The sequence below is a fragment of the Panicum virgatum genome, chromosome 4N (genome assembly GCF_016808335.1).
Source record: "Panicum virgatum strain AP13 chromosome 4N, P.virgatum_v5, whole genome shotgun sequence".
Taxonomy (NCBI): domain Eukaryota; kingdom Viridiplantae; phylum Streptophyta; class Magnoliopsida; order Poales; family Poaceae; genus Panicum; species Panicum virgatum.
In genome coordinates this window covers 38,200,751-38,272,594 of record NC_053148.1, presented here as the reverse complement: position 1 = coordinate 38,272,594, position 71,844 = coordinate 38,200,751, and the positions used below count along the sequence as shown (strand labels likewise).

Below are 71,844 nucleotides of genomic sequence, written 5' to 3'. Positions count from 1 at the left end.
GCAAGCTAGAAGAATGTTGGGTTAGATGTGTGCAAAGTCGCAAAGATGTTTATTGGCTTTTCTTTTGTTCCTGGCTGGAAAGAGTGTAGTAGTCAAATTTTGTTCATATGTGTGTACGAAGATATCTAGAAATAACTATTTCTTTATTGTATAAATATTACTTGTTTGTATATTTGAAATTAATTCTAGAAAATTACTCCAGTAGGAAATAAAAAAGAATTAGTATTCCTGGATTGGCATATAAAATTACTCCTTCATTTACAAACTATACTTCTTATTCCTGTAACTAATTACTCATATTCCACAATCATATAGTTCATTCACTTTACAAAATAAAATTGAGTCTGATTAATTGCTCGATGTATAACTACTTCTCTTTTCGATAAATAATTACTCCAGGCAACTTTTACTAATTACTCCTTTGTTCCCTATGACTAACTTTTGCTAATATCTTATTGTATCACTCCGTAATTAATTATCCCAAGAGGTTGTTTAGGTATGCCATCTTGGTGGTAAAATTAAACAATTTTACTGTTGCGGATACTAATTCATCATACTTTTACTATTGAATGGATTTGAATGTTGCATGCATGCAGGGCTACATGTCCCAGAATCTCGTCCACCTACCCAGGCGCAAGCAAACCTTAATTTGCTTCTGGAATCCCTCTGTTGCTTCAAATTTCTCATTAATAGCAATGAACCTCCATGGAGGCCCCACAAACTGCATGCAAAAGAAAGAAAATCATGTATGCATAATAACAGTTTAATTAGCCATCAATCCTTGGACAAATAGTACTAAAATGAGGAGGCGGTGATCCTGCCTGTCCACTTCAGATCGATGGGGAGGTGACAAAGTCATTGATGGCAATGACAACCTGGCACTAAAATGAGCATTATTACACCAAAATCGTATCTAGGATGCTACGTGTTATTACTACCCGCGATAAAAATGGAGTAAAAAGTTCTCTAGAGGGCTCATCCGAGCTCTGGACAAAAGCTGCAACACATGTTGAATATTACTCGTCCATATGATTTTTACGGTTGTGGGATGGATTTGCTGATGAATTACGGTGACGGGAGGTCATCGGTTCTCCAGGAGCCATCTTTTTACAGCCGTCACAAAATAGGAGTCTTTTACGGTCGCAGAGTACGGATACACATTAGCTGTTCGTGATAGACTGGTAGTAAAACTTTTACTTTTCAACCAATCAATCAATATTGCCTTTCCACACACTTTTTACTTCCACACACTTTAATTTATACTTCAGCAGTACGCGGGGCAAGGCAGCCCGTAAGACACACACGACTGGAACAACATCCTCTTTTGATGCAATGATCTACGTAACTGTAACCTAGCTTTTTACTTTCGCAAATTTTAGTTTATACTCCATCTACACATTTACATCAAATTCGGAAAGAAATGACATGCTCATGGCGCCCTATTCACTGGTCAACCAATGCCAAAAACATGCAAGTCACTAAAGCTATATTAAATACTCCAGGCCGTCAAACCAGGAGAATTTGACCACACCCACCGCAAACTACTCACAGCATGTATGGCACGGATCATCGACATGTCAAAAAGGATATATACAGGAAAGACCTAAAACATGATTTTTACTGTTACCAAGAATTCTTTACGGTCGTACCACATAACAAGCATATTTTTACGGTCTAAATGGCTCTCCGACCTCTGGGGAAGCCCCGTCGGAGTGCTAAAAATTACCACTACATACTATGGTGAAGGAACAGATCCAATAGTAATCAAAATTACTTCTCCAAACATTTAAAAATGCTAGCAACAACAGATACGTACTTTTAAAATTACTTCTCCAAACAATAAAACCACCAATTTCAAATTACTTATCTAATAGAGCTGAGTTGTCACTGTTTTACGTACACAACGCTATTACCGATGAACCACTGATTTTTAGCTTCCACTCTCTACTTTATACTCCATCCGGATATGGAGCCCATTTGCTTTCCAATCAATGTTTATTTTCTCTCGTCAATCTAGCCATTTAATGGCACGTGCATTAAATACTGACCACGCCTATGACAAACCATTCAATCTCTAGTTAAATCTATATTAAAGCACCATCACACTCGCTTTTTACTACCCGCACGGTGTGGCACCGTAAATTCACCTCGCCAGAGGATCTCGCCGTAATATTATTTAACACCTGGGATACTAAATAGGCCGGTCCTATATATATATATATATATATATATATATATATATATATATATATATATATATATATATATATATATATATATATATATATATATATTAGCATGGCTACTGAACAAAAAGAACGGGTGTGATGACTCACCTAGACTGTGACCCCCCCAAGCTTCGATGAAGCTCAGTCCTCATTGGAGTCCTGCTCTCCCTCGTCGGGGTCCTCCTCATCATCATCCTTGTCCTCCTCCTTGTTGTCATTGTTCTCCTGCTCGGGCTGCTGATACGGCTGGTATGGCTGGGACAGCTGATAGTCTAGCCCAAGGTGAATGAAGACGTTCGAGACATCATACTGCAAGGCGGAAGTCAGTCCCCAACTCTCCTGAGTGAGCTGAGTTGGTATAACACTCTATCACTAGTGAATTTCTTTTGCTACTAATGATCCTTGCTAGTGGTTATGAAGCTTTTAGGTGCTTAATGACAAAGGGGGAGAAATGTACCCTAAAAGCAAGCAAGTGATGCCATTAGCAAGGGGGAGGAATGGAATATGCAATGCAAAAGGATGCATGGTGATAGGGGGAGGTACTTAGTCAATGTGGGGGAGAAGTGCAATTTGATGATCCCATGGACTAAGGTACAAATTTTTCATTGCTCATATGGTTCAAACCACACACAAGCCTTTGTTCTACAATTCTTTCTACAATTGGTATCAAGGGCTTTTTAAAATGAGCATTGAAATGTCATCCAAGCAAGCTAAGTAGTTTCTAACTTTTCAAATTTGTATCAATTTCATATTCTTGCAATTTATCTTGCTTGCTTTGGTTGTGTTGTCATCAATCACCAAAAAGGGGGAGATTGTAGCGAAAATGGCCTCTCATGCCATATTTCAATATAATGTTTTGGCGATTGATGACACACGCAACACTTGAACTAATGTGTTTGCTTAGATGATATACTCAGGATTTTAGGTTCAAGTGATGACAAAGAGAAGAGAGGCGAAGCTAGGCCCGAAGGGCCGCCCCTACGGGGGTTCCGCTGGGAGTTTTAGTATCACCGGTTAAACCGACGTAAGGCAAAATGTACTCATCGGTGCAATGACAGAGATGGCCTGCGGGCTAGGGTTTGGCACCGGATGAACCGATGATGCACCGGTTAATGGCGTCGGTGCAGTTGTCCAGAGAGTTTGTTTTTCAAGGATTAGAGGACAGTTGCACTCACCGGTTAAACCGACGCTAATATTACATACACCGGTCGATTGCATCGGTTGATTGCCCGTACACGTAACGGCTAGTTTTCAGTGGGCAGTTTAATATCACCGGTTAAACCGACGATGGCAATTTGGGGAGCATCGGATTAACCGGTGTTAAGCACATTTCTGGCAGCTTTTCTCCAACGGCTATATTTGCTTATGCTGCCTATATATACCCCCAAGGCCGCACCATTTGAGTGTGCTGGAGTTCAAGGAAGTATACAAGAGCTAAAGATCATCTCCAACCACCATAGAGCTTCATTGTACATCATATAGGCTTAAGCACACTTGTGAGAGTGCTTAGTGCTTGTTTAGGCTTAGTTCTTGAGAGAACTAGCTTGAGAGAAAGTCTTGCTGCGGCAAGCAACTTGTGTACTCGTCGTGTGACCCTCCGACTTGGTGTGGAGTGGCAACGACACTTTGTGCGGGGAAGGAGGCCCCTACTTGGTGTTAAAGCTCCAAGATAGTGAAGACGGTGCCGTGGTGACGCTTCGAGATAGACGGTGGCGGTGACCTCGTCTTTGTGACTTGGCGTCACTTAGCCTTTGCTTGTCGGGAGCCTTGGAGGCGTGGCAAGACGGTGATCAAGCGAAGAGACTCGGCATCCCACTTGCTCTTTGTGAGCAAGTGGCCGTGGACGTAGGGAGGGACTTTGGTGTCCTAACCGAACCACGTTAAATCGTGTGTCTTGGTGTCTTCACGGGAGTTTGCATATCCTCTCCCTTACCGCTTTACTTACCGCATTACGTTTCCGCATTTACTCTTTCTTGCTTACCTTTACTTTCCTAGTTAGTTTGATTAGGATTGGCTATAGGTTGCAAGTCTTTTGGGGTAAGTAGAGGGTAGCATAGATAAACCTTAGTCATAACTAGCATGTGTAGGACATGTTAGGTTTATCTTATGCAATTAGATTGAGCCCTAGGATAGAAAAGCGATTAGCGACCCTATTCACCCCCTCCCCCTCTAGGGTCGGACACCCCGGTGATCCTTACAACATCCTAACTGTATAATTAGTTTTATTATTTAATTATATTTAGTGCTTCATATATGTGTTCAAAGGGAAGGTGAAATTTTTTGGGTGAAAATTTTTGGGAAGCCCCTTATTACCGCCCAAGCTTCTAGGTCCTGGCAATGGCAACACAGCCTTGGGTGTTGCGCCGGCCCCCTCACTCGTGGGCATCTGTGTCGGTAAATTTCTCAGACGGCACATCATGGCGCTCCTCATGGAGCCGCCCCTCGCGGGTCTCAGGGCAGCGCCCTGAAACCTAAAAGAAATCAAGTCACCGGTTGAACCGACGCCAAGCAAATTACACACGTCGGTGCATTGACTTGAGCACGTCTGGGAGTTTTAGTATCACCGGTTAAACCGACGTAAGGCAAAATGTACTCATCGGTGCAATGACAGAGATGGCCTGCGGGCTAGGGTTTGGCACCGGATGAACCGACGATAGGAAGTTTGAATACGTCGGTGCAATGGCAGAAGCAGACCAAGAAAAATGCATACATCGGATGAACCGATGATGCACCGGTTAATGGCGTCGGTGCAGTTGTCCAGAGAGTTTGTTTTTCAAGGATCAGAGGACAGTTGCACTCACCGGTTAAACCGACGCTAATATTACATACACCGGTCGATTGCGTCGGTTGATTGCCCGTACACGTAACGGCTAGTTTTCAGTGGGCAGTTTAGTATCACCGGTTAAACCGACGATGACAATTTGGGGAGCATCGGATTAACCGGTGTTAAGCACATTTCTGGCAGCTTTTCTCCAACGGCTATATTTGCTTGTGCTGCCTATATATACCCCCAAGGCCGCATCATTTGAGTGTGCTGGAGTTCAAAGAAGTATACTAGAGCTAAAGATCATCTCCAACCACCATAGAGCTTCATTGTACATCATATAGGCTTAAGCACACTTGTTAGAGTGCTTAGTGCTTGATTAGGGATTAGTTCTTGCGAGAGCTCCCTTGAGAGAAGTCTTGCTGCGGCAAGCAAACACTTGTACTCGTCGTGTGACCCTCCGACTTGGTGTGGAGTGGCAACGACACTTTGTGCGGGGAAGGAGGCCACTACTTGGTGTTAAAGCTCCAAGATAGTGAAGACGGTGCCGTGGTGACGCTTCGAGATAGACGGTGGCGGTGACCTCGTCTTTGTGACTTGGTGTCACTTAGCCTTTGCTTGTCGGGAGCCTTGGAGGCGTGGCAAGACGGTGATCAAGCGAAGAGACTCGGTATCACACTTGTTCTTTGTGAGCAAGTGGCCGTGGACGTAGGGAGGGACTTTGGTGTCCTAACCGAACCACGTTAAATCGTGTGTCTTGGTGTCTTCACGGGAGTTTGCATATCCTCTCCCTTACCGCTTTACTTACCGCATTACGTTTCCGCATTTACTCTTTCTTGCTTATCTTTACTTTCCTAGTTAGTTTGATTAGGATTGACTATAGGTTGCAAGTCTTTTGGGGTAAGTAGAGGGTAGCCTAGATAAACCTTAGTAATAACTAGCATGTGTAGGACGTGTTAGGTTTATCTTATGCAATTAGATTGAGCCCTAGGATAGAAAAGCGATTAGCGACCCTATTCACCCCCTCCCCCTCTAGGGTCGGACACCCCGGTGATCCTTACAGCAGTGCAATAATCACGAGTAGGTCGATGCAGTGACAGTACGACGAGTTTAAAGTGGGCGATGCGATGTGTAGGTCGATGCAATAATCCGTGTTTAAAGTTGTAGCAGTTAACGCTGTGGAGCGTGCGAATACAGTTGGTACGAGCAGTGAGAGGTCCTGTTGTTGTTTTTAGTGGAATGAGTGCGCACTGTGGAGCGTGCGAGTGCAAAACCGTGGACGACTATGGAGCAGTGAGAGGTAATATCTGTGTTCAAAGTGATTGGACATGCAAGCAGCCCTGCGTCTATAAAAGAGCACCTTGTGGTTCCTGAGAGCACAGACTTGCAATTCAATTTCCACTTTTTTTAATTAGCCCAACCAAACAGCTATGAGCTCCTCATTCTCCCGGGCAGCTTTCCGTCGGGAAATGGAGGCTAATTTAGGACCTTCTCCTAATGATCCCAATAGATGTATTACAGATTGCAAGGTATGGCCGAAAGGTGTAGAGCCACCAGATTGCTATTGACAAATGCGTTGTGTTCCGAACATATCTCGTGATTACGAGACTTTTGGCCAGAGATACTGGTGTTGCAAGAATATCGAGGAAGTCCAAAAAAGAGGTGCAACATCACAGGTATAGATTAATTTGTAAATATTCTTTTATTATTTTTATTAATTTTGAATCGTTTCTTGTTTGCAAAAGTACGCTGGTGATGACACGCATACTCATTGGTGTCATTTCCATGAGTGGATTGACACATGGATCACCCATCGTGATCAGCAATATATGGAGTGGTTAAAGAAGGTGAATGAAGATTCACGCAAAGGCGAGCGTGCAAAACCAGACATCGCGGGACGTGATAAGGATACTGCCCGTGAATGATTGATGTTGTACTGCTCTGTCTGAATAAATAATGTAACGTTTGTTCGAATTACCTAAGGCATGTTAGGTTTAGTATTGGACCTCGTTACCGTAGTTTGCAACAGGTCTTGACATGCCATGTCATGTGTTCTGTGCGTTGAATTGTGTGGACCGCTATTTAATTTGTGTTCAATGTTTGAACGGTTATTGTTTTCATTGTTTTTATTGTGTGTACTGGCCGATATATGCCAATGGAGTTGTCATCGTGTCGGTCTGAAAAGTTTATTTGTAGGGCAATGCTTCTGAATAATTTTGTTGTAGCTAGTACAAATTACACAATGTCGATAAATTTGACATTGAAATTACAATAACAATTGCACTGGCATGTACATGGAACACGCTAACGTCGTGTTCCATCTAGACCTAACATGACTTAGGGAATATGAAATTCGAATATTACATGATATTCATCTACTGAGTGCACCGAGGATACTTCCCCTTCCTAATAGCCTCGGGTCCCGCCTCCTTCGCACGGCGGGCCCTCTCTCGCTTCCTCTCCCTATCAGCTTCACGCTCCTCCGCCTGCCGACGTTCCACTTCTGCGAACCTCTTCTCGATCTCTTCTTTATCTTTCTTGCGCTTCTCCTCCATTTTTTCCTCTTGCAGCATTCGCTGCCACCTTCCCGCAGCCCACCTTACTTGGCGCTCAACGTGTTCCTTAGCTTCGGTCGATTGCTCCGTGTCCAGCCACTGTATGAAATCACAAAGAGGTGGTGGACTCTATTTCCAAGCCGAGTTAGAATTAACATACTGAACTCCGAAGGTGCAAACTAGATAGTGCGAGGTGATACCTTCGCTTTGTCCTTGCCGTAGCGCTTTGGCGGATCGAACTCGTAGTTCTCACACATGAAGAACCTCCTGCCGAAGTCATCGCCCAAAACTTTGGACTCCATCAGTTTGCACAACGAACCGCAGAAGCACATTGGAACCTGCACTTCTTGAGGCACAGGTTCTCTAATTTTGTTCCACGGAATGTAGGTAGAACCAGAGGAAGACATGGTGGCCGTGCGTGGATGGCTAAAGACTCCGTATGAGATGGCTACTGACTTCATATGAGATGGGACGATGTTTTATTTATAGATGTAGCTATTTGGTCTATAGGCATGGTTCACGCATGTCTATCGCCGTTTGAAACGGCGGTAAGTACTCCCATATTTTTAATTATACTGGGGGTGCAGAAGAATCTGATGCAAGGTGACAAGACATCGAAATGGTAATTGAAACTCATGAATATCTCATGAAAATATATTTTCACAGACTATTAGAGTTAAATCTAATTTGTATAAATTTTTAAAAAATATTTCCCTAACCTCCGCTATCTCTATTATTTTCTGAAATATCTCTAAATGTAAAGATAATAATTACAGTTCAGATAGTCTTTAAAATAATTATACAATTATTTTTAGCAGTGAAAGCTTATAAAACAATTAAAAATAAAAAATTATAGAAGTGAAAGCTTATAAAACAATTAAAAGTAAAAAAAATTATGGGAACACCTACCGCCGTTTAAAACGGCGGTAGGGCGCTGCCAGCTACAGCCGGCTGTAGCAGCCGGCTATAGCCGGGCTACAGCGCGGCGGTAGCACTTACCGCCGGATCGCTTGGCGGTAAGAAGCTACCGCCGTTTGATCCGGCGGTATCTTCCATGGGCCGTGGGCCAAGGACCTTACCGCCGGATGAACCGGCGGTAACTCCTTACCGCCAAACCAACCGGCGGCAGGGTGACATTTTTGAAAAAAAAATATAGCCACACATATTTTTGATAAATCGACGAAAAAAATATAAAAATAAAAAAAATTCGCAAGCACGGCCAGGGTTTTCGGCCTGCTACAGGCGCAGCCACCTTCGGCCTGCAGGGCGCACGGCCCAACTTCGGTCCGTGGCGTGTACATGTACTCAAATTCTGCAAAAATTCTGCGGTAGGCTGGAATCGATCCACAAGACCGCGAGCTTCGAAGGAGACCGGGTCATCCAATCCGGCAACTTCGTTCCTCTGATAAGTGTTGCTTTACATTCCCTCATATATACATAGTAATGTGACCGCACAATTTTGCTTCTTCAGCAACGCACAAAATCAGCTTTTACTACCGCGTTTTGCCCCTTCGGATTCACATTTACATATATTGTATACATCGGTTGGTTATTGTAATTGATAGCACCGCTTTGGAGTAACTTTTACCCTTCGCTCAAGGCTTGCCGAAGAACTTTTATCTCTTCGTAAAATAAAATATTATTATCTTTTTCCAAAATATGGTATTTCAGTTTGCCTTCGGTCAGTACTATGGGGCCTCTTTGGGCTTCTGTTCCTATATTCGCTAAAGAGATTCAACAGCCAAGAAATAAAATAAATGAGCTTCGGCAAGTAGGCTTTGTTTTCAATTCTAGACTTTGCCACAATATCATTATTAAAGAAAAAGGGGCTTCGACATTTTTAATGATTACTCCCTCCGTCCAAAAAAAACTAGTCATCCTGTCATTCAAATTTTGTCCCAAAAAACATGTCATCCCACTTTTTGGACAATCCTATGGACTCACAATGGATAGGAAATCCATCCACACAGCCCGTAATTTCCTTAATTGGTTAATTAAGGTGCCAAAAAATTGCTGATGGCGGCAGCTAACCTCCTGCATGTAGCCATGCAGATTTCCTTAATTGAATGATTACGCATGCAGCCATGCAGATTTCCTTAATTGAATGATTATGGCGCAAGATCTCCTCCAACCGGTAGGGGCTGCATGGTCATTCTACTCTCTCACTAATATGTCTGAAATTTTCCAGGGTGACTAGTTTTTTGGGACGGATGGAGTAGGCTTCAGCAGCCACAAAGAGGCCTTTGGTCTTTAATGTTACACAACAATTTTGAGCACGACTATTATTGTAAATGCATTAATATGTTGCTTGAACATTTATCGAAGAGTTAGTTTTTCATATATGTATAGATTTATCTAACTCTTTTTGTGCGAAGAGACTGTATTGCTATCTTTCGGTTCTCAATGTTAAAGCGACCTACCCAACCAATTCGAAAGGGGTGTTGTCAGCGGAGGGGCTGAAATGCCCATAATAAGCGGACACAGTCCGTCCTCACTTTTGTGGCAATGACATCCAATGTCCTGCTTAATATCTTACGATTTACCCTTCGTAACATCTTACTTAATTATATGCTTGTGCTAACCCCTTGCTTAATTACATGCTTATGCTGACCCCTTTCATTTGAAAGGGTACTATCTATCTGTTGTGCAGGATTCTCGCCAAGGTAAGAAACTCTATTTTGCCCTTGTGCTTGCTTACTTCGTTCGTGTTCTACACACTGTCTACTTCACTTAAATTATCATGCACTTCGGGGTATGGGATATCACCCCGAAGCCAGAAACATTCTTATATGGAGATTCAGTCATATAAGCCTTGTGAAACATTCTCCTTCGGGCTATTGATATTCACCCCGAAGCGAATACCACTCTGTATGGGGTCTCCAGTTGTCTAAGTCTTATTCAAGATTCACCTTCGGGCCATTGGTTTTCACCCCAAAAATAATTATATATGGGGCTTTGGTTATCCGAGTTTGATGCAAGATCCCCCTTCGGGTTATTAGCTTTCACCCCGAAGCGACATTCTATATGGGATTCGGCAATCTATGTTAAGGACCTATTCAAATGATGTTTACCCTTCGGTCCCAGGAATTTTTGGACTTCCATCTCTTGGATACTATTTATCTGTTGAGCAGAATTTCTGCCAAGGATCCTACCTTTGGGGTATAAGATTTCACCCCGGAACGAATAACAATCTATATGGGGCTTCGGCAATCTATGTTTCATGCAAGATCCTCCTTCGGGTTATTGGTCTTCACCCCGAAGCAAAGCACGGTTATATATGGAAATGACTGTCTTGGTCTTACGGAATTTTATTTGGCCTTCGGTACTATTTGGCCTTCGGTTATTTGTGTGCTTGACAAAGGTGCACCGAAGCGTCTATCCGGGAGTCATCGGCGCATTGCAAGTGAATGCCACTTGGAGAAATGAGCCCAGGGCTCGCGAAGCTGAACGGCCCATAGCACCCTTGGGTCTCAGTTCTTAATTTTTCCCAGTCGAAAAGACCTTCCGCGCAGAGCGCCGAAGGCATTCAGAGTCCTATCGCGCGGAATGCCGAAGGCATGGAAAGTCCTTCGTGCGAAAGCCAAAGGCTAGGGCCTACCTATGTGAGCTAAAGAGCCGAAGGTCCCCTAAGAGAAGTCCTTTCGTGCGAAAAGCCGAAGGCATGGAAAGTCCTTCGGCAATTTTGCCGAAGGCATCCTAATATATTTGAAAAATATTATTCTCTCAAGCAAAAATGATGCAGGCTTGCAGGTGTATAAATTGGCATCTTCGAAATGCCAAAATTCTCTCTTGGGTCTTCAAGTTATTGTTGAAAAAATTAGTTATCAACACCAACGACCTTCATCGCAAGTCGACTTTGGAGGGGTCTTCGGCACGCATCAGCCTGCCCCTCTGACTACGGCCTTCCCCCTCGCCGACAGAACTCGGCTCGAGGGGCTCGCCTTCGACTTCCGCGACGACTACTACGGCCTTCACCCTCGCCGACACAGCTCGGCTCGAGGGGCTCGCCCTCCACTTCGGCGACGACTCCTACGGCCTTCGCCCTCGCCGACACAGCTCGGCTCGAGGGGCTCGCCCTCCACTTCGGTGGCGACTACTACGGCCTTCGCCCTCGCCGACACAACTCGGCTCGAGGGGCTTGCCTTCGACTTCGGCGATGACTACTACGGCCTTTCACCCTCGCCGACACAGCTCGGCTCGAGGGGCTCGACCTCCACTTCGGCGACGACTCCTACGGCCTTCGCCCTCGCCGACACAGCTCGGCTCGAGGGGCTCGCCCTCCACTTCGGTGGCGACTACTACGGCCTTCGCCCTCGCCAAGACAACTCGGTTCGAGGGGCTCGCCTTCGACTTCGGCGGCGACTACTACAGCCTTCACCCTCGCCGACACAGCTCGGCTCGAGGGGCTCGCCCTCCACCTCGGCGGCGACTCCTACGGCTTTCGCCCTAACCGACACACCTCAGCTCGAGGTGCTCGCCCTCCACTTCGGCGGCGATTACTACAGCCTTCGCCCTCGCCGACACAACTCGGCTCGAGGGGCTCGCCCTCCACCTCGGCGACGACTGCTACGGCCTTTGCCCTCGCCGACACAACTCGGCTCGAGGGGCTCGCCTTCGACTTCGGCGACGACTACTACAGCCTTCTCCCTCGCCGACACAGCTCGGCTCGAGGGGCTCGCCCTCCACTTCGGCGATGACTGCTACGGCCTTCACTCTCACCGACACAGCTTGGCTCGAGGGGCTCGCCCTCCACTTCGGCGGCGACTTCTACAGCTTTCGCCCTCGTCAACACACCTCGGCTCGAGGGGCTCGCTATTAGTATTTCTTAACTCTCACAGAGCAATCTGCAAGCGCACGGAAATACCGTTGTAGCACTTCACCCGGGAGTATTCATGGTATCATATTTTCCACGAGGAACGGGTGTGTAACTATCTTCTAACTAGATTACCCCGAAGAAGGTAAGAGATAAAGAGACCTTAGGATAGTGTGATTCTGATCTATGGATAGGTTCAAGCAAAGATACACTAATGTTTCCACTCGCTCGCTTCAGGCACCGGTTTGACCCTGGTCTACCAAGGAATATCCGGTATCGCTCTATGTCGTATCCAAGCAGGGGGGGAGTGCACTAACCACGCAGACTGTCTCTGTAGCGGACGGACAGGGCTGTCACCACCTGCCGTCTACCCCTCAATACCAGCTGAATATGAGACAAACAAAGGTAATCTAAGGCCCAGACACCACGCCTATACCTTCGACTACTACTTTAGAGTCGCGCAGGGTTATCCCGTTTTTATCAGGGGCCTTCTTCTAGAGTATCCGCTACGAGAACGGACGATGAACCAGTGAACGAATGAGAACAAAAGAATATCCCTACTAGAACTCACCGAATAGAAGAACCCGGATATGTACTCCAAATGTACCATATCCGTAGAGGTACAAAGCCAAAGAGACGCCGACAAGTCCGGCTCTTCTCCGAACTCCTTCCTCACACACTCCCTAGGCTAATGATACAAGAGGTGGAGCCTCTCTACTCTTCTCCTTCACATATGAAATGGTGTGTGTTGGATGGTGGAATGAATGGTGAATGAATGAGAGGGGGAGAGGGGCCCCCTTATATAGTGGTGGAGGTGGAGTAGGGGCTACTCTACGTGGTTCTTTACATGGAAACCATATCTCCACGGGATGAGGTTGCTTAGGGGCTACTCCACGTCGAGCTGCACCTGGACATACGCTTGTCCAGGTTCGGCCGAACCTGGGGGTCGGCCGACCCCCAGGTGTAGGTTCTTCAGTTATGCTTCCTCTAGTAGGCTGACATGTGGGCCCTGAGTCTTATCCTCAGGTGCATCTTGCGTGGCGCGCCCGTTTTCTCTAATTTGTGGGCCCTCCTTGTAAGTGTCATTTATGGGTAGCAGTATTTTGTGCATTTTATCGTGTGTTCTCCTGTGTTTTCCCCGCTTTGCAGATGTGGGTGCCTGCAGATGACAATTCACCAAAACTCGTGGAATTGATTAGTTACAAGCCCTATATCTAAGTTTGGTGATTAAATATCCTGAAAAGCTGCAAGAATTGACGGTTACTTTTAGCACTTAAGGACCATCAACAACACCCCCACACTTAGCCCTTTGCTCGTCCTCGAGTAAAGTTTGAAGGACTAAGGCGGATGCCACTCCTTGAACATAACCTGCATACAAGTTATTCCAAGCTTCTTCCCATCCTTGTGGAACTTTTATGTGGCTACCATGCTTTCTTGGGTAATTGAAGAACAGAATGAAGCAAACTTCAGGTTCCTAGCTCTTCCTGCTCGGAAACTTGGGTTTTATTTTTTTAAAACAAAAGCATAGTCTTGCTCCTCAAATTATTCTCTCAAATCTCTCTTTTTGTTTCAGAACCTCACCAAGGCAAAGTTGTTGCCTTCTTTTCTCCTACCGTCTAATCAGACTTATGTGGAGCTCAGGGTAGGGGTAAAGAGGCACGTTTGCTTTGCTTATGTTGTTAAGTAAAAAACAAGATCCAAGCAGAAACGAGTCATACAACCTGATCAAGAGGTGCAAGTGTGTGAAATATTTTTGTTGGATAGTGGATGAACTCCATTGGATGGTCTATCTCTCTCTTTGTATTTTTTTCTTGGACATAGGCTGTGTGTCTATATATATATATATATATATATATATATATATATATATATATATATATATATATTCTTCTCTTTTATTTTTTTCGACATGGCTTATGGACATGTCGCATACCTTCTTTGGGTATGCGTCTTTTCTCTTTTTTTCCATCATGCTTTTTGGGCATGTGGCATACCTTCTTTGGGTATGCATCTTTTATTTCTTTTTTGTATAGCCCATATCCTTGATGGTAACCTTGGAGAGAGAGAGATATGATAGAACTTGGAGTTTTATTTTGTGAGTGGATATAAATGATTGCTATCTTCCAATGGTAGAAGTATAGCATGTGAGTGGACGTGTACGTGATCTTGATCATGAGAGTATGACAAGTCTCTAACAAGGGTCAAAGAATTTGACAAAACTCAAAGCAAAGTCAAACTGCATATGAGGGTTTGATCATGAAAATCTAACTTTGGCCTTGGCAGGAATTTGTAATTTGAGGAGACAAGCCATGGTATTTTTTTTAAAAGAAATCCCAAGTACTTTGCAAGGAAAAGCATGGTTCCATTCATCCAATCATATCGCACTCGTCAATTACTTAGATAGCATGGGTTCCCTATGAAGATAATTGTTCACTAGAACTAGAGAGAATGTAAGGAATAAAGAGTATGCATGTTTATTCATGAAAGCGCATGGAGTGCAAGGCCCTTCTTTGCATTGTGATTTGGAGTTGAAAATTTCATATCATAATTTATTTGAACAGGGAGGTGTGAGTTTAGGATGCAAACCAGCGTGATGGATGATGCAGGGCTGTATGGGCTTCAATGGTTCGGTAGACCCTAGGGTCAATCGGCTGTCCTCATTGTGGCCCATCAAGTCCTGTCTTAGGTGTGTTGTATGATGCTGGTCCGTTGATGTTGTGCGTCATGTTGGGGGACAGATCTCAAGTGAGTTTGCTCTTTGTGCTTTTGAGAGATCTCCCCCACACTTATTTTTGTATCTGCTTTTATTCAACAAAACAAAGGTGGAAACAAGCAAGGACTCTGCCGATTGTAAACACCGGGGAGTCTAAACTTTTATTGAACGAGTATGTGAAAAGCCTAATTTTCTTTATTTTATTGTTACTTTTTATTTTATTTTATTGTTTTATGTTTTTTTATGGCAAACTAGGCATGATGGGTAACTTAGCAGGGTGAAAGCATGGCATGAGGATGCACGAGTTGTGAGATTACTTACCTGATAGAACTTACCAAGCATGAATGATAATGCAATAGCTAAGCTTTTGTGAAGCAAAGTTTTGCATTTGTTCTGCTTAGTTCCTCGTGCATCTGTCCTCCATGTAACCAAGGAGCGTTGCATGAGTGTTGAGTTGTTGCATGTTGCTCGAAGGTTGTTTTCTTTTTATTTCCTGCAAAAGGTTAGTAGACAACAAATACTCGAGGCATGTTTAGAGAAGAATTTTGAAGGGATTCCACTATTGCCTTGAGATTAGTTGTTCACATCCATGCTTTTAAGGAAAAACAAATTTGAAGGTTCAAAAGCCATTGATCCCAAAGTGTTTGCCATTATTTTATTTCATCATTTTTTTTCAAGAGAGAGATAGATACTTTTTTCAAAGGGTATTTATTGTTGTTCACCAATTTTTTATGTTTTCTTTAATAAAACTCAAACAAGGCTGGGATAAAACTGCATGAACATAAAGGGGCATTTTGACAAAATACTCACAGTGCACCTCAAAAGGTGATTTGTGCCTCCATTGTTCGTTGTTCATTTTTTTCTTTTGATGTACATCTCGAGCCTTGATTTACCTCCAGTATGAATTTAGCTTCAGGACTTCCCTATCTATTTGAAGTCTTCCCTGTAGGGGTTAGTCCGCAAAATATATACATCCAATGCCTATGAAAGTATGTACTCTGATGGATCATTAATCAAATTTGACATGAAGCCTCATTTGATTAAAGATCCCAAGCACTAGGCTAAAACCAAAGCATACCAAAAAACAGGCAAAGGTTGCATGCATTTGTAAAATAAAGCTATGTTCAAAAGGAGATAAATATGAGTGAAGGATTGGTGAACATTGACTTACCTTGGCACATACCTGAGTGTACTTACCAGCAGCATATATGGATGGATGTCTTGGAGTTGCTGCAGTGGTGGCATGGTCGCATATGGTTGTTGACGATTCCTCCTTTTGATGCGGGTTTGAAATGGAGGAGAGTACTCAGTCCATCCCAACTCAGGTGAATAACAAGGCTCGGTTGTACACACATCTAGTGTGTAGAAAACCATAGACCTTGGTGGCACGATCCGTTGGCACAATACTTTGGGATTGGAGGTGCAAGGTATGTCTCCTTTCTTTACATAAGAGCATGTGCCAAATGGGGTGGAGTAGCAAAGCCCCGGATCATAAGAGGAGCATTCCTCTTCTGTTGCGTGCGTTGGGGCTGCTAGCGACGCTATGCAAAGTTGGCAGCAGATGAGAGTTATGGCAAGGCTTTGCAAGCGCGAGAGCAAGGTTGGGTGGAGCCAGGTGACGAAATGTTTTTCTACTGAAGTGTAATGCCACAGCTTGAAGACGTGCACGCAAGACAGCCTTTGATGTGTGTAGAGCTAGCTGGCTCACTCTCATTCCCTTCCTTTCTCACTCCCCTTTTTTATATATACCCTTTTTTCTCTCTTTCTTTTCTCCTTTTTTTCACTCACTCTTTTTTTCTTCTTTTTCTACATCTCTCTTTTTTTCTTTTTCTTTCGAAGAGTAGGCTAGTACCAACCTTGGTACGGATGGATCTTATCGCGGGGTGATTACCAATCTCCCCCACACTTGGAATGTGTCATATGACACTGAATCAAGTGCGCGGTGTTGGTGCCTTCTTCAAAATGTCCTCCATCGCAGGTGTACCAAAGTGTTGATGTAGTCCCCATGTTTTCGGCTATCGTATGTCCCCTGTCTTTCTTAATCTTAACCTGCAATGGTTAGGGCCAAGAATACCCGAAGGTGTATACTATACTGAAAACATATTCATGCTTATTATAAATAAGGAATATTTTTATATATATTCTCCTTTTTTTATGACCCGGGCTGTCTCCCGGCAGCGCTTCGTTTAAGGTCATGAGCTTGACCATGGGGGCTTCTTCCTGCAGCTATCAATTGGTGATGTAGCCCCACCTGCACCACCATCCATCGATTGTGCTTGAGCTGCAGGGTTAGTGCGATAGTGCAACCACGAAATTTACAATGCTTACGATAAACAAAGGCGTCTACAACCATCTTTCTAAATGTTTTGCTAGAGAGAGTTTTAAGGAGGTTGCAGCTTGCGAAAGCATTCGTGGTGCAATAGGCGGCTGGCTCTGGAGGGGTGCTAAAAGAGCATGGTGGAGGTGATTCCAGGATGAAGATGTCATGCTCGTCTATAGAATCTTTTTCTTCGCACTCTAGAGGCAGCGCCTCATTGAATTCCCTAGCCCAAGAGTTCTTTGCCTCAAGAGGTTCATCGTGGACGATCATGGTTGTATCTTGTTCATGATCGAGAACAAGACAATGTGGGCTAGTGGGACGAGGCTCAAACTCGATCGTGGATGATGAGGTTTGAACTATCATCTCGAGCAGGTTTTGCTTGGGAAAAAGCTTCGCTGAAGGATTTTCTAAGCAATGTGTGGCAGAAATCATTTTCCTAAGTTTCTCGAATAGGCTCCCTAGAGGTGTATGATGAAGGTTGTCTGGAGGGTAGCCTATGAGAAGATCAAAATCGAGGACATCAAAGATGTGAAAGTCAAGGTTGACCTCGATTTTGTCTATAGTAATTGGCACAACACTTGCGACCCCTCGGCACTCAAGAATGTGTCCAAAGGGACAACTTTCTAAGAGTTTGCCGGATGGATTTAGCGAAACATTACCTAAGAAAGAGTGTGCCAAGTGCCATGGCATGATATTACCCTCCATGTTGGGGATAAGCTGGGCTTCTACGGTGATTCCCCGTATGGAACATGGAATGATTGTGGAGGGTGACTCAATCCAAACTGCTTCAGAAAAGTCTATTAGTCTATCTAACCATTCCTCCCTGGTGTTTTCCTCGAGAAGTGCTTCATTGAGAGGATCAGGAGGAGAAGCAATGTTTGGATAGGTCAATGGTGACGCAAGCATCATCTTTTCTAATGGGTTGTGATCATCATGATGCTCCACCATTGGATTTTCCGGGCAGGAGATAGGAGTGGTGACAGCAGTTTCGCCGGAAGCATGACTGAGGCTCCCTTGCGATGATTTTTCTTGGAGAATGTTTTCTAAAGGGGAGCCTATAAGAAGATCAAAATCGATGATTGGGTAGACATGGAAGTCTAAGAGAACCTCGATTTTGTCTATCTTGGCCGGCACTGCTCGTGCAATCCCTCGACATTCAAAGAATATTCCTAAAGGACTTCGAAAGAGTCTGTCGGTCGGGTCTAAAGGCATGCTTCCTACGAAGGTTTCTGTGAGAAATTCGGACATGATGCAAGCCTCGGTAGTGGGGTCATGAAGGGCTTCTACGGCAGTTCCTTTTTTTTTAACAAGAAATGGTCGTGGAGGGTGAGCTAATTTGAAATGCTTCAGAAGGGGGTTTCATTCCCTCCAACCATTCCTCGTTCATGGATTTTTCTAGGAGAAGAAAGGGATGCCGTAGGTCTCCTATCACAAAGGTAACTCGAGGTGTGTGTAAGCATTTCATAAAGATAATCCTCGAGTTGGGAAGAGAACTTCAAAGATTGAATTTCTTCTTCCTTCGATGTTTGTGGTTCAGGAGAGGGCTCAATAGACGAATCTAGGGATGTGGAAGGTGAAGGGTTGGATTCGGCTGATGAGGGGCTCTCATGGTGTGATCGGGACTCGTGTTAGGGCTCACGAGGATAGGAAGGAAGAGAAGACTTTCTTAAGATGCGATCTAGGATTTCTCTTCCTTCTGTTGGAGATCGGTGTGCAAACGAACCTCCAGCGGCGACATCGAGATCGTCGGCTGAGTCCATGTCTAAACCTGTGTAAAAGATGTGCAAGGATACATCTTCGGGTATAGACCAGTCTGGGCATGTAGCTAATAGGTGTGAGAATCTTGCCCATGCCGCACCTAGGGACTCCTTCTCCATTTGTTCAAATGCAAGGATTTCACTTCGAAGAGAGGCTGTATGGGATGCAGAAGAGAACGAGAGACAAAAGTCATCTCGGAGCTCTTCCCAATCATGGATCGTATGCCTCACGTTGTGAGTGTACCATTGTTCCGCCTTCCCCACAAGAGAGAAAGGGAACAACTTCCACCTCAAGGTTTCTTGTGATATGCCTGGTATTACCAAGCATGAACACAGTTCCTCGAACACTTGCAAATGAAGGTCGGGATCTTCGGTTTCTAAACCAGAGAAGGTTTGTGCCCGAACCATAGCAATGATGCGAGGATGGAGTTCATAGCCAGAAGTCGTGAAATGCCTCGGAGAGGTTGATGGCTTTGAGAACTCATCCTCGGAGGTAGAGAGTTGGTGGATAGAAGAATATGACATGGTATAAGGATAAAAGAAAAGAAAAGATAAAAGAAAAGAAAAGGTAAAAGAAAAGACACACGGATAAACTAGGTTCGAAGATAACTACAGCAACCATTCCCCGGCAACGGCGCCAGAAATGCTTGTTGGTATTTCTTAACTCTCACAGAGGAATCCGCAAGCGCACAGAAATACCGTTGTAGCACTTCACCCGGGAGTATTCAGAGTATCATATTTTCCACGAGGAATGGGTGTGTAACTATCTTCTAACTAGATTACCCCGAAGAAGATAAGAGATAAAGAGACCTTAGGATAGTGTGATTCTGATCTATGGATAGGTTCAAGCGAAGATACACTAATATTTCCACTCGCTCGCTTCAGGCACTGGTTTGACCCTGGTCTGCCAAGGAATGTCCGGTATCGCTCTATGTCGTATCCAGGCGGGGGGGGGGGGGGGGGAGTGCACTAACCACGCAGACTGTCTCCGTAGCGGACGGACAGGGCTGTCACCACCTGCCGTCTACCCCTCAATACCAGCTGAATACGAGACAAACAAAGGTAATCTAAGGCCCAGACACCACGCCTATGCCTTCGACTACTACTCTAGAGTCACGCAGGGTTATCCCGTCTTTATCAGGGGCCCTCTTCTAGAGTATCTGCTACAAGAACAGACGATGAACCCGCGAATGAATGAGAATAGAAGAATAACTCTACTAGAACTCACCGAATAGAAGAACCCGGATATGTACTCCAAATGTACCGTATCCGTAGAGGTACAAAGCCGAAGAGACGCCGACAAGTCCGGCTCTTCTCCGAACTCCTTCCTCACACACTCCCTAGGCTAATGATATAAGAGGTGGAGCCTCTCTACTCTTCTCCTTCACATATGAAATGGTGTGTGTTGGATGGTGGAATGAATGGGAATGAATGGTGAATGAATGAGAGGGGGAGAGGGGGCCCCCTTATATAGTGGTGGAGGTGGAGTAGGGGCTACTCTACATGGTTCTTTACATGGAAACCATATCTCCCCGGGATGAGGTTGCTTAGGGGCTACTCCACGTCGAGCTGCACCTGGACATATGCTTGTCCAGGTTCGGCTGAACCTGGGGGTCTGGAATGAATGGTGAATGAATGAGAGGGGGAGAGGGGGCCCCCTTACGTAGTGGTGGAGGTGGAGTAGGGGCTACTCTACGTGGTTCTTTACATGGAAACCATATCTCCCCGGGATGAGGTTGCTTAGGGGCTACTCCACGTCGAGCTGCACTTGGACATACGCTTGTCCAGGTTCGGCCGAACCTGGGGGTCGGCCGACCCCCAGGTGCAGGTTCTTCGGTTCTGCTTCCTCTGGTAGGCTGACACGTGGGCCCTGAGCCTTATCCTCAGGTGCATCTTGTAGCAGCACCGCCCAAATTAAATCGGCTTAAGTGCGCCAACCATCATCTTAATACTTAATCAAGTTACTGTGCACTTAAAACGGTGTAATCTGACAGCCTGTTGGGTAAATCCCGATTAAACTACTGTACTCCAGGATCACAATTGCACTAGTAGACCCGTACGAAGACGAGCACAGATGATACCAGCATACAGAAATCTTCAAATTAATTTACAACACATGTTTTACATAAAAGGTTCGAATACAAACGACAGAGTTCAAAAACACAGCGGAAGGTTAAAAACTGAGTTCGAAATACAATACGATAACCACGACGATGATATAAGGTGAGCTCCACATTCTGCCCACTGATGTGATGCCAAACTGCCCAATCTTCACGGGGAAGATGGGGCCCACTCGACAGTCCACCCAGGAGGAAGCGGTTGTCCAATCCAGGACGCACATACCTCCTCGAAGTCAGCGGGGACACAACCTACTAAAAAGGGTTACAACAACAACCCTGAGTATACTAATACTCAGCAAGGCTTACCCGACTTTGGGTATACTTAGCCCATTACCTAGACATGCAAAGCTTTTTGGCTCTGGAGTTCTTTTGCTGAAAGGCTACTAGAAGTGAATCCTTACTTTCAATATTTTAGCTCCATTTAGTACAATGAGTATTAGCTAAATTTGCCTAAACATCTAGAGCACACATGGTGGATCAAATTATTCTTCAGTAACTCACAAACCACCCTTTTCCATTCCGTTCTCATTCCATTTTCTTACTACGATGTGACAAAGTGACCAAGGCCCTCATATCCGTGAGTCACGGCGAATCGATCCGATTTAACCTTGCAAGGTGGACCTAACTCACACGACACGTGAAAACCCCATCAGGCCACACACGTCAACTGTTCCCATCATCACCCCCGACGTCTGAATCACGCCTGCCAAAACCCGGGTGAAGGGTCCCTCACGGCGAACTCCCAGAGAACCCGAAGGCGACATACTATCCAACACCCGCCATCATTCCACTCCCAGAGTAGCAGGTCGCGATTCAAAGTATCGTTGCAAATCAGGTAATTAGCTTACCGGTTTCGACTACCTCCTACTTCCGGCATGTGGTTAATACTGTTCAATCCTCGATCAACACTGCCAACAACGGTACTGGGCGCAAGGAACCGGGGCGGGGCGGCGAGGGTTGGCCGGCGCGGCGTCGACGGCGAGCTCTGCTCGTGTTGGCTACGCGCAAGCGCGAGGAATGGAGAAGGGGAAGGACGGGACAGGAAGGTTCGAGGGCGTCCGCGTGGCTAAGAGCAGCGCTCAGACGCCGAGGTTGGGCACGATCGCCGACGCGTGTAGGCTCGCCGGCGTCCAGACGCCGACGCCGGTATGGGCGTCACAGGAAAAACACTGGAGCTCACTGCTGACTCGTTTGAACGATTTTGACTCAAGTTTGACCCGCTAAAACTCCAAATTTCATATAGAAACTTGGAATTTGACCAAAATAAAAGTTGTAGAGGAAAAGAAGATCTACAACTTTCGTTTTGTGCGAAAGTTGATTTGAAGCTCGGATTGGAGAGAAAAACGCGATCGAAAACGGCTAAGCAGATGTTTACGATGCGAACGCGATTAGTGCTAACGACGAATTGAATCCACGATTAGTGAGTTAACTCGTGATTAGCGAGCGCGATTAACACAAGGGTGTTACACATCTTGTGTGGCGCACCCGTTTCCTCTGATTTGTGGGCCATCCTTGTAAGTGGCATTTCTGGGTGGCAGTATTTTGTGCATTTTATCGTGTGTTCTCCTGTGTTTTCCCCGCTTTGCAGATGTGGGTGCCTGCAGATGACAATTCACCAAAACTTGTGGAATTGATTAGTTACAAGCCCTATATCTAAGTTTGGTGATTAATATCCTGAAAAGCTGCAGGAATTGACGGTTAATTTTAGCACTTAATGACTGTCAACACTCGTCCTCCACTTCGGCGGCGACTACTACGGCTCTCGCCCTCGCCGACACAACTCGGCTCGAGGGACTCGCCTTCTACTTCGGCGATGACGACTTCGGCTTCGGCCTTTGCCCGTGTCGACACTGTTCGACCCGAGGGGCTCGCCTTCTACTTCGACTCACGACATCGGCTGTTTCGGCTACGCATCTTGAAGAATCTTCGCTCCCTCTGCTACGACCTTCGGCCAAGAGGGGCTGAGGATAGGGCGGCTAGCATCACTTTGTGCATCAAGTCTTGTCCAGCGCTCGAAGGAGGAGAGCCGAAGACACTGCATCCCCTACTTTGAGTACATCAGCTACGACGAAGGGTCATTCGTGGAGACGACGAGGCTCAACTGGTGCCAAGGGTGCGGCCGCCCAAGAACCAAGGATCCGAGGTCTGCGCGATGAAGTTAGGCGACGAAGATTCCGCCTTCATCATCGCCGAAGACCCTTATCACAGCCGAAGACCGTCATTGCCGCCGAAGATCTTCGTCATCGTTAAGACCGAAGTCAATCACCACCTGAGTGTATCGTCATGTATATGTGGGCCCGGTAGGCGTGCGTGCTCTTTTCTCCATCTGTTTTGTCCCACTGGGTTTTCGGATGGAGTTTTTAGCGAGGCGTACGAGCGGGCGGTCATGAGGACAATCCTCGTGGCCAAGGTCATAGATAGCACTGGGCCACTTCCTATGTATTCAGCTACTATGGTTTATTGTACCAATCAAACCAAAGTAGCTGAGGGGCTACTGTTGGGGGAGTAGCCCAGCCCATGAGATTAATGGGCCTCATGCGGCGGCCTGAGGACCTAATTGTAAATTGTGTACTCGCTAGGTAGCCGAGATAAAATTACCACCTCCCTTCCCTCCTATATATAGATGACCCTAGGGGTCAAGGGGGACTCTCTCTCCCTCATGATGAGCATTTTCACTCTTTGAGTTGAGCTCACTCGCTCTGGTTTTGTGCCTTCTCCTTCTCTACTGTTTGGCGGTGTCTTCTCCCCCACACTCCGTCCCACAACAACTGTTCGTTTAGAAAATTCCAGACATACTACTAGTAGTGGAAAATAACTATGTTGCCCCTGATTAATTATAGTTGTTGTGATTGAAGACCGAGCTATTTATTAGGTTCCCTAGATCCTCAATAAATACAAATACATTAGAACCAGAAAAGTAATATCTATTTAAGCATTTGATTGGCTCTATGCCCTTCTCAATGCAATTATTACTTGGTACTTGATATTGCTTTGATTAGATGGACTTTACTACTCCCTCCATTCTATTTTGATAGTCCTATTTCAAAACCTAAAATGATCACAAATGATAGTCTTATTTGCTATTAACATGAGCTATGGAAATAAATAACACTAGTAACAAGAAGTTTTCAGTTAAAACATTGGAGGACCAACTAAAAAGTTTGTGTTGCATTTATTATATGATAAGTAAGGTTGTTTTTCTTGGTCATTGTGTCAAGGTGAAATAGGACTATCAAAATAGAATGGAGGGAGTACAATCTAAACAAATAGTCTTTGTGAGACAAAATTTGAAGACTAAATGAACAGTCTTTGCGGGACGGAGGGAGTAAAGGACAAACCCCATTATTCGGCAAATCTTTCAAATTCTATTATGTAGCTCATAGTTTGAGGTGGGACAGTGACGAGCAGGTGGGGCGCGGACTATAGGATGCCCGGAGGCACCCTCTCGCGGCGAGCCCCTGGTCGGAGCGGCGGCGGAGGCTGAGTAGCGAGCGTCTGATTCTTGTGCGGCAGAAGAAAGATCTGTGGATAAGACCCCAAGGGGCAGAACTGTAATTTCTTGTGGCTGTCCAACTAAAATAAGGGTTTTTTTTGGATTGATGCCATCGTAATTTTCAAAGTTTGGTAAAGTACCATTACTATACTATTCACCTATTCTGAACTTTACCATTATAATTCTTCCTTCTTTTGAAATGTTATACGTCTGGAGAAGCATTAGGCCCAACTGCAGCATACACAACATTATTGTATTTTCGTATGGACAAAACTACCTCTTCCACCTTACTCTCTCTACGTCACAAACATATGGACCCCACTAGTCATCATCTTGCTTCCTTCATTCACCGTCTTCTCCATGATACCTTCTTCCCCAACTCCCACATCAACGAGGTGGTCGCCGACCGTTGGCATGCCGATCGGCCATGATAGGGCAGAGCTCCTACACGACCATGGCGGGGTGGAGCTCCTGGACACCACTGGGAATGGGTAAGCAGCAGCAAGTACCACCGACACGGTGGTCCTCGGTGATGTCGGCTCCTCCGTCGCCGAAGCGCCGAAAGAAGAAGGGCCACCCGTCCCTCCTCGACCTCCAGAAGCGGAGCCTCCGCTTCGAGAAGCAACCCTGTACGCGCCCACACAAATTCTGTGTGGGATCAGGTCAGATTCGGCTTAGATTGAGGGAGGGGGAAGAGGGGGCGCCCACCTTGGTTGATCCATCCTGGAGGCCCATAATAAGTCGGAGGTTCTTCTCTCGGCGGCCGGAGCTGGAGGTGGTATGGCTTGGTCTCCTCCCACCTTGCTATGTTGCTCCGGCTATCGAATTCATGGGAATTGCGAGGAAGTAGAGTACTAGAGTAGCTAAATTTCTTCTTCCTCGTGCCGCCGGTGGCCAGCTAATAACAACTGTTGGTGCTTCGAAATTGGTCTACTGTGGCTACCGGCTTTGGTCCTCTTCTCGCAGCGGCCGGAGCTAGAGGCGGTATGGTTGTTGTCCTTGTTCGCGGAGCTGGCGCTCTGACGGTTGGAGCATTGTCCCTGGGGCTGCTGCTGCTCTGCTCGAGGCGGAGTAGCTCTAGCCCGCCATGGAGCCATGGCCGCCTAGGAGGTCCACCCCACCATGGCCGCGTGGCACGACGGCGGCTGGCGCCCATTGCTAGGGGAGTTGGAGTGGCTGTCACGGAGAAGTTAGGGAAGGAGAAAGAAGATGAAGATGACTAGTGGGATCCACTTGTTAACATAGGGAGAGAAAGGTGGAAGGGGCAGTTATGTCCATACAAAAATATGATGACGACGTGTATGCTGCAGTTGGGCCCAAACGTATACCGTGATGTCTCCAGACGTATACCTTGGCATATTTCAAACTGAGGAAGAATTGTAATGATAAAGTTCAGAATACGTGAATAGGAACGGTACTTCTCCTAACTTTAAAAATTACAATGGAATGGTATGAATTCAAAAAACCCTTAAACTAATTAAAATAGTGGTAAGGTGTCTTTGAACAAATGCACCTAGTTTAACCGTGTCCTTCAACGTAGATGTAAAATTTTAGTAGTTTTGAGCAAAATTTACCTTTTAACGGTGTCTCGGGGCAAATTTTGCCAAAATTAAGTGGCAGCGGCCGCACGCCGGCTGGTGAGCTACGATGCCGCCGCCGCACAGAAACAGCTTCGCTCGGGAAATGGCGGGCTAGGATGGTGGGGGCGGCCGCTCCCTGCTCGCGCAGGGAAGCGCGCATTGACCCGGCCGTGCTGTTGTCCAAGCGACGCGCTGCAGGCGGTGCACGGGAGGAAGCGGCGCAGGAGCAGCTAGGGTTCCGCGACTACCAGGTATGCCTCGTGTGCAGATTCGGGGCTGATGCGATGCCCAATCCTGACCCGAAATCGCCTTGTGGAAACATGGTTTGCACCAGGTTGTACTCTAGTTGCCCGATTCGATCTGATACAAATCCTCTAACCCGACGAACAGGCAAGATTGCATAAACTGCAATCGCCAAAATAAGGTTACACGCGACTTGAAGAATAGAGAATGCAAAACGGATGGTAGGAGCGAAGCATCACTTAGTACATTAATGCTTCTATGCAGTACTCAGTCACTGTAACTCACTGCTGCCTTTCTGCAAATGAAGGCCAATTTTTTTTATTCATATACTGCAATACATGTTTGAAAACTGTGCTTGATTTTGAGGGTCTCAGCGCAAACTGCAAATCGTCGCACTTCAAGACGCTCTTCCGGTGTTCTGTCTGGGTTAGTTCAATGTTTCCTGTACGCATTCTAGGGTGGTCTAGGCGATTGCAGATTAGTCCTGAGTCCTGACCCAAATTGAAATCCTCATGCACAACAATCAAGATGACATTAGCTGCAGGTGCCAAAATAGGGGTAAGCAAATTAAGGCGAATTTGGTGATGCAAAAGGTTAGGAGCAAAACATCACTTAGTAGTTAGAACATTAATGGTTTGTGCAGAAGCCAGTTGTCACCATAACTAACTGCTGTATTTCTGCAAACTTAGGTGAATATGAAACCATACAGGATGCACAAAAAAAAAAAGGTCAGAAGCCTAGCATGCAGTACCATTTTGTATAGTGACACCTGTCACCTATGCTGTAGCTTCTGCAACTACCAGCAGTTTCACCATTCTATTTCATTCAGCATGTGAGTTTGATAACGTCTGCTTGATCTTGAAGATTTCAGTGCAAACTTGTCCCATTCCAGGTCGCTGTCTAGGTGATGTCATGGAGCAAGAGAGTGCTATTCTTACCAATGGAATGATACAGCTCTTCGTGGTTTCCGTTACATCGACTTTGTCTTGTAGCATCACCGGATCAATGATCTCATGAGTCTTCTTTGGAAATGCTCTATCCACGAAGCTATGCAGGTTTGTAGTTTTGTACCATCAGTGAATTTTTGATCAGTGGGACTACTCCCAGTTATCATTTCTAATAGGAGCACTTCAAAACTATAGACATCACCCTTGGTTGATATCTCCTCTCATACCATATTCTGCATTTATATATACAAACATTATAAAATTAAATACAAACTTTACATTTGTACAAAGACGAATCAGAAGCAGCGTTTTATGAACAAACCTTGTCTCACCTGGTGGGATGTTTCTAGTGGATCCTTTTAGGCAAGCCAAACTTGCTGAACAATCTTGACCAGCATCTCTCATGCATATAAACCTTGCTAGGCCAAAGTCGCTGATATATGCAGCCATGTCAAGGTCCAACAGAATATTGCTTGGCTTCAGGTCACAGAGTATTAGCAGAGATGCACATTGATTATGAAGATAATCCATAGCAGATGCTACATCCAAGGCTATATTAATTCTTTGACTTAAATTCAGAATCTTTCTTTAACCATGGGCATGGTCCTTTGGATGTAGCCACAGTTCTAGGCTCCCATTCGGCATGTACTGAAATACCAGTGCCTTGAAATCTGCCCCACTATAATCCACCGAGGAGCATACAGTAAGGATTTTTACTAGATTTCGATGACGGATATTTCTTAGGGCTTCACACTCTGCAACAAAGCTCCTGTGGGCCCCATATATGTCAAGGTTAAAAATCTTGATGGCAACTTCATTTTCCTGATTTAGATTGCCCTTATAAACCATTCCAAATGACCACAACCCGATTAAGTTAGCAGAAGAGAACCTATCTGTTGCCTTTACAATGTCTTTATATGTTATCTTCTTCATGTGCTCATGCAATGTTTGTGGCTTTGCTTGCATTCTCTTCCTGCAATGAATTGTTGCCAGATAGGAAAAAGTAGTAATAACAACCGCAGCAATTGGTATTGTTATCTTTAGTGCCATAACCAAGAACTTTATGTTTCACTTTCCTGTCAATGAATGTTGAGCAAAGAGGCATGCGTTGTGTTGAAACATTTGTACACAAATGATCATTTCCAGCAGTGGACGCTGCACCAGCAATGTCAAAAATTCCACCCCTTGGAACTGCTCCATCAATCAAATTTACTGAAGGATGAATTAATATGATGTAGAGAACGGTAGGATGTGAAGAACTCTGGGATTTCTCCGGACAAGTTGTTTTGAGATATATTTCAATGATGCCCACCAAGTTTGCAAAGGATTAAGGAATGCTTCCTTCAAAATAGTTACTCTGCATCTCAAGATGCTCCAGAAGCATGCGTTGGCCAGGAGCAGATGGGATGGTGCCAGATAACCTGTTGTTTGAGATGCTCAGTTTATTCAGGTTAATGAGATTTCCAACTTCTGCTGGTATCCCACCCGACAAGTAATTGTGAGAGGTCTAATTCTTCAGAAAGTGATGAAATTTTGAAGATTTTACTTGGTATACTCCCTTCCAAAGAGTTGTGAGCTAGGTTGAGTATTTTGAGTTGAGTGCAATGTCCAATAGTTGCAGCTATCCCTCCACTCAAGTTGTTCCCATCCAATTTTAGATCAGCTGAACAAGGTTACCAATAGTGTCAGGGATTTGGCTAGTCAGATTGTTTTGAGCCAAGGCTAAATAAACCGAACTGTGCAAATTTGCAATCGCTGGTGGTATATTTCCAGTGAAAAGATTATAATCCATGAACACTGTATCGAGGTTCTTCAGATTGCCAATCTCTGGTGGTATAGGCCCAGATATCTTGTTGTTTTTTTAGCCACAACTCCTCCATGCTAATCAAAAGTTTTTCAATGGATCTTGGCAAATTCCCATGGTGATTCATCCCCTCCAACAACAATGCAGTTAATCTGGAGCAGTTTGAGAGTGAAGAGCGAAAACCCCAGTCGTCTGCTTCTAGCATGTTGTATGACATATCAAGTTTCTCCAAATTCGGCAGTGACCCGAAGAATGGAATGAACCCAGTTAGCGAGTTATTAGCTAGGTAAAGCCGTTGAAGGTTGTATGCGTGGAGAGGATAGGTTGGGAATGGTCCTTCAAATTTGTTTCCTGGGAGGATTAAGTCCTGAATGTTTGGTAGCCTGTAGCCAATATGAGAAGGCAATTTTCCAATTAGTGAGTTGTTTCCCATGCCAAGATATTTTAGGGATGACATGTTGAAGAGAGATGGTGGAACTGTCGCAGACAAGCTGTTTATATTCAGATTCACTTTCTCCAGTGTGGGAACATTACCTATGCTCTTTGGGATGCTACCAACTAATTTATTCTGGTTCAGATAAAGGGTAATTAGGGAGCTATTGAGGGAGGTATTGTTCCTGAGAGATGATTGTTGAGAAGATTAAGAGGACACCTCACACTCTAATTAGGGGGTGGCTGTTTCATATATAACCATAGGGCAGGTACAATTGATATTACAGGATTACTGGGAATAAACGCAATCAATGCAATGAATGCCTATACAAATCCTAATACCGCCTGCAGTCGCAGCGGGAGGATCCCGGACGCAAGGCTGGACCTAAAGTCGGTAAATAACTGTACAAGTAGCCCTTTGGTTATGATGTCTGCGAACTGATGGGAGGAAGGTACATGGAGAACACGGACTTTCCCCAAGGCGACCTCGCGGACGAAGTGGATGTCGATCTCGATATGCTTGGTGCAACGATGATGGACGGGGTTGGCGCCATATAGACAGCACTGACGTTGTCGCAATAGACCAGTCGCAACAACAATCGGGACAGCGACGGCGGCTACCATCTTCTCCTTTCCTCGACCGGGCCATATGCTCCGATTCCGAGTTCCTATGGCCCGGTGGGTCAGCGACGGTGGTCACGGGAGCGAAAATTTTCTCCAGTGCCGCGGCACGATATGGCGCGCACCGCGCCGCTTCACGGTGGCTCGGGGCTGGCGCCGGCATTGTCGACTTGACGCAGCGCGCTGTGGGAGTGTGGGGTCGTGGCTTCCGCGGCTACCAGGTACGAGCGCATGTGCCTGACAGTTCCGCTGGTGACACTGGTGGATTTGGGGGAGGGGGACTTCATCGGGCTTACTGCAGGGCTTCGTACGCTTTCCAAATTCTAGTTTCATTCACAATTTCCCACTTCCCATTTCTAATTCTAACCCAAAACTGATTTCTGAAACATCATTAGAATCAGATTGTACTTTTAAAGTTTAAATTGCTATTGGTATGCGATTGCTTGAGTTGAGGTGCCACGAATGTAATTCATAACAAGCAGGATGGCATGAACTGAAGATGCTAGAAGGGATAATAGTTCTGCAGATGCAGGCACATTTGAAACCATACAGACTGTAAATGCATAGATGCATAGCCTAAAGCATCAGTTAGTACATTTGTTATGAATTGGTGTATGACAACTTTTGCTTGACTATAATTTCTCGTAACGAGCTGCCCATCTTGTGAATCCGTTTCAGTTATCATTGGTGTATGACAACTTTTGCTTGACTATACGGAGCTCAGTGTAAACTCGTCCCATTTCAGGCCGCTCCTTTGGCGATGCTACGGAGCAGGAGAGTCCTATTCGTACCAGTGGAATGACACAGTTCTTCATGACCTCTGCTGCATCAATTTCAGCTTGTAGCATCGTGGGATCAACAATGTCATGGATCTTCTCTGGAAACGCTCTTTCTACAAAGCCATGCAGGTCTGTACCATCACTAAATTTTTCATCGGTTGGGCGACTCCCTGTTATCATTTCTAACAGAAGCACTCCAAAGCTATAAACATCGCCCTTAGTTGATATCTCTTTGTTCACGCCATACTCTGCACCATTTACAGACACAGAAATAATACAGCCATCAATTTAATAAAAAGAAACAGAAACAAAGGTAATTATTTATAGATAAGCTTATCTGACCTGGTGGTATGTAACCGATGGATCCTTTGAGACAAGCCAGAGTTGACGTACAATCTATTTGTGAATTTCTGACGTGTAGAAATCTTGCTAGGCCAAAGTCACTGACATATGCAGTCAAGTTCAGGTCCAAAAGAACATTGCTTGGCTTCAAGTCGCAGTGTATCAATGGAGCTGCACATTGGTTGTGAAGATAATCCAAAGCAGATGCTACATCCAAAGATATATTGATTCTTTGGCTTAAAGTCAGAATATCTCTTTGCCTGCGATCATGGGCTGTTGGATGCAGCCATGAATCCAGGTTCCCATTTGACATGTATTGGAACACTAGGGCCTTAAAGGCTGACCCTGTATAATCCACTGAAGAACATATAGTAATTATTTTTACTAGATTTCGATGGCGGAGGTTTCTTAGGGCTTCACATTCTGCAAAGAAGCTCCTGTCCGCCCCATATATGTCAAGTTTAAAAATCTTGATGGCAACTTGATCTTCAAGGTGATGTAGATTACCCTTATAAACCACTCCGAATGACCCTGACCCAATTAAATTAGAAGAAGAGAACCTTTCTGTTGCATTTATGATATCTCTATATGAAATCTTTTTAATGTGCTTACTGAGTTTTGGCAAATTTGAATTTACTTGCATTCTCTTCTTCCAATGAATGGCAGTTAGAGTGGAAAAAATAATTATAACTGCAGCAACAACTGACATTACTATCTCCAGTACCAGTGCCAAGATCTTCTGTCTCCTTCTGTTGGCGAATCCTGAACAAAGAGGCATACCTTCTGTTGGAACACTTGTGCACAAATGCTCGTTCCCTTCTATGGACATGGCTCCAGCATTGTCAAAAATTCCGTCTCTTGGAACTGCTCCATTGAAATTGTTGAAGGATAAATTGAGATGTTGCAGAGAACTCAAGGATGCGAGGAACTCCGGGATCTCTCCAGACAATTTATTTCGAGAAATATCCATATCCTTGATGCTTACCAAGTTCATGAAAGATTGTGGAATGCTTCCGGCGAAGTAGTTGTTTTGCATCTCAAGATACTCCAGAACCACACACCTGCCAAGATTGGATGGGATATTGCCTGACAATAAGTTATTTGAGATGCTAAGTTTTTTGAGGTTGATGAGGTTGCCAACTTCCTCTGGTATTCGTCCAGACAAGTAATTGTGTGACAAGTCAAACTCGAGTGTAGTAATTTGGAATATTTTGCTTGGTATACTCCCATCTAGTGAGTTGTGAGCAACGTTGAACTCTTGGAGTTGGTTACAGTGTCCTATAGTTTCAGGTATCCTTCCACTCAAGTTGTTCCCATCCAGTTTCAATTCAGTCAGCTGAACAAGGTTGCCAGTGACATCAGGGATTTGGCCTGAGAGCTTGTTATGTGACAAATATAAAGCGCGCAAATTGTGCAAATTTCCAATTCTTTGTGGTATATTACCAATGAAAAGATTGTAATCCATGAACAGCTCATTAAGATTCCTCAGATTATCTATCTCTGGTGGTATAGGCCCGGAAATGCTGTTATTTCTTAGCCACAGCATCTCTATGGTTTTTGAAAGATTGCCAAAAGAACTTGGCAATTTCCCTTGGAGATTGTTCCCATCCAATAAAAGTCTCGTTAGTTTGGAGCAATTTGAGAGTGAAGACATAAAGGCCCAGTCGCCAGCGTCTAGCATGTTGTTGCCCAGATCAAGTACTTTTAAATTTGGTAATGACCCAAACAATGGAATGAGCCCACTTAAGCTGTTGTTACCTAGCTCAAGCAGTTGGAGGTTGGATGCATTGAGAAGAGAAATCGGGATTGGGCCTTCAAATTTGTTTCCCGTGAGGATTAACCCCCGAATACTTGGAAGCATGAAGCCAATGTCCGGAGGCAACTGTCCAATAAGATAGTTCTCGGCCACAGCAATATATGTCAGGGAGGACATGTTGAAGAGAGATTTTGGAACAGGCCCTGACAAGTTGTTTTCATTCAAGTCCAATATTTCTAGTGTTGCAATATTACCTAAGGACTCTGGTATGCTCCCAACTAGTTTATTTTGATTAAGATAAACAGAAACTAGGGAGGAAAGGTTCCCTATCGAGGAAGGTATTGATCCTGAGAGACAATTCTCTCCTAAATCAAGATGTTTAACAGGGGGAGAGATGCCAATAACAGGTGGTATAGAACTAACAAGTTGGTTCTGTTGTAAGGATATAACTGTAAGTGATGAACTGTTCATGATGGACTCTGGTATGCGCCCAGTGAGAGCATTGCTCCCTAGATCAACGTAAGTGAGAGAAAGGCTGCAGCCCAATGCTGGCGGTATGTTGCCTCCAAGATTATTTCTGGAAAGATCTAGTATTTGCAGCTCATGAAGATTCCCAAAAGCATATGGGATGCTCCCTTGGAGCTTGTTGTTGCTAAGGTTAATCTCTTGAAGCTGCCTGCATTGACTTAGGGCAGGTGGGATCTGACCTTGGAGAGAATTGTTCCACAAACCTAGGATTCGAAGCTGGGAGCATGAAGAGAGGTCAGCCGGGATATTACCTTCCAAGGAGTTCATGCTGAGGTTGAGGTAGCTCAGTTGGCGCAGGAGGCAGAACTCGGATGGTATGCCACCATGGAAGCTATTGTTTGATAGTTGGATCTTTTCAAGAGATGAGAGGTTGGCGAGGCAAGGAGATATGGGGCCTGTGATTCCTTCTGATGGAAGGTTTAGCTCAATGACACGACGGGGAGACAGTGCACTGCAAGTGACTCCATGCCAGTTGCAAAATTCCAACGATGCATTGCTCCATGAGACGAAAGCCTGTGCTGAACTAGAGATCTGGGACTTGAAGCAAAGGAGAGCTTGTCGATCATTTTCAGTATCATTGGAGGTGGCTAACAAATTGGAAAATGTGGTGAAGATAGAAAGAAGCCAAACAAGAGCGAAGACACCTAGGGACGCCATTGCTATTTGATTGAGGCGATGTTTTACTTACACCATACTACTCTAGTGGCACTCAGTTTTGTAGTCACCCATGCATACACGGGGAATCAACGAGATGCCTGAATGGATGCTTTTGGGATTTAGCTTCAAAGTCAGTCAATGAAAACGTATGGCCCCTGCTCAATAATTTTTACTTGCGACTGTTTGAATTGTTTTGGAGAAGTTGTAGTTTTCTTGTAAAATATGAACTACCAATTTGTGAGGAAGGTGCCTTGCTATAGAGTTTGTTGGCAGGTTGTGATGCTTCGTGCCTTAAGGTTAGCTCGATCCATGACATGATGTGCGACTCGCTGTGCAAGTAAGCGCAGTTTTGCTAGCAGTCAATCAAAACATTTGGTGCCTTCTCACTAGGTTTTCTTCTGCTTGAATTATTTGGAAATAGTTGCCGAACTCTATTTTTAAAAGCCCTGATCAATGATCAGTAATACCTTGTTTTTTCATTTATCATAGACTATGTGGAAAGAGAGAACCAGAAGTTATTTGAAATTATTGTCAAGGAAAAATTGGAAGGCAAATATTTGCTTGGTTTCTAGAATTCGAATTCTGGGAACCTTGCTTGGGCCTCTTGTATCCGGCCTGATCCATTTGACAAACCTTTCTTGTTAATTTTCTAAAAAAAAAAGACAAACCTTCCTTGTCATTAAGATGTGCAGGTTCGTTATGTTGAGTGTTGACCAGCCTTTTCTTTGCCGTCAACATAACGAGCCTGCTCATCTTAATGACCAAATGCTAGTAGTTATACCAAATGCAGCCATATGATTCAGATATGAAATCATCTAAGTATCTAACACGTAAGCCTTGCAGTTTCTTTTGCATTCTAACTTAATAGTTTTGTTTGAATCGCATAACTAAAATTCACCTTAGCTAGTCGAAGTCTCGAGTGAATTCTATCTTATCTGAATTGAGTTAGAATTTGTGTTGCTAGAAGTTTCCAATGAATTGTTTTCTCAGGCTTCAATATGCTACCTCGAGCGATCTTCCAATTTAAAGTTGGATTAGAAGGATAGAATATACTTGGTGGTTCAGGCTAAGACTGAGAGTTGACTCAGATAGTGGTACGATCCTCTGTATACTCTGCACTGACGAGCTCGGCCAGCTGTAGAGCATTTGACTGAGGTCATTCTCTACGTATTATGAACGGACAACCTACTCCTACGTAAAAAATAGCAAGAACACCAGATACCATGCTTGACACAACTCTGCCATTCTGACTCCATATTGACCTCCTCCTTGTCACATGTCATTAGTCCACTACTACTAGCACATAATACTTACACAAACGACAGATAAATGTCCACTTCACCATTGTGAACATGCGCAACTAAGACTGAGACTAGGAATGGGACTGCGACCGACTACAGAGATAGTGAGATTCCACGAACCTAGCTTTTTATTGACTCGATCAGTATGTTATGGAACACTCGACTGAAGTAATTTTCTACTTTCTGAATGGCATGAACGCGGGCCTTAATTCATCTCAGTAACAGGTATAAATACCCCTGCATATCATACGGTGTAGAGACAGCATCAGTCATCACCCTTGAGCTTGTTCATCAGCTGGTGCCCTACCTGAAGCAAGATGGTACCTAACAACAGCTCTGCCGCCGGTGCCATCCCACCTTTCCCGCCGGCCACCTCAGACGGTAATCGTCCGGCTACTCCCCCAGAAGGTAGGCCTTGCTTTGCCTCATCTGTTTGAAACTCGTCAATTCATCAGGCTAGGAAACATTATTTCTGGCAGTTGCTACACAGACTTCATCAACAGAAATCCTGTTTCCTTTTTTTTTTGCGAGTAGTAGTTTCCACTTTCCATTGATTTGCTACTAAACTTGTTTCTGGCAGTTGCAGATACGACAAGTGGTACAGGCCATGAAAACTGCTTTCAGTGGCTTTGGGATCTCATCAAGACTTGTATTACTGGCGGTCCTCAACTAACATGATCGTCCTGCATTTCGCCCAATCGATGATCCTCCAAAGCCGGGGCCAGGGCGTGCTGTTTCTGAGAGATAGATTGTGTTTTTGAGCTCCGGTTCTTGAATGTGTGTTCAGAGTTATTACATGAAGAGGAGAAATTAAGAGATCCAAAAGAGCCACGTATGCGTATACGCATGCATGTCTTTTTTTCCCCTTTGTTTACTCTATAAGTCTATAGTGTTTCTTCATTTAGGTACATGGCTCGATCTGCAGCTCATTTTCTGAGTGGACAAGTTTGTGGTGGTCACATACTGGTTGGTATGGCATCGGCTGGGTGTCCTTTGTGTACATGTGTGTGAATTGCACTACTAAAAGACTGCATATATGTAACTATCCCTGCTTTACTTCAATAAATCCCTTCTGAATTTGCATAACAAGTCGATGGAATAATCGATTAGCCACAGTGTCGTTTACTCAGTATACTGCAAATTTTCAGCCTAGCGTGGTCCTAGTATATCTCTAGCTGCCATAGGCTGCTAAAGCTCCCTCCTATTTTTCAGGATAATTTGGTCCTTGTTATTATGGTACTTGAGAGAAATATAGTCTACCCCGGAGAGATGAGACTTTGAAAATAATGGATTTTTGGTCAAGTGTAACGACCTGGCCCAGGAGAACGGCTAAGACCCATTCTATACATTGAACGGGCTACACCTGCTAATTAACTCTCTTGCACTTTCGTTCTCGCTTCGCGCAAAAAGTTGCAACCGGAGTTACCAGCTTCCCAGGCCCAGCCTTATAAGCTGGTCTGGCTCGTCTAAGGCTATCTCTGGGAATATTGTGCTGAAGATACAGTACCCGCCGAGCTACCGTGCTTGTGCAACAGTAATCTTGCTACAGTAAGCTGGGATTCAGCCTGTCCCATCTGTTTGATGTTTATTTATGCTAAAAAAATAATAAGATGTGGCAAAGTATATACACACAATATCTATTTGATGGTTATTTTGGAGGCATACATACATTTTTTTATCATAGTTGAGCCTATGACACGTGGGCCTCACTTCTCCATGTTTCTAGAAGAGCTAGTTTTAATTCTCGCGTGGCTGTTTGAGGTGAACACCAAGTTTTAAGCGTGAATTATTGATTAGAGATATGGTGGCGAAAATAAAATAGAGAGCCAATGTCTCACGAGATGGCAATATCCTGGGGACATGGTTGGCTCATATATGTGCACATCAGAAACTAATTCATCCGGTGGCCACTCAAGATGGCCCACCTATCATTTTCCATATGAGTTCTCCTAGATTTACCGTGAACCGTGAGCTAATTAGTTTCATCGTAGCTAGCCTGATCATGTAATTTGGAGATAAAGCCAGCAAGCTAGTTGGAGATAAGGGCCCTGTTTGGGGGAGCGGCAGCTTTTCCAAAAGCGCTTCCTGGAGAAGCTCACCCCGCTGGTGTAGGAATCAGCTTTTGGAAAAAGCTAGCTGTGCTGTTTGGGGAAGCTTCTCCAATGGAGCTTTTGGCGAGGATGGCGGCGCGGCGGTCCAAGCAGAGGGGAGGGGCGTCGGCCGGGCAAGCCGCGCGGAGGGGAGGGGCGGCGGCGACGCAGAGGGGAGGGGCTCCCGGGCGGAGGCGGCCGGCGAGCCGAGCTGCCGGGGCGTGGAGGCGGACGCGGATGGATCCGTTGGGCGGAGCTCGGCAGAGGCGACCGCCGGGCGGAGCTCGGGTGGAGGCAGCCGGAGCTCGCAGCTCGGCTCGCCGGCCGTGAATGGAGGGGGACGTCGGGGTGGGCTCGGGTGGAGTCGGTAGGAGCTCGAGTGGAGGCGGGTAGAGCTCGGGTCGAGGGTGGATCCGTCGGGTGGAGCTCGGCGGAGGTGGCCGGCGGGCGGAGCTCGGGTGGAGGTGGCCGGCGGGCGGAGCTCGGGTGGAGACCATTAAAGGTGGCGAGGAGAAGAGCCACCGGCGGGGCCGCGCGGAGGGAGGGCGGCGGGTGGCGACGGATCTAGGGCGGCGACCTCGAGGGAGGGGGACGCGCGGAAGGGAGGAGGGACGCCAAAAGCTCGGGAAGCTGCTCCGATGGAGCTTTTCCGCTTGTAGTGTAAAGAAGAGCTTTTGGAGCTTCCGCGGTTTGGAGAATCTGACCCCGTTTGGGGGAGCTTGTGGCTTTTGGAGCTTCCTGGAGAAGCAAAAGCTCCAGGAAGCTCCCCAAACAGGGCCAAGATCTTGATTGGTTTAAACAAACGAGTACGTGTACAACAGGGAAACCGTATCAGGTGGTGTACGCGAGTTGGTTCTATGATATCCAGCCTGGGCAGTTGAGATAAAGACACGTACCCTGTTGAGATAGAGTCCTGGTTGGTTTTGATCGTATCCAGGCCATCAAGAGATAAAGTATGGCTCTGTTTAAATCTTTTGCTTGGCCGAGGGTTCTAAGTTCTGCCATCCGCTGCCTATATAAAGCGCCCACGACCCTGGCTGGAGGGTGGAGGCTGAGGCTACAGAGCCGCCGCACGCCGAGACGCACACGAGACGCCGCCGCACGCTGCACTTGAGAGCCACGCCGTCGACGAGATGCCGCCGCAAGTTGCACCTCGCCGCCGTCGAGCAACCCGAGAGTCGCGCCACCTCGCAGCAGCCACTGCTCGCCTTGTTGTCAAGCCGCTCGACTTCGACGCCATGCTGACCTTCCCTGCAGCTATGACTCTTGGTGAGCCACGTTGAGAAAATATGTAAACTTCTTTCTATCTATAGCGGCGTCGCGATGTTCGGCAGTGCCATATTATTTACATAGCAACGGTGTCCTCGGGTTGAGACGACTACGGCTGTCCCTAGGTTGAGACGGCTATATTTATATTACATAGCGATAGTACCCTCGGATCGAGATGGCTACGGCTATCCCGAGCTGAGACGGCTATATTCATATTACATAGCGACTCGGAAGGAAACGGCTACGTTTCGCATGACCGATTTCCCCAGGATGGTACGGCTATATTCAGATTGTATAGCGACCGTGTCCTCGGAAGAAACGACTACGTCTTGTGCGACCATTTCCCTGAAATGACACGACTAAATTAAATCATGGCGATGGGCTCTCATAAATTATTCCCTAGTTAATGACGAGTGATAGAAGAATGCTAATTATATCCTTTGCCCTGTTGCGGGAGCAAGAGGCAAATAATCTCTTCCAAGAAGAAATTATGCATGGGAGCAATGGCCCTTATTCTATCATACGGCAAATGAAAAAGAGACCTGTGATGTCTGATAAGGAAAAAATATAAATAAGTCTCGAGCTGCACATGCATGCTTCTTCTTTCAGGAAAAAAAGCATTTGCTTTCATACTATCTTTTGTGAGGGAAATAAATAAAATGGAAGCCATGCATGCTGCACATACGTGCGCACCCTTTGTCTTTTCCAAAAGAGCAAATGCTCTGTTTATGTTTTCGGCTAAGACCTAAGCTGTCTCGGCAAGAATTCAGCTCAAATAGACAAAAGAGAGAATACGAGACTCCGGAAGGCTATTCAACTCATCTTGCGAGAGCATGATCTTAACATCGCAACCGCTGTATATTTCTATACACGTCTAGTACCGACGAGGCTAGATGAATTTTTGGCTAAGTGCCGACGAGGCGAGGCCACGATTCAATCCGCGTGTCCCAAATGACGGGATTTGGTTACTATTTTGCCGGGTACCGACAAGGCGAAGGCAACACATATATATCCATGTTGAATGAAGCTAGGCTATATGACTGGGCACCGACGAGGTGAAAGTCACCCCTTCATCAATGTTTTCCGTTTATCACCCACATAGCGACATACTGTCGTGACCGGATTTCGGCGAAACAAAGCCACCCATATTTTTTTACGCTCCATGTATTGTATATGGATGGTGAGCAGATGATTTGATGATGACCATAAAGGCGCAGTCGATTAATCGAAGCTTAATCGACGCAGAAGATAGAAAAAGACGAGCTATGACGAGTCATGTATTCATAAATTTTGTAAAAGATCAAAATTAATGAAATATATATTCTCGTAAACGTGTGCATGTGTTTCTTATGTGCAAATTTTATTATTTCCCTCGTCGTTCTTCGTTTTGTTTTCACGAACACCATCTTAGCCCATTGGGCCCCATCGGGTTGGGATGTTACATCAAGTTTGTATCTCAAGGGTTGATTTATTATATGCAGTACCCTTTCGAAATAATGATGCAAAATTCATAATGTGTTTTTATCTTAGATATGATGTTCATTATCACCCAATAGAATTTTAAAAACTTCACTTGTGTGTGGACAAAAAAAAGAAGATAATTTCATTAAGAGGTAAAATGAACCGATTAATATAGTTAATGGGTATAAAATTGAAAAAATAAAAGTTCACGCTCGATTATGGCCATACTTGAGGAGGTAATTTGGACGTTTGCGGATAAGGAATGCACACATTAGCAACAAAAAAGAAATGACTCAAGTCTTTTAACCTGACAACTAAAATCCAACCCATTCCAGGCAAAGTGTTCGCCAGATGCAACTGCTACGAATGAGTTAGAATCTGCAGAAACTTGTGCTACATGGACTAACAAAGACTTGCATAAGGACTGGTATGTGTTCAATTCATCAGTCTAAAGTCTAAACCTGCACCTTGGTGTCCGCCAAAGTTTGGAAATTCTTTCCAGTGAGTAAGAAGAGCTCCAAAACATTGTGGAAATTCTTTTTCCCCTTTGCCTTTGACGACCTTGCCAGATTGTTTGGATTATAAAAGGAGCAGACGTACGCAGTATTAGTTCCTTTAGCACCTCCGTTTTGTAATCAGTACCGCTCCATAGTAGGGGTAAAAACTGGTCGGAAAAAATGAAAGGGAAGCGACCACATTATCCTTATTAGCAGTGCAAAATAATTCTAACAAAGGTGAGTATCCAATTGAAGAGCCTAGCACACAGCTCAAACATTAGGTTGGAAAGCCTTGTTATTTGGGCCTTTTAGTTCGAGCCTAACACAGGTCTGGCCAGAGCCCGCATCAAGCCCGGCCCAATTTCTTAGCTGTCCTTCTATATTTTGGGCAAGTGATATTTTCCGGTATCCTCTGTACATCTCTATGTTGAAAGTTTTTTTTTAAAAAAAGTCTAAATTATTCTCCTGAACTATAGCCAAAGTTTGGATAACCCCCAAACTATAACTTGGTTCAATTTACCCCCCAAACTATATAATTTAGTCCATTTTACCCCATAACATAATTTGTCTTTTTTATTTCTCCATACACAAGTTGAAGTTTAATATCAAATTTTGTAGGGTAGTAGTGGACATCACAATGCATATTAAAAAAATTATTATAGATTTTTCATCGTTATTTTTCATATAATTTTGAACTCCAATGATTAATTTATTTTTAAATATCCTAACATATCAAAATTATGATAAAAATTATGATGTATTTTTCTAAGATGTGTCATGATGTGTACTGTCATCTTGTAAAATTTCAGCTTAAAACTCCACATGCATGGAGAAATAAAAAAGACAAATTATATTAGGAGATAATTTGAACCAAAGTGCATAGTTTGGGGTAAAATGAACCAAACAATAGTTTAGGGATTTTCCAAACTTTGGTTATAGTTCAGAGGAGTAATTTAATCTTTTTCCTTTTTTTAATACATTCGTTACGTGATTATTAACATTTAGCAACACATTCTTTCAGATAAGCGGCACGTGCCTACGAGCGTTTCATCGTGTGGAATGTGGCTACTGAAGCAGAGTCGATGTCTTTTAATTTTGTTGGAACACACAAATTTGATTGCAGAATTTGCAAATGTAAAATTTGTACATCAAGCCTGAACGCAACTAGTATGCTAGTGTGTGTGTGGTATGGTATGGACTATGGAGTAAACCAGGCGGCCAAATCCCCTTCTCAGTCACCATCTACTTTGTGTGGTTTCTTCTCCAGCCTCCACAGCACGCGCCTTTCGCTCGCTTCCGGTGGGCCCCGCACGTCAGGCCCGCTCTCTTCGTCCTCCGGACCGCTCCATTTCTCCGTTCCAATGGCGGCGGCGGCGGCGGCGGCGGCGGCGCCGGCAGTTGGTGCGCTGGCACGGAGGTTCATCGACAACAGAGATAAGAGCAGCGTCGCCACTCGGTGCCTTGCCCGCGCTCTGAGAGATGCGGCGTCCTCCAGGGCACGAAGCGGCGGCAACGGAGGAAGCGGGTGCGGGACCTAGGGTTCTGTGGCTACCGTTACCAGGTACATGTACGCTTGCCACGGCTTCTGTTTGGTGTCGCTTAGGTAGTTGGGTGTTGGGAGCGCAGTTCCGTGTCGAGCTCGTCTCGGCCTATTTCTGAGTTTTAGGTTGGCTCCCAGTTCAGAGTTCAGACCCAAAATAGGCTCGAAGCCTCTGTCGGAACCAGTCGGGATTTTCTTGATCATTAGGTTACAGAATTGACTGCTAGAGTCGAGGTTCTACAAATTTTCAGCACGAGCAATGAAAAACAAAATCGGCGTTAAATGCTAATGCCAATCAAAAGGTACACTTTCAGAGATGAAGGCTAATGTGACTAGCTATACAGAATGCAAAATGGTGAAACACTGATAATGTTCGATGTAACCACTACAGCTGCTAGCAATTTTGTCGTGATGATGACTCATGTAGCTTTGATATCGCATTCTTGATTTTAAGGATCTCGGTAGAAACCTGCCCAATGTCGGGCTGATCTTTAGGCGATGCCATGGAGCACGACAGTCCTACTTTGACCAACGGAAGGATGCAGTTCTGCATCACTTTGGCTGCGTTGATGTTGTCTTGCAGCATGACAGGGTCAACAACCTCATAGATGTTATTTGGAAATGATCCACGGACAAAATCTTGCAGACTTGTACCGTCGTTGAATTGATCGTCTGTTGGACGATACCCTGTCATCATTTCTAGCAGGACCACCCCAAAACTATAAACATCACCCTTGGTTGATATCTCTTCACTCATGCCGTACTCTGCATGTATGTTCGCAAACATAATCCAGTTAGAGATTATTATCCTTTTATGCGATCTATAAATAACATATAGAATAAACAACTTTAAAACAACCTTATATCACCTGGTGGGATGTATCCAATGGATCCTTTTAGGCAAGCCAAACTTGTCGAACTATCTTGAAATGCACCTGATTTAGTGTATAATGTTCTTGCTAAGCCAAAGTTGCTGACATATGCACCCATGCCAAAGTCCAAAAGAATATTGCTTGGCTTCAAATCGCAGTGTATTAGCGGATATGCACATTGGTTATGAAGGTAATCCAAAGCAGATGCTACATCCAAGGTTATATTGAATCTTTGACATAAAGTCAGAATCTTTCTTTGACTGTGTTCATGGAGCCTAGGATGTATCCACATATCAAGGTTCCCATTCAGCATGTATGGGAAGACTATGGCCTTGAAGTCAGCCCCGCTACGATCCACTGAGGAGCACACAGTAATAATTTTTATAAGATTGCGGTGGCGGGCATTTCTGAGGGCTTCACACTCCGCAATGAAGCTCCTATGAGCCCCATATATGTTGAGGTTAAAAATCTTGATAGCTACTTGATCTTCATGAAGCTCTAGGTTACCCTTATAAACCTTTCCAAATGAACCTGAGCCAATTAAATTAGCAGAAGAGAACATATCTGTTGCTTTTACAATATCTTTATATGCTATGTTTTTTATTGTGCCCATTGAGGTGCCGTAACTGTTTCTTTGCATTAACTTTGTTCCTCCAAAAGAGCATCACAAAGCAGAAGCAAATGATCATAACAACAGCAACAATCGGTATTACTATCTCTATGACTTGAACTAGTGACTTGTGTTTCCTTGTCCTGTTATTCGTTGCTGAACAAAGAGACAAACCTCTTGTGAGTACACTTGTACACAGTTCATCATTCCCTTCAAGGGAAACTGCACTGGCATTGCCAAAAATACCACTGCTTGGAACTGCTCCGCTAAAATTGTTATAGGATAAGTTGAGAAGATGCAGAGAACTCAAGTTTTTGAGGAAATCTGGGATTTTTCCTGACAAATTGTTCTTAGAAATATCCATCTCCTTGATGTTTTTCAAATTCATGAAAGTTTGTGGAATGCTTCCTTCAAAGAAGTTGTTTTGCATCTGAAGATACTCAAGGAGCACGCATTGACCAAGAGTGGATGGGATGTTACTAGACAACATGTTGTTTGAGATGTTAACAAGATTTAGATTAATGAGGTTTCCAACTTCCTCTGGTATTTCCCCAGATAACTGGTTATATGATAGGTCCAGATATATTGAAAGCGAAGAAATTCATAAGAGATTGCTTGGTATACTCCCAGCTAGTGAATTGTGAGAAAGGTTCAATTTCTGTAGCTGCGTGCAGTTCCCAAAGCTAGCAGGTATACTTCCAGTCAAGTTGTTTTGATCTAAGTGGAGCTCATTCAGCTGACTAAGTCTCCCAATATCGTGTGGCAATTGGCCAGAAAGTTTGTTTCGTGCAATTCCAAGTCTAACCAAGCCATGCAAGTGTAAAATAGTTGGTGGTATGCTACCGTTGAGAAGATTGTAGCCCATATATAATTCTATGAGGTTTTCCAGATTGGCTATCTCCGAGGGAATTGGCCCAGAAATTTTGTTGTCTCTGATCCAAAGATTCTTAATACTATTTGGAAGATTACCAATCGATAATGGCAAATTTCCTTGGAGATTATTCGAGTCAAGCATGAGATGAGTCAGTCTAGTGCAATTTGAGAGGGAGGAGAGGAAACTCCAGTCACCTGATTCCAGCATATTTCCACCAACATCAAGAACCTCCAAGTTTGGCAATGATCCAAATGATGGCACAAGACCGGTCAGCATATTGAAAGCTATATATATCTTCTCCAGGTGTGATGCATTGAGAAGAGAATCAGGGATCGTGCCATAAAATCTGTTTGACATGAGTACTAATGTCTGAATATTCGGAAGTGTGATGCCAATGTTAGAGGGTAATCTTCCACTAAGTAATAAGTTACTGCCCAGGCCAAGAAATTTCAGTGACGAGATGTTGAAGAGCGACGGTGGTACAAGACCAGACAGTTTGTTGGCGGTCAATCTCAATACCTGTAGTTTCCGAATGTTGCCTAAGCTTTCTGGGATGCTCTCGATCAGATTGTTCTGCTGAAGAGACAGAAAAACCAGAGAAGAGAGATTCCCTAACGATAGAGGAATTAATCCTGAGAGATTATTCTCTTGTAAACTAAGGTACTTCAAAGGGGAAGAGATGGAAGCAACAGGTGGTATAAAACCAACAAAAATGTTCTGTTGAAGGCAAATTGTGGTAAGCGATGAGCTATTGAAGAGAGCCTCTGGGAGCTTCCCAGTGAGCCTGTTGCTCATGAGCCTAAGTACTTGGAGAGAACTATTCACCAAGGACTCAGGAATTCCACCGGACAGAAAATTTCTTCCGAGATCAACATGTACTAGAGATGAGCTGCCCAAGGATGGTGGTATTGACCCTGATAGACTGTTGCCTGCTAGGATCAGGGTTCGGAGCTTCTGGAGCATCCCAAAAGCAGCTGGGATGCTCCCTTGCAGCTTGTTATTACTAAGATTTATCATTTGAATGTTTTTGCATTGACTTAAGGTTGGTAGGATATCACCTTTGAGGGAGTTGTTCGATAGGTCGAGGACTTGAAGTTGCATGCAGGATGAGATCGCAGATGGGATCCCACCATTCAGAGAATTCAAGCTGAGGTTGAGATAGGTGAGCTGGGTTAGGAGACCGAGCTCGGGAGGTATGGAGCCATGGAAGCTGTTATTTGACAACTGCAGTCTCTTAAGTGAGGTAAGGTTGGCTATACAAGATGGTAAAGAGTCAGTGAGGCCTTCAGAAGGGAGGTCTAGTGAAGTAACATGGTGAGGAGACTGTGTGCCGCAACTTACACCATGCCAGTTGCAGAAATCATGGTATGCTTTGCTCCATGAGGATAAGGCTCCGGCTGGATCTGATAGCCGGGACTTGAAGTATAGAAGAGCTTGTCGTTCTTTGTCAGTTTCATTTTGACTGCTGATGAGAGCTAAAGATGACACTAGGATGAAGAGATTAAGGACTGGAACGAGATTCAGACATGGGATTCTAAAATGTATCATGCTGCGTACCTGCCGATGCCTACAGATTGTGGAGCTAAGGAATAAATATTCCTTTGTGCTTGTAGGGAATTAGAGATGCAAGCGGAGGATGTGCGTGCCCTCTTGATCCTAGCTGCTTATATAGACGCCTCTGCACCAACTTAGGCATGGAATGCGGACCGGAGCACGTTGTACGCCAAGCATATTGTTGGGGGATTGCCCCCCCTGCCGGATGGCAGAGGTCGAAGGTTCAGCCCCGCGGTCGAAGGTCGGTTGAAGGTTAACGAACTTCGAGAGCATTTTTGTTTTGCAGGATCACTAAGATGAGTGGGGCAAATTCATCCAAAGGCCACCGGCTGGAAGATCTCTCGAACCGTGGGGGACCTTCGGAGATCAAAGGTCGCCCGAAGGTGCACTGAACCTTCGGGCAGATGAACGTCAGCGGGGACCCTGGCGCTGAGCCACGTGAGGATCCAAGGCTGAAGGTTACATGCGAGACTGCATGAGAAGTGTGATCTAGGTTGGAGTAAGCGAATTGAACACTCTGACCCTAGGAAAAAGACCAAAAGCCCGCACTGTAATCTTCAGACCTCTGTATGTTAAGGAGGGGTTCCATCGTTTTTACCTTTCTTGCTTAGTGTCTACTGTCTGGGTTCCGGACTTTCAGCCCCAGCACATATGATAGTCTTGTAGGACCTGCGTTTCTTGAAATTTGTTTTATTTGAAGTATATATGGTTTAATATTATCATGAAGCTGAATATATATTGTCACAAATACACCTGTCCGTAACAATTCCTTATTATTCTGCTTTACAACTAAGCTATTATTAAGCTATTAGCATCTATTTGAAAAGCCCCACAATAAATGGTTGAGATGTTACAATCAGCAATCCTGTAGCAATGAGCGGGACATCTCACAAAAGTCATCTTAGCATTCAACGGATATGAAAGCACGGGACAACATGCCATGTAAAGTCATCCTAGCATTCACATCAAGTGTTGAACTCATGACACTTTTTGTGGTGTTATTAATTGCATCTCGTATTCCAAAATACTATAATACCTACATGTATTTTAGGATTGAAACTTTTAGTTTTTTTTATCAAACTTCATGCAATAACATGAAAAGACTGCTATAACAAGTTGTGATATCGGATTTATATTTAGAAATGCACTGTATGCATTTCTAAATGATTAAACTCTAACAAGCAATATATTATATAAAATTATGTTTTTCATCACTTAAGTATAAGAAAAGTGTGACTTTTCATCCCTAGTGTCTTCTTTGGTGCGAATTAAAAACCAACTTACAAAATCAGTATAGTAATAATCATCCCCATCTCGACTTAACAACGGTTCATCTGGTTTATCACTACTTAGTCATGTCATGTAGTTAAAAATACTAGCAAATATGCTCGTGCATTGCTGCGATCGGAGATCCTATAAGTACAGATCGTGAATGATTATTTTTTCATGATGGGTTTTCTTCAACACAGATTTGATTTGCTGTGCTTTTACGTTCTCATTGTTTTCAAATCCGTGTAACTTACAACATAGTATTGTTTAAGATTGGACGAAAAACTCGTAGATCTCTAGCTCGCTCGGCTCAGCTTGCTGAAAAATGTTACCAAGCCGAGCCAAGGTTTCATGGCTCAGGTTTTTATGGAGCCAGCTGGAACTAGCTCACGAGCCGAATCGAGCCAAAGGCCAATTAGTAACGGCCCAGCCCAATCCGCAACCCAGGCCCGTGGGATGCGACGGCGACGGTTTTTTTATTTTTAATATTATTTTAATTATTTTTTACAAAAATAATACCCAAATTTTGTTTTTACAGAAATAGCCCCTTGGTGCCGTGGCCCACGGCGCCAGGACCCAAATGTAAAGAAAAAATTTACATTTGTGTCCTATGCAAAATAGTGAACTTATAAAGTTGATATAAAATCATAGAAAAATTAGAAAAATACAAACTCAACTATTCTGGAATCTATGCAAGTAGATCTACAACTTTTACTACATGAACTTTTTCATTTGCTCACTGTATATAGCTATATTTTAAATACAAGTTTAATATATCTTTAATTAGATCTACTGTTCTTATATAGTTATCTTATTGAAAATTTTACTGAATGTTTCAAATACCATCATAAGTCTACTATAAATCTCTCAGATTTAATTAAGTATTACACAGGGCATTAAAAATCACACAAGTTCTAGTTACATAAATTAAAACTAATTTACATAGGGAGTTCTACTCATTTTCAGGATCTTCAATTTTACCAGTATGATTATACAACTAAATAGAAGTTCCAGTAAAAATTTTAGATGTTTCTAGGCATAGGAACTATTTTCCTTGATTTAGTGTATTTATCCTAATCATAAATCATTTGGTCCAGTTGTTCTTAACTAAAAATTCTCAAACTTTTTTTAGGGCATCTAGGGACTGAAGTAAGGTTACTGCATAAGTTATAGCTCCTAAAACTCAGTATAGCAACTAGATTAAATAATCTATTTAAACTAGGCATATTTCAAGATCTATTTTAAAACTTAAGCTAGGTGTGTGTACTTGTCCTACAAATTTTACACGAGCCTAGACTTACAACATGCAACATACTGGCCAAAAATAACAGGCATCTAAAAGAGGGATCTTGAGATCTAATTAAATGTATATTAAATTTGAATTTAAAATAGAGCTATATACAGTGAGCAAATGAAAAAGTTGATGTAGTAAAAGATATAGATCTACTTGCATAGATTTCAGAACAGTTGAGTTTGCATTTTTCTGATTTTTTACGATTTTATATCGATTTTACAAATTTACTATTTTGCATATGACCTAAATGTAAATTTTTTTTACATTTGGGTCCTCCCCTAGCGCCATGGGCCACGGCGCCAGGAGGCTATTTCTGTAAAAAAAATTGAATATTATTTTTGTAAAAAATAATTAAAATAATATTAAAAATAAAAAAAAGCCGACGGTGACTTGATTGGTTCCCTGCACTATCGGTTGGGCCTAGCCCCGTGCATGCAAAAGGCGCCCGGCAGCCTAACTCGCGAGATATGAAAAATTTCGCCATTTCCGCCGAGCCTGGCTCGAGCGGTGCGATGGGTGCGCGCATGCAAGACTAAAACAACTGCTTTGTGTGGCGAGCTCCAACGGGGCACCCCAAACGCCCCCCACCCTATGTAGGGGAGCTTTGGGGGGGGGGAGGGAAGCCTCCAACGGCTTCCCCCATAGCTCCCCCTATATAGGGGGAGAGATGATTCTTCCCCCATATATGGGGTGAGATTACATCTCCCCTATACTATAATCATGCTATTTATTTATGATAAAAAATTTATTTGGGTTCCGTAACATGATAATAATACGTATTATGGTAGTACAAATACAATATGATTTTTTAAAAATTTAAAAATAATAAATAAATGATTAATGAATGAGGTACAATGTATAGGGGGAATGGATATGGGGGGAATGGTTGGAGAGGAAGAAATATAGGGGAAGGAATCTTTTAGGGGGAGGTAGTAAAATATAGTATAAAATACATATAGGGGGAATTGGATGGGTGAATGGTTGGAGATAGCCTGCAGGCATCCAAACAGATTCTCTGTACGGCTATGCTGCAGGTGTGCAGATAACCAAACAAAGAGCAGTTGCATGGCCTCAGCCTTGCCATGGCAGGCCTGGCTCATTGATGCCTCAGCCTTGCGCACGAGACCCTGACCCGACTCCCCTCCTCGCGGCCTCCCCCGCGCCCTCACCTGTCCGCCGTCGGCCCATCGCCCCCTCGCCCGTCCGGCCATCCCAAGCCACCACGGCGCCGCCGCCTGCCCGCATCCGTCCTCCGCCGCTCCAGCCAGGCAGACGGGAGGTGCAGCCTGTGCTGCGGCCCTCGCGCAGGCGGCCAGGCGTGCAGCCGCGCCGGTCGCCCCTGCGCACCGCGCGGCCACACGGATCTGATCCGCGCCGTGCGCCTGTAGTCTTGCTGCTCCATGGTGGCTACTAGCATTTTCTCGAGCTGGATCACGAGCTAAACGAGCCAGCTCGAGCTGGCAAACGAGCCGAGCTAAGCCGAGCCAAGATTTTAGCTCACTCTGATGATATTGAGCCTAGCCGAGCGAGCTCAAGCTCGATAGTTAGCCTTAGTATTGAAGTATGATTCATTATATATGCTTAGGATTCACCGTCCAGTGATATATGTTTTGTGGTAGAAATATTGCATGCTTTATATTAATCAGGTATAGGACGAAACCTTTTTAGCAAATTTATGTGCTTATTAAGTTATTTTCATTTTCAAAAACAGCAATCGAAGTACGACTCCGTGGTCCTTGTCGAGTTAAAACATGGCTTATATTTTAGGATGGTGGAGTACAAAAAGAGGACAATTTCCTAGCAATTTCCTGGCGATGTGGATGCCGCAGGAACAACAAAACGTGTGAGCAATAGCCGCAAATATTTCGATAGTACCCTTTAACAGCTAATTCTCCGGCCAGGGAATTCCGATCCGCTCCTCTCGGTGTGGCATTTCGTCGTCCTGAAGACTGCTATCCCCTCAGTTCGGCACTTCAGTTTTGGGCAAGGTTATACTTTATTTGACCATGGGGGCTGCCCGTTCTCGCTCCCTCGTCCTGGCGATGCTCATGCTTGTGCTGCTCTACATGGCGCTGGTCAGCAGCGCTAGCAAGATCGGCCACAAGCCGGCTGGCCCGGACACCCACACTGGCCACAATAAACCTCCGGTTTCCTCCCATAGCGGACACCCACAATGTAACACCCGGTTTATAAAAGAACATAAATCGAGCAATCATATACGTGCCAGGATCAAGTCACACGTATATACAACAGAATGAACAGTATATCACAGCACATATCACGAATAAGACATAATAAATCGAAATACGAATGTTATTTATTACATTAACGACAAAAATGTCTGATACAGCGGAAGCGAAGTACAAATACGATAAAACTCTCCGAAGCTGAGCAGGGCGCCACAGGGACGTCGACTGGGAGACGAACGCCTAGAAGTCCTCGTAGTCCTGGTAGCGTTGAGCGAACTCCCTCGTGTCGGCAGGAACTGAGCAGCAATAACCACGTTAGGAGCCTCGGCCACTGACTCGGCCGTCACGTGGTTCACCCGACCCTGTGCTGGCGCCCTGGGCTGAGCTGGGCGCCCCTGCTGTCCCGGCTGCGCCTTCCGGGGGCAAGAGTTGGCGTAGTGCCCCGGCTGGCCACAGTGATAGCAGGTGCGAGGGGGTCCCTGAGGCTGCTGTCCGGCAGGAGGAGCTGCCTACCGCGGAGCCTGAGGTGCTGGCGGAGCTGGTGGAGCAGGAGCCGGAGGTGCTGGTAACCTCGGGCCCTGACCTGCCTACTGCTGCTGTCGAGGCGGGTACTGCTGCGGCCTCTGCTGGTATTGCTGGGGAGGCCGGTACTGCTGCTGCTGGTACTGCTGAGGCGGCTGGAGGCGAGGACGAGTGTTGCTGCCGGAAGTAACGGGAACAATCTTCCTCTTCTTGTCCTCCATCTCCAAGTGCTCGCGCTCAGTGTTGAGCGCGCTGTCAACCAGATGGTTGAAGTCGTCGAAGCGGAGGTTGAGCAGCGCGTACTGGAGGTAGTCCTCAAGACCCTCCATGAAGTGCTCCTGCTTCTTGCGATCATCCGCAACATCGGCAGGGGCGTAGCGAGCAAGCTGCAGAAAACGATCACGATACTCCGTGACCGTCATAGTCCCCTGAAGTGACAATGACAGATAGATATCGAAAGATTAACTCAAGATTCATAATGATAGAACATGGGGCATTAGCACAAAAGAAACCGCTGAATGATTATATTTAAGATTACCAGCTTCAGTGCAAGGAACTCCTTCTGCTTCATACTCATAACGCCCGCAGGGACGTTGTGGCTGCGGAACCGCTCCCGGAACTGGAGCCAAGTGAGAGCCTCGCGGTCCTGAACTGGGTGGGACTCCCACCAATCCAAAGCTGCCCCTCGCAGCTGTCCTGCTGCGTACAAGACGCGCTCACGATCATCGCACTGGGCGATGTCCAGCTGGCGCTCCACGGCACGGAGCCAGTCGTCAGCCTGAAGAGGGTCGGACGTGTGAGAAAACGTCGGCGGGTGACCCCTCAGGAACTCAGCACGCCTGTCGTGAGGCTGCGGCGGTGGAGGAGGCGGAGGCTGGGTGTGAGCCTGCTGAAGAGCCTGAACAGTGTTGTTCAGGGTGGCCATCATCTGCATCTGGAGCTGGAAGTACTGCTCCGGAGTCAAAGGTGGAGGCATCGGGATCCCGGTCCCCTGGGTGTTCTGACCCTGGTTGTTCTGCCCCTGCCGGTTAGAACCACGCCTGGTGTTCACCATCTGATTTTGGACAAAAGATTTCACGAGTAAGAATATTGCAGGAATAAATTCAGATGGATATGATAACTCTTTGCGGAAAAAGACTCAGACCTGATAAAGTAAACAGGATAGAGTGGACTGTTTTACCCCCAACGATCTAATCCATTTTATTAATTAGTTAACTTAACATAAGAGTGATTTTTTTAAACAAATTTAAACTACTAAGCTATGCAATCATTCAAAAATCTAAATCAAACATGTAGCATAATAACAAGCAAACAATTTTCACAACTTAGCCGAGTTTAACATACGACTCGACTAACACCACGTGTCGCAGAACGTACTACCGTATTATTATAAAGGGTCGCCTAGCTGATACTCATGGTGGTCAGATGACTGATTCAGGCCAAAATCTACGGAAACTATTCTTTAGAGAGAGAAATCAAGGCAAGACGAGTAAAAGTCATAGAATTCAAGGGGTATAATAGTAAAATAGTTTCAGCAGACAAGGATTGGAGAGAAGAAGTCCTACAACTCGACCAGTTCTATCTAGGCTTCGTCCTACAGTCGATACAGCTCTGATACCACTCTGTAACACCCGGTTTATAAAAGAACATAAATAGGGCAATCATATACGTGCCAGGATCAAGTCGCATGTATATACAACAGAATGAACAGTATATCACAACACATATCACGAATAAGACATAATAAATCGAAATACGAATGTTATTTATTACATTAATGAAAAAAATGTCTGATACAGCGGAAGCGAAGTACAAATACGATAAAACTCTCCGAAGCTGAGCAGAGCGCCACAGGGACGTTGACTGGGAGACGAACGCCTAGAAGTCCTCGTAGTCCTGGTAGCGCTGAGCGAACTCCCTCGTGTCGGCAGGAACTGAGCAGCAGTAGCGTATCCAAGAGGAAAAAGTAGAGAAGAGGCAAGAGTGAGTACGCAACTTGTACTCAACAAGTATAACACAAACTATGAGGCTCTAAAGTTGGCTGGCTCAACTGCATTAGCTTTTAAGTCTTGGTAAAATTTTATTAAAGCTATTTACTACAAGTTGATGAATTACCATTAACCCAGTTACATAGTAATTAGTCAAATTTAATCATGATACTACTGAGAACCAAACCAAACCAAGCCACCCGGGGAATCCTGCCTCGTCAAAGGAAGATAACCCCACTAATCAAAAGGAGGATCTGGGCCGCTCATAACCGTGAGCACGGCTAGTATACCAGTTTTACACTCTGCAGAGGTTGCACATCTTTACCCACAAGTCATGAGCTACGCCCGTTGTTCATCACACTTCCTTAGGTGAGATGACTAGCAAACTCACTACGAGGCCTTTACAAAGAATCTCGTTGGTAGGGAGTAACCGCTAGGGTGGATCGGCGACTATGGAGCAGGTCTAGTGGGCGTCAAGACACGAAGCACAGACGAGGCCACTCAGCACGAGGGCCATAGAAGCTTACCGCCCCTGCCCCGCAGGTAAGTTACTCCAAACCAAAAAGACCTAATTATTACGCCAAGACCGTCCCATTCTAGTCTTGTGGTAGCGCTGTTGTCTCAGGTTGTCGCTCTATGAACCGGTCCTTATGGAGAGTGGCCAACCAAGCACTAAGCACCGTGCTGGCCCCCTAAACCATGTTTCTAACAAAACATATTTTAACGGGACGTGAGCCACCCAAGCACGAAGCACAGAGGGCCACTCCCAGAATTAAGTTGCATAAACCATTAGTCAAATTAATTAAAAAGGACCATTATGTGTTATAGCGCGGCACCTAGCACAACTAACCAAAATGCAACCCAAGGATATATATAAAGGATATAAAGCGGCTAGGAAATCCTTATAGGCATACAGTATTAAAATGCAGTATGAAGGTATATTTAAAGGGAAAATTCGATTCATGCCACCACAACTCCGTGAAATTGGGTTTCACGTTGAAAATCATGCCACTCAATGGCATGGATTTCAACATGAAATCCAATTTCAAGAAGTTGTAGTGGCATGGATCCAACTGACCCATATTTAAAAGTGATAGGTTGTTCATGTTATACTTGCCTTCCTTGTACTGCTCCTGCTGCTCAAACTGCTCCGTAGATGGCTGCTCCGGGTACTGGTACTGGGGCTCCTCCGGTAGCTCAACGTCTACTCACGAACACATGGCCAAAAACAGGGCACAACAATAAGCATACAAGCAAATACTAATAAAAACTAAGAAATAGTACATCAATACATGAAAATAGCACACTAAACTAGTCTAAAACTATTCTATGCGTCACAACGATCGCGTGGACATAAAGATCACCTAAAACGGAGCTAAAACGCAAATTCTAGGCCAAAAACAAGATCCAGGGACCTATTTGTAAGAAAACTGGAGTTCTAAGGGGTTTCTGGGCAAAAACCAGGGACTAAAACGTAATTAACAGTTAGATCCGGGGTCTAACTCGCAAATCTACCAGAGCAGGACGGCGGGTACTATTTTTGGAAAGGTTGGGGGCTAAAACGATAAAAACAGGGCCTATCCGTAATTTCTTTTGAACTAACAGGACCGCGGGTTGATAAGGAAGAAAGGTAGGGGCTCTTATGCAAAAGGGCCCGGCTGAAGGGGTACGCACGGATCTGATCCGTTGGATCACGATCCGGCGGCTGAGGATATATCGTTTTGCGACCTGATCTCAGCCGTAGGAAGCGGATCTGATGGCCGAGACTAAACGGGCGCGCGGGGCGGCGGCGGAACACCGCCGGCGTGTGATTCCGCGGCGGCGGGCTCTCCGGAGACGCCCAAACCGGCGCTCCGGGGGTCAATCCGGCCCGGGCTTGGGTCGGGGAGCATGCCCGCGGTATGCGTAAGGCACTGGTGGCGATGGGGTGGCTGCTCGGGGCTCGGACGGGGCTTGTGGCGGAGCGAGGCGGTGCTAGCTTGCCGGCAAGCGGCGTTGTGCGGCCGGGGATGCGCTACGGGCTACGCTATCTTGCGCAAAAGGACCAGGAGGCTGAGGAGGTGCTCACCGAGCTTGGAATCGGACGGGGAGGTGGCGCAGGGCAGAAATCGGGGCGGACCGGCGGCGGAGCTCGACGCGGCGGTCGCGGGCGTGGTCGATGCGGCGGTGCTCCGGTCCTCTGGACCCCACGGGAAGCCTCGGGGTCGATCTGCGAAGCCGGTGAAGGGTCAGAGAGTTCCAGTGGTCACCAGAGATGATGGATTGTGGCGGCGCAAGGACTCACCGGCGTGGAGGTCGCGGCGGCGCTCCACTCCGAGCAGAGGTAGGGTGGCGGCTAGGGTTGTGGGGCTGTGCTGCGGGATAGGCTGGATGCAGGAGGTCCGCGGGGGTTTAAAGAAGGCGCCTGGGATCTTCGGGGGCGCGCCCGTCGTGATCCCGGCGGGGATTGCGGCCGCGATTCTCGGCCGGGCAGGGCGGATTGCGCAACGGCCTTGCGCGGTCCCAGGTTCTGGTGGCGGAGCTTCTAGAAGGAGGGAGACGCTCGGGAGGGACTGGCCAGTGGACCCTGCGGAGCTAGGGTGGTCCATGGGGCAGCGGGCAGCGGGTCGCGGCGCGGAGCAGAGGCGCGGGTGTCTCGGCGGGGAAGGAGCTGACAGCGGGCCCGGGGCATCGGTGGGAAAGGGCGCGAGCGCGCGGAGAGGGAGACTGCCAGGCAGGCCCGGCCTGTCAGCCAGAGGGGGCGCTCGCGCGGCTGAGGCAGCGTTGAGCTGGGCTGAGCGGGGCGGCCTGCGGAGAGGGCGCTGGGCCATGGTGTGGGCCGTGCGGGGGAGGGGATTGGGCTGGACGTGGGGAAAGGAGGCGGGCCCGAGAGAAAGGGAAGAGTGGGCTGAGGGGAGAGGGGCTTGGGCTGGTTTGGGTTTTAACTTTTCCAACTCTTTTCTATTTCTAAACAATTCAAATCTATTTGAATTCAAATGAAATTTGAATTCAAACTCCTATGCAAACCAACAAATAAAACCATGCACCAGCATGAATGCAACAACAAATTTTGCCCTAAAATAAATTTTAATTACTTGAGGAACAAAAATTAGATTAAATGCAAGACTAACACAATAATCCTTAGAAAAAAAATAAATAAAGCCAATTAAATTTATTAATAAATGCTGAAAATTAAATTAGAGTGTTACACACAAGCTCCTCCTGAAACCCCAGCGAACACTGGGGAGTGAATCGGCTGAGAACCATGTTCTAGACTTTAATTTTCTGCGTGAGAGAGGGAGTGGGTTTTTTTTCTTAGTATGTCAAAGTAGATGTTCTTAAATCAATGGTCGCAACCGAAGAACTTTGGCTGCACAGCTCTGTAGGAAGATGTCACATACGGATTTTGGTAAAATCTAAATAGAGAGGCCTCTACATTTAGTTTTAAAAGGGGGGCCCTCAAACCTTTATTAAAATCGAAAGTCTAATCCCACCAGATTTCCTATAAAAAAAAAGTCATCATATTTACCTTAAAAATATTATTACAATCCAGTGCTAAGAAAGTAACTTTGTAGTCTGTGAAAATTATTAAAAAGTAACATCGCGTTGCATTTAATGTTAGAAAAAATAACTTTTCTGATTCGTGCCTTTATTAAGAAAAGTAAATTTTATACTTTCTGAAAGTTAAGAAAAAAATAACATTGTAGTATATGAATCTTAGAAAAAGTAACTTTCTGGTTTGTGATAGGAAGTAACTTGTCAATAGTATGCATGATATGAAACAATTTATGACTAGTTTATTTGGCAGAGGAAGTAAGATTTGTTTTTGAAAAAGTAATTTCACCACTTTGAGCAAAATATAATCAAGTGGGATCTTATTTTGAAGTTTTGTCGAGATGAACATAGTAATGTAATCGTATTTTGATTTGGGTATATGGTTGTGAAGCTATTGATTTTTAAAGTTAAAATTGATATGCACGTGTTTATCAACATTCACATGCAACAGAGAGAACAGAGGGTGCAGGAGCTCTTCACGGATGAGTTTTTTATTTTTGTTTTTTGTTTTGAACTGGCCGTGCGGAGGACTTTTTTTACGCGGGGTAGGCGCTAACGCGTTGTACGAGAGGGGTGACTGGTTTATTTCCATTTCAGTCTAACACAAGTGGATAAAAATAAAAAGCACGGGGTTATCCACCTACTAGTTGCCTCCATTATCATTTATCAAATAGGTTAGTACTCGGTTTGCATCTCTTTCCTCGGCGTGCCAGGGGCGCATAGGCGTACTACAGATTTTGGATCACTGGCTTAGTAGCATTTAGCTGCATAGTAGGCTTGCTAGTATTTGTTGACGCAAAGAAGTTGGCTTGCTCCTCTTTTTTTACATTGTTGAGCCAAGGTAGCCATAGATATTAATATCGAACCGATTATGAATCATTGATGGTAAATAAATAATATACAATTATGTGTATAGAGTCCATCCATAACAGAAGATCATTGAAGGCAAACATGTGAACACTAAAACAATCACAGTCCAACTTTACCATCATTACAAAAGCAATAATATTTCTTGCAGAAAAATGGTTTTAGTATGACTGTCTAGGAAAATAATTTCGAATAATTATATTTTCAATAAATTTCAGTATGAATTTGAGACTATGTTAATGTGCAAAATGACAAGGAAATAAAAGAAAGGAGGTAGTAATAGCAAAAAAAAAATCACTGGATTAAAAAAGTGCGCTTTTAAATCTTTGAGAAGTTTGTTAAATACTATGAAATTATCGTAAAAGTAACAAATAATCAGAATGAAATGGACATTATTTGAACCACCAAAATAATCTGTAAAGAACAATATGATGATGCACCACTCGTAAAATGATTCCTTCTCAGAAAGTATAGGGGAATTCACATTTAGAGGTAAAAACAAAGTGCTCATTAACGTATATACCTTCCATGTCTTTTATTACATAAGCCCCACCCCCCAATTTTAAGATTCAAACCTTATAATATTCAGTAAATAGTTAGTCTTATAATATGTAAATCTCTTTATACAAAAGTGATATATAATTGGATTTCTATTTGAAAGTAGTACCTCCGATCAAGAAAACTTAGACGTTCAGACAAGGAGCAGTATTAGAAAATACCCCCTCCATCGTATGAGGAGGGAAATTCTAGTTTTTTTAGAAAAATTAGTCGTGGTGTGAAATGACCTCTATGCCCTTATTTTTTGACTGCATGCAACTAACTAGATTCCTAAAATCATGGACAGAAGATAATTATAGCATGCAAATAAGTTTTGATTATAAATTAGGTAGTAGTTGTTGTTCAATTCGTAGGATTTCACTCTTTTCTTGGATTTTTTTTAAATGCTAGGATTGCACTATTCATGAGACGGAGGGACTAGACTGCTCTCTTGGTCTAAAATGCCATGTTTCCTATCTAAAGCTGGAACTGTTTAATGGTTGTGATTTCCTGACTCAAGAGAAATCAAAGGATAAAGTCTTTTTTTTGGAGACCACGCTCAAAGAAGAAGCCGCACCATATCTTTTGAAACTAAGGGATGATTAGAAAGTATTCAAAATGTACTTAATTTTTTTTTTGCCTATTTCTACCATCTTTTGTTTGAACTCATGCTTGGTAATTCTGACCGAGGCAGGCAATGTGGCCCCTGTGTTCAAGGACGACTATAATCATGCAAGTTCTGGTCCTGTTGTTGGACCTTGTTGCGGCCATTGAGAAGCCGGATTGAAAGCATGCCATTATGAACGAAGAGGAGAACATTTTATTCACAACAATAAAACAAAGATCGCACTTCTCCCCCACATTCGTTACTCTGTCCATCCCTCCATCTATATTGTGTTTTTGATTTTTTTTTTGCAAGGTGAGGACTCAAAACTGATGACGACTGCAGTCCCAACTAAAATAATCATAGCTTTAAAGAAGAACAGGGGAAAATAAATTAGTTCGTCGACCACAGAACAGGCGTGTGTTACCCTCCCGCGACACAGATGGCTGTCACACCCCCAAATTTCAATTTTGGGATTTGAATATATTTTCAAATATAATTATCCAGCTTTTGATTTATCATTAGTTTATTATTACTTAGCAATGTCTTGTGCTGACTAATCCACGGTGCGATGCTATGATTAAGTTAAATACAGATCGATGTTTCTTAGCAAATTTATGTGCTTGATTTATTTTTATTTTGTAAAGTAGCAATCAAAGTACGACTCCGGGGTCCATATATCGAGTTAAATCACGGTTTATATTTTAGGATGGTGGAGTACAAAATAGGACAATTTCCTAGCAACTTCCTAGCGATGTGGATGCCGCATGAACAACAAAACGTGTGAGCAGTAGCTGCAAAATAGCCGCAAATATTTCGATAGTACCCTTTAACAGCTAATTCTCCGGTCCAGGGAGTTCCGATCCGCTCCTCTCAGTGTGGCATTTCGTCGTCCTGAAGACTGCTATCCCCTCAGTTCGGCACTTCAGTTTTGGGCAAGGTTATACTTTATTTCACCATGGGGGCTGCCCGTTCTCGCTCCCTCGTCCTGGCCATGCTCATGCTTGTGCTGCTCTACTTGGCGCTGGTAAGCAGCGCTCGCAAGACCGGCTGCCCTGGGCAGCCACGCTGGCCACAATAACCCTCCGGTTTTTTTTCCCATAGCGGCCATCCCCAAGCTTCGCCTGAAACTCGACTGAACACCGGTGAGTGAACCTGCTGAGAACCATGTTCTAGACTTAAATTTTCTGCGTGAGAGAGGGAGTGAGGAGGAATTATATACTACTACACAATCCTTCTTGATTTTTGCCTTTAGTCCCGATTGAGGTTAGGTCCAAAACTAATGAAGGCACTAAAGGGCTTTAGGAACCGGGATTAAAGAGCATTTCTCTAAGTAGTGATATTATATATAGGACACCCACAGAATTTAAGATTCAGACCTCATAATATTCAATAAATATTTTAGGATGGTGGAGTACAAAATAGGACAATTTCCTAGCAACTTCCTAGCGATGTGGATGCCGCAGGAACAACAAAACGTGTGAGCAGTAGCCGCAAATATAGCCACCAGTAACAGCTAATATTTCAATAGTACCCTTTAACAGCTAATTCTCCGGCCCAGGGAGTTCCGATCCGCTCCTCTCGGTGTGGCATTTCGTCGTCCTGAAGACTGCTATCCCCTCAGTTCGGCACTTCAGTTTTGGGCAAGGTTATACTTTATTTCACCATGGGGCTGCCCGTTCTCGCTCCCTCGTCCTGGCCATGCTCATGCTTGTGCTGCTCTACTTGGCGCTGGTCAGCAGCGCTCGCAAGACCAGCCACAAGCCGGCTGCCCCGGGCACCCACGCTGGCTACAATAACCCTCCGGTTTCCTCCCATAGCAGACACCGAAAAGCTCCTCCTGAAACCCCAGCGAACACTGGTGAGTGCATCTGCTAAGAACCATGTTCTAGGCTTAATTTTCTGCGTAAGAGAGGGAGTGGGGTTTTTTTTCTTAGTATGTAAAAGTAGATGTTCTTAAATCAATGGTCGCAACCGAAGAACTTTGGCTGCACAGCTCTGTAGGAAGATGTCACATACGGATTTTGGTAAAATCTAAATAGAGAGGCCTCTACGTTTAGTCTTAAAAGGGGAGCCCTCAAACCTTTTTAAAAATCGAAAGTCTAATCCCACCAGATTTCCTAAAAAAAGAAAAGTCATCATATTTACCTTAAAAATATTATTACAATCCAGTGCTAAGAAAGTAACTTTGTAGTCCGTGAAAATTATTAAAAAGTAACATCGCGTTGCATTTAATGTTAGAAAAAATAACTTTTCTGATTCGTGCCTTTATTAAGAAAAGTAAATTTTATACTTTCTGAAAGTTAAGAAAAAAATAACATTGTAGTATATGAATCTTAGAAAAAGTAACTTTCTGGTTTGTGATAGGAAGTAACTTGTCAATAGTATGCATGATATGAAATAATTTGTGACTAGTTTATTTGGCAGAGGAAGTAAGATTTGTTTTTGAAAAAGTAATTTCACCACTTTGAGCAAAACTCAATCAAGTAGGATCTTGTTTTGAAGTTTTGTCGAGATGAACATAGTAATGTAATCGTATTTTGATTTGGGTATATGGTTGTGAAGCTATTGATTTTTAAAGTTAAAATTGATATGCACGTGTTTATCAACATTCACATGCAACAGAGAGAACAGAGGGTGCAGGAGCTCTTCACGGATGAGTTTTTTATTTTTATTTTTTGTTTTGAACTGGCCGTGCGGAGGACTTTTTTTACTCGGGGTAGACGCTAACGCGTTGTACGAGAGGGGTGACTGCTTTATTTCCATTTCAGTCTAACACAAGTGGATAAAAATAGAAAGCACGGGGTTATCCACCTACTAGTTGCCTCCATTATCATTTATCAAATAGGTTAGTACTCGGTTTGCGTCTCTTTCCTCGGCGTGCCAGGGGCGCATAGGCGAACTACAGATTTTAGATCACTGGCTTAGTAGCATTTAGCTGCATAGTAGGCTTGCTAGTATTTGTTGACGCAAAGAAGTTGGCTTGCTCCTCTTTTTTTACATTGTTGAGCCAAGGTAGCCATAGATATTAATATCGAACCGATTATGAATCATTGATGGTAAATAAATAATATACAATTATGTGTATAGAGTCCATCCATAACAGAAGATCATTGATGGCAAACATGTGAACACTAAAACAATCACAGTCCAATTTTACCATCATTACAAAAGCAATAATATTTCTTGCAGAAAAATGGTTTTAGTATGACTGTCTAGGAAAATAATTTCGAATAGTTATATTTTCAATAAATTTCAGTATGAATTTGAGACTATGTTAATGTGCAAAATGACAAGGAAATAAAAGAAAGGAGGTAGTAATAGCAAAAACACATTAAAATATCACTGGATTAAAAAAGTGTGCTTTTAAATCTTTGAGAAGTTTGTTAAATACTATGAAATTATCGTAAAAGTAACAAATAATCAGAGTGAAATGGACATTATTTGAACCACCAAAATAATCTGTAAAGAACAATATGATGATGCACCACTCGTAAAATGATTCCTTTTCAGAAAGTATAGGGGAATTCACATTTAGAGGTAAAAACAAAGTGCTCATTAACCTATATTCCTTCCATGTCTTTTATTACAAAAGCCCCACCCCCCAATTTTAAGATTCAAACCTTATAATATTCAGTAAATAGTTAGTCTTATAATATGTAAATCTCTTTATACAAAAGTGATATATAATTGGATTTCTATTTGAAAGTAGTACCTCCGATCAAGAAAACTTAGACGTTCAGACAAGGAGCAGTATTAGAAAATACCCCCTCCATCGTATGAGGAGGGAAATTCTAGTTTTTTTAGAAAAATTAGTCGTGGTGTGAAATGACCTCCATGCCCTTATTTTTTGACTGCATGCAACTAACTAGATTCCTAAAATCATAGACAGAAGATAATTATAGCATGCAAATCAGTTTTGATTATAAATTAGGTAGTAGTTGTTGTTCAATTCGTAGGATTGCACTCTTTTCTTGGATTTTTTTTCAAATGCTAGGATTGCACTATTCATGGGTTGGAGGGACTAGACTGCTCTCTTGGTCTAAAACGCCATGTTTCCTATCTAAAGCTGGAAGTGTTTTATGGTTGTGATTTCCTGACTCAAGAGAAATCAAAGGATAAAGTCTTTTTTTTGGAGACCACGCTCAAAGAAGAAGCTGCACCATATCTTTTGAAACTAAGGGATGATTAGAAAGTATTCAAAATGTACTTAATTTTTTTTGCTTGGTAATTCTGACCGAGGCAGGCAATGTGGCCCATGTGTTCAAGGACGACTATGATCATGGAAGTCCTGGTCCTTTTCCACCTTGTTGCCGCCATTGAGAAGCCGGATTGAAAGCATGCGATTATGAACGAAGAGAACATTTTATTCACCACAATAAAACAAAGATCGCACTTCTCCCCCACATTCGATACTCTGTCCATCCCTCCATCTATATTATGTTTTTGATTTTTTTTTGGCAAGGTGAGGACTCAAAACTGATGACGACTGCAGTCCCAACTAAAATAATCATAGCTTTAAAGAAGAACAGAGGAAAAAAAATTAGTTCGTCGACCACAGAACAGGCGTGTGTTACCCTCCCGCGACACAGATGGCTGTCACACCCCAAAATTTCAATTTTAGGATGTGAATATATTTTCAAATATAATTATCCATCTGCTGATTTATCATTAGTTTATTATTACTTAGCAATGTCTTGTGCTAACTAATCCACGGTGCGATGCTATGATTAAGTTAAATACAGATCGATGTTTCTTAGCAAATTTATGTGCTTGATTTATTTTTATTTTGTAAAGTAGCAATCAAAGTACGACTCCGGGGTCCATACATCGAGTTAAATCACGGTTTATATTTTAGGATGGTGGAGTACAAAATAGGACAATTTCCTAGCAACTTCCTAGCGATGTGGATGCCGCAGGAACGACAAAACGTGTGAGCAGTAGCCGCAAATATAGCCACCAGTAACAGCTAATATTTCGATAGTACCCTTTAACAGCTAATTCTCCGGCCCAGGGAGTTCCGATCCGCTCCTCTCAGTGTGGCATTTCATAGTAGTGATGTTAGGTCCAAAACTAATGAAGGCACTAAAGGGCTTTAGGAACCGGGATTAAAGAGCATTTCTCTAGTAGTGATATTATATATATATAGGACACCCACATAATTTAAGATTTAGACCTCATAATATTCAATAAATAATTAATCTTGCAATATGTGAAATTTGAATTTGTATTTGAAAGTACTACCTCCGGTCAAGAAAACTTGACGTTCAGACATGAAGCAGCAGTAGAAAATAGACTACTTTGCTGGTCTGAATCACCATGTTTTTTTAAAAGCTATAAATTAAATCCTCATGTTTTCGGTCAAGAGGTAGTATTGTTTTATTGTTGTGCCTTTATTGACGGGAGTGAAATCAAAAGACAAAGTCTTTTTGGAAACCATGCATTAGACCATCTCCAAAAGTTCTACATCTCTCTTCCCCATCCTTATTTTTTTAGAAAAAATAGAAAAAACACTCTCCAATAGTTTCCCAATCCTACTTTCCCATCTCCTAACAATTGGCAAATTAGGTGGATGTGTGCGTAAATATGCGCACTCCTTCTGTCGTTTCCCATCCGCTTTTTTCACGTGGAATTATCATTGTGGGGCTACAACTTCTCATTTTTGGGAGTAAACTTCTCATTTTTGGAAGTAAAAATAGGGAACTATTGAAGATGAACTCTTTTTTTTTGCCTCCCCATACCTTTTTAGGGAGTTGGCAAACAACAAGTTTTAGAAAAAAAAATTAGAAACTTTTGGAGATGCTCTTATTATATCTTGAAACTGTTAGCAAGGCTATTAGTGAGCTGGCCCTTTGGGCCATGGCGCCCAGCCTGGTGGCTAGGGTTGCCTCTTGGGTTTTATGGTACTTGATTCAGGTTAAGCAAGGATCTCGGTTGATTGGGTGTATTCTATAAATCCTAGACGTTCCTTGCCTATATATTATACCCATGTGTACCTCTGTCAATCAATTTTCTATTTTCCCGAGCCATATTCACTTTCATGGTATCAAGAATCCGGGTTTCACCTTGGATTCGCCTTCCGCTGCCCTAGCGCGCCGGCTCCCTACCGTGTTGCGCCCATGAATGGCACTCCGCTAATCTCCCCTTCTGCCGCCGCCACCGCAGACACCGACACCGGGCCGGTCGTGTCCGATCTCCCCACCATCCGCACCCCAAAGAGGTGGCGGACGCTACTGCGATGGAAGCGCAGCACCTTGCCCAGGCACGCCCGCTGATGAGGAGGCTGCAGCCGCAGCGCAGGGCCTAGACGCCGCCCGTGCACATGCCGCCAAGGAGAGGGCGGCTGCCGCGGCCGCCATCGCCCAGCTAGAGTCCTCTGGCTCAGGTTCGGGCCCCCACGCCGTGCCGACCGACCTCTACACCGCCATGCTCCTTCAAGAGGTTGCTGCCCTCCTGAATCTGCAAGCCCAGGCGATCGCCATCCACAACATCCGGAGTCTTTTCCCATTCGTCCTTGACATTGACTCCAGTAATTTCAGTCGCTGGCGTGATCAGTTTCTGCTGACCCTTGGTAAGTTCTCCCTCCAGGATCACATCCACCTCGACACTCCGGTCTTCTCCCCGGACTGGACCCGGATGGACTACGTGGTGAAGTTCTGGATCCTCGGCACCCTCGCCGACAACCTCGCCGAAGTCATCTCCTCCTAGGGCTCCACTTCATGAGATGCCTAGCTCGCTGTCGAGTCCCAGTTCCTCGGCAATCGAGAGGTGCGGGCCATCCAGCTAGAGACAAAGTTCCGCAACTTTGTCCAAGGCGACCTCTCCATCTCCGAGTACTACCTCCGCCTCAAAAAGATGGCGGATGACCTCGGGGACCTCAGCGAAGTCATCTCCGACCGCACCCACGGCCTCAACTTGACCCACGGCCTCGCTTCACCCACGTCGGGGCCCTTCTCCAACGCAGTCGGCCCTTCCCCTCCTTCCTGGAGGCCCATGATGACCTCATTCTTGAGGAACTCACGTTCGAGAACTGGCAGACCTCACCTGCCGCCGCTCTCGCCGCCTCCACCAAGTCCTCGGCTGCAGCTCCTTAGCAAGCTGGAACCGGCTCTAAGGGCGCCGACACCGGCCCCAAAGGCACCAACCGCCGCAGCAAATGCGATGGCAATGGCCGAGGTGGCGGGGGCAATGGTGGCGCTGGCGGGAGCAACCAACATCCCCCCAAATGGTGCCTAGCAGCAGGCTGGTGGTGCCCAGCCTGCACTAGGTGCCCAGGGCGCTTCTTCTGGGGCCTCATGGCCCACCTTCTACAACCCCTAGACGGGGACCATTCAGATGTGGCCAGGTTCCCGCCCTCTGCCGCCGCCCATGCCACAGCCTCGTCTCCCACAACTAGCTTTCGTTACACAGCAGCAGCAACAACAACAACCACCTGCTGCCCCTGCTGCCATTGATGGAGCCGGCCAATGGACACGACTAGGGTTCTACCACCCATGGCTGGCTTCCCCTCTTAGGACCAGCAATCGCTGGCCTTGGCTTTCAGCACAGTGTCGTTGAATCAGCCCCCGACCGGCAAATGATACTTCGACTTAGGTGCTGCCTCCCACATGACTTCTACTCCCCGTAATCTTTCACATGCCAGTTCCCCGCGGTATCCTGCTCCTTCATCTATTGTTGTCGGTAATGGCGTTTTGCTTCCATTCACTGGTACTAGCTCAGCTGTGTTGTCGCGCTCTCTTCGTCTTAATAATGTCCTTATTTCGCCACATATTATTAAGAATCTTATTTCTGTTCGCCAATTTACCACCGACAACAATTGTTATGTTGAGTTTGGCCCCGCTGGTTATCCTGTGAAGGATCTACATACTCGGAATGAGATTGTCAGGTGCAATAGCTTCGGGCCGCTATACCCCCTGCGTCTCCCTCTAGCGCACTCCCTTGTCACTAAGGTCTCGTCACCTCTTTGGCATCCGTGTCTAGGCCATCCCGGTCATGAAGCTCTGTCAAAGCTTGCCTTTAGTGTCTCCTATCAAATAGAGGATTGTCCAGATTTATGTCATGCTTGTCAGTCAGGGCGACATGTTCGTCTACCCTTTTCATGCGTCTGCATCTCGTGCTCATAGCAAGTTTGATCTCATTCAATGTGATCTGCGGACATCTCCATTTGTAAGTATCTCAGGTCATAAATATTATTTGGTCATACTTGATGATTGCACCCATTATCACTGGACTTCTCCTCTGCGCCTTAAGTCCGACACCTACAGCACGCTCGCCAACTTCCTCACCAATGGCCCTACTTAGTTCGGTGCCACAGTCAAGGTTGTCTAGTGCGACAATGGGAAAGAGTTTGACAACTCTAGTGCTCGCACCTTCTTCCTCACTCGTGCCATTCACCTTCGCATGTCCTGCCCTATACATCGCCTCAAAACGGTAAAGCTGAACGCATTATCCACTCCACTAATAATGTTGTTTGCTCTCTGCTGTTCTAGGCCTCCATGCCTCCCTCCTATTGGGTCGAAGCTCTCTCCACGGTGACCTCTTTGATTAACATCTTGCCCACCAAGACCTTCATTTTTCTACACCGCATCTTGCCTCTTTGGCACATCATCGGCATATGATCACCTTCGCGTCTTCAGTTGCAAGTATTGCCCAAGCCTGTCTGCCACCGCCCCCCCATAAACTCGCCCCTCGATCCACCTTGTGCATGTTCCATGGCTATTCCGCTCATCATAAAGGATATCGCTGCCTTGACCTCATCTCTAACAGAGTCATCATCTCTCGGCATGTCGTCTTTAATGAAATTGCCTTTCCTTTTGCTGAGCACGATGGCCCTCGCATAAGGACTTCAAGTTTCATGATGCTATTGATGTTGTGCTGGTTCCTATTGGACCTCTGCAGAAGTTTTTGTCTGCAGGTCCATCCACCGGTGCCGCACCCGACCATTCGATCTCCCCTGGAGACCCGACGAACCACACTGGCACCTCCAGCGCCCCTGCCAGTCCCCCTACAGTCGTGCTTGGGGCACCCACAGTGCCACTGGAGCCCCCTGTCGACTCCTCGGCGCACGCGCTCTACATCCTACCTACAGTGCGCATGCTAGGGACCTCGGCAGCACCTTTCGCGCCACGCGCGCCCACATCATCACCGCCCATGCCACGCGCGGGCACGCCATCACCACCGCTCGTGCCATGCATGGCCACGGCGTCCCCACCAACTGCGGCATGCGCGGCCATGTCCTCGTCTCCATCTCATCTGGACATCCCACCGGCGCTTCAAGCCACCTGGATGTCGCCAGCGGCATCACCTTCATCGGCAGGCGTGACTTCTGCACCTCGCGGCCCGCCACCTGGGTTCCTACCCCTAGCCCTGCCCCCGCGTCCCCGGCACCAAAGTTCCCGGAGCGCGTCATCACCCAAGTCTACACACAGCGGCCATGTGCACCCATACTGCCCAAGGGCGCCGTGACCATCCCCCCAGTGGCCAACGAGTACACCATGACGACACATACTAAGAGCGGCTATCAGATGCCTTCCCAACCCATCCTCCTTGCTACCGCTTTGTCTCCCGTGCTGAAGACCTACCGTAGCGCTCTCACCGATCCCGCTTGGCGAGCGGCTATGGTGGAAGAACATGATGCTTTCTTGAAGAATCACACCTGGGATCTGGTGGTGCCCCATCCTACTAGGGCCAATGTTGTCACCGGGAACTGGATCTTCAAGCACAAGTTCAGGGCTGACAAATCTCTTGAGCGGTACAAGGCTTGTTGAGTTCTTCGAGGATTTACTTAGCTTGATGTCAAGAATGCGTTCTTGCACAGCACACTAACAGAGACAGTTTACTACCTGCAACCGTCTAGTTTTGAGGATCCCACCCAACCGGACTTTGTCTGTCGTCTGAACAAGTCCCTCTATGGGTCGAAGTAGGCTCCTCAGGCTTGGTACAGTCGGTTTGCCACACACTTGCTCTCTCTGGGATTTCTTGAAGCCACATCAAACACCTCACTCTTTGTTTATCAGCGTGAATCAGACATAGCCTACCTGCTGCTATATGTTGATGATGTTGTCCTCACTACTTCGTCCTCTGGTCTTCTTCGTCAGATTATTTCCACCCTCTAGCAAGAGTTCTCCATGAAAGACCTTGGCAAACTGCATCACTTCCTAGGCATGCATGTTCACCGCTGCGGTGATGGTCTTCTCCTCTCTCAGAAGTAGCATATATTGGATATCCTTGATCGCGCTGGGATGGAAGAGTGCAAGTCGTGCTCTACTTCGGTGGACACAAATCCCAAGATGGTAGCTAATAGTACGTCTGTCTCTGATGTCTTAGACTTCTGTAGTCTTGCTGGTGTTTTGCAGTACTTGACTTTCACCCGGCCACATATTGCTTATGTCGTGCAGCAGGTTTGTCTCCACATGCACGACCCTCATGAGCTGCTTCTGGCGGCTATGAAGCGGATTCTCCACTATGTTCGAGGCACTCTCCACCTTGGTCTCTTGCTGCAATCGACTTCTTCGACTGATCTCATGGTCTACACCGATGTTGATTGGGCTGGTACGGTTGTCCGGACACTCGCAAGTCCACCTCGGGCTATGCTATGTTTCTTGGTGATAATCTCATCTCCTAGTCCTCCAAGCATCAGAACACCATTTCTAGATCCAGTGCTAAGGCTGAGTATCGCGCAGTGGCTATTGGTGTTGTCAAGGCTTCCTGGCTTTGCAAGCTCCTGCAGGAGCTTCATGCTCTTCTTTGCAGCACCATACTGGTCTATTGTGACAACATTAGTGCGGTATACATGTCCTCCAACCCTGTCCAGCATCAGTGCACCAAGCACATCGAGATTGACCTACACTTTGTTTGAGAGCGAGTTGCTGTTGGTGACCTACATGTTCTGCATGTGCCGATGTCATCTCAGTAAGCAGACATTTTCAGCAGGTGACTTCCTTCTTCATTGTTCACCGAGTTCAGGTCTAGTTTGAACGTGCATATTGGCTGATGATCAGATTGCGAGGGCGTGTTAGCAAGGCTATTAGTGGGCTGGCTCTTTGGGCCTTGGCGCCTAGCCTGGTGGCTAGGGTTGCTTATTGGGTTTTATGGTACTTGATTCAGATTAGGCAAGGATCTCCGTTGATGGGTGTATTCTATGAACCATAGACGTTCGTTGCCTACATATTGTACCCTATATATTGTACCCCTGTGAACCTCTATCAATCAATCTACTATTTCCCGAGCCATATTCGCTTTTAGAAACTAAGGAAGCATTATTTGAGAGTATTCAAAATGTATTTTTGTTGGCCTATTTCTACCATCTTCTGTTTGAACTCATCCTTGGTAATTTTAACCAATGCAGGCTACGGGGTCCATGTGTTCATGGACGACTATCGTCATGGAGGTCCTAATCCTCCACCTCATTGTTGTGGTCATTGAGGAGCCGGTTTGACAGCATGACCTGATGAAAGATGAGGAGAAGAAAATTCACAATAGTAAAACAAATATCACTCTCCCTACATTCGTTGCTGTGTCCATCACTCCATCTATATGTGTTTACTTTTGATTGTCCTTCTTGGCATGGTGATGAGTCAAAGCTGATGACGACTGCAGTCTCAGCAAAAAATAATCATAGCTTTTAGGGTGCCGGCTGTTGTAATTTATTCAGGGTTGCATAATTGATATTGTTTAGAAGTGGACTTCATGTACCCAGCGCCGACACTTGATTTAGATGTTCACCGAGTGTGTAGTAGACGGCAATTTTTTGAACCATTGCCCATATAGACGATTGGAGACAAGGACTGTGGATGTGTTGAGATCATAATCCTTAATTGTCTTTAATCATTGTCTGGATCAAATTCAATTCCTTGAGTTAAAAAACTTCAAATTCTCATGATCAATAACATGCTGCACGGCTCGTCATACATGTGTTGTTGTTTCTTAAGCCGGTAGAACAAATCTGCTAGAATTATGGTATTTCTTAAGGGAAGCAGTTGAACGAGGGATAAATTATTCCAACTAAGTTATCAGTCATCTAAATATTAGCAACTAAGATACTGGTAAACAAATACTCCATCCGTCCCAAAAAATAGGTCATCCTAGGAATTCTAGGACAAATTAACAAGAAGGTAAGATGACCATATTGCCCCTGTTTATTATCCATATTTGACACTAATTGATTCTTGCATGCAAATACATTTTCTAAATAGGGTAAGATGACTTATTTTTTGGATAAAGTTTAAATCCTAGAGTGACTTAGTTTTTTTTTTACGGAGGGAGTACACCATTAGGATAAAGGATTGTGGCAAGGAGAATGCAAAGATTTGCTGAGAAGATTGGAAAAGAAACAAAAAGAAAAGTGGAGAGCATCAACCACGGCTGGCCAGTAGGAAGGTGATACTTTGTGGCGTACAATTTGGCAGTTGCGCTGCCCTAATAAAATGAAGCACTTTCTTGTGGCGTCTTGTGCACGATACCCATGCATTGCGAATGTCCAGTTTGCAACCGAGTAAATGAGGATGGAGGGCACCTGTTC

At 44.9% G+C, this 71,844-nt stretch overlaps 3 protein-coding genes, 2 long non-coding RNA genes and 1 pseudogene across 5 annotated transcripts; 2 read left to right on the top strand and 4 right to left on the bottom strand.

Annotated features, from left to right (window-relative positions):
- The first annotated feature begins 26,392 nt into the window (after positions 1 to 26,392).
- Positions 26,393 to 27,472, top strand: LOC120670938. Its single transcript, XR_005673445.1, has 3 exons — positions 26,393 to 26,594; positions 26,734 to 27,179; positions 27,276 to 27,472. It is a non-coding gene; the product is annotated as an uncharacterized LOC120670938 (long non-coding RNA).
- Positions 27,473 to 28,860: 1,388 nt separating this feature from the next.
- Positions 28,861 to 30,134, bottom strand: LOC120669377 (annotated as a pseudogene).
- Positions 30,135 to 30,866: 732 nt separating this feature from the next.
- On the bottom strand, positions 30,867 to 34,861 carry LOC120670936 (receptor kinase-like protein Xa21). The gene is made up of 2 exons (XM_039951130.1): positions 31,512 to 34,861; positions 30,867 to 31,417 (listed from the first exon to the last, which is right to left on the bottom strand). The coding sequence occupies exons 1-2, from the start codon at positions 34,450 to 34,452 to the stop codon at positions 31,065 to 31,067; spliced, it is 3,294 nt and encodes a 1,097-aa protein (XP_039807064.1). The 5' UTR covers positions 34,453 to 34,861; the 3' UTR covers positions 30,867 to 31,064.
- Positions 34,862 to 42,748: 7,887 nt separating this feature from the next.
- LOC120671547 (receptor kinase-like protein Xa21) lies at positions 42,749 to 44,146 on the bottom strand. The gene is made up of 2 exons (XM_039951921.1): positions 43,480 to 44,146; positions 42,749 to 43,375 (listed from the first exon to the last, which is right to left on the bottom strand). The coding sequence occupies exons 1-2, from the start codon at positions 44,120 to 44,122 to the stop codon at positions 43,005 to 43,007; spliced, it is 1,014 nt and encodes a 337-aa protein (XP_039807855.1). The 5' UTR covers positions 44,123 to 44,146; the 3' UTR covers positions 42,749 to 43,004.
- Positions 44,147 to 44,665: 519 nt separating this feature from the next.
- LOC120671546 (receptor kinase-like protein Xa21) lies at positions 44,666 to 46,673 on the bottom strand. The gene has a single exon (XM_039951920.1). It carries the CDS (start codon positions 46,512 to 46,514, stop codon positions 44,694 to 44,696), a length of 1,821 nt encoding a protein of 606 aa, XP_039807854.1. The 5' UTR covers positions 46,515 to 46,673; the 3' UTR covers positions 44,666 to 44,693.
- Positions 46,674 to 60,895: 14,222 nt separating this feature from the next.
- On the top strand, positions 60,896 to 71,209 carry LOC120671637. Its single transcript, XR_005673736.1, has 2 exons — positions 60,896 to 61,185; positions 70,672 to 71,209. It is a non-coding gene; the product is annotated as an uncharacterized LOC120671637 (long non-coding RNA).
- Positions 71,210 to 71,844: the final 635 nt, after the last annotated feature.

Coding starts and splice junctions, on each gene's coding strand:
- LOC120670936 (XM_039951130.1), bottom strand. CDS start 34,452: ATGGCGTCCCTAGGTGTCTTCGCTCTTGTTTGGCTTCTTTCTATCTTC. Junction 31,418..31,511: donor CATCGGTTACATACCACCAG/GTCAGATAAGCT, acceptor TAAATGGTGCAG/AGTATGGCGTGAACAAAGAG.
- LOC120671547 (XM_039951921.1), bottom strand. CDS start 44,122: ATGCAAAGAAACAGTTACGGCACCTCAATGGGCACAATAAAAAACATA. Junction 43,376..43,479: donor CATTGGATACATCCCACCAG/GTGATATAAGGT, acceptor ACATACATGCAG/AGTACGGCATGAGTGAAGAG.
- LOC120671546 (XM_039951920.1), bottom strand. CDS start 46,514: ATGATACATTTTAGAATCCCATGTCTGAATCTCGTTCCAGTCCTTAAT.